A 72,089-nucleotide genomic window follows, 5' to 3' on the forward strand; every position below is an offset into this window, starting at 1 on the left:
TTCGACATTTTTATACATTAACTAGGTTTTCTAGGCATTTTATGTGCGTAATTCAAATTTGAAATACATGCGCATGCTCAAGTGAATATAAATTGGTTGAAAAGTCAAATCTGTGTCCTTGGGTGCATACTTAGGTCCCATGGCAGAAATGGGAATGAATTTCAAACACCAGGGCACTATTGATTGCCGGCAAAACATTGAGATCCCTATTTTTGAAATTCTCATAAATCCACAACTCGTCTGAATTTCATGAACTTGGCATGGTATCATGGAGCGGCATGATCATGTCGTGGTAAAAAAATTCCAATTTGGGGTAGGTTTGGGTATTAGATTCTCACAAACCATAGCTTCTCACAACAAGCCTGATGGTTTCGGTAAGTAACGTGCCTCCTTTGGGGACGAAACGATATCCGTTGCCTCTTATTGCTTTAAAAAAATTCTAGTGCCAACATAGAACAACATGAGTGTTGTGTTATGTTTTGGAATTTTTCGGGGTTCGTTTGGACATTTTTATACATTAACTAGGTTTTTAGGCATTTTATGTGCATAATTAGAATTTGAAATAGATGCACATGCTCCAGTGCATATAAATTGGTTGAAAAGTCAAATATGTGTCCTTGGGTGCATGCATAGGTCCCATGCAAGAAATGGGAATGAATTTCAAACACCAGGGAACTGTTGATTGCCGGTAAAACATTGAGATACCTTTTTAAAATTCTAGTAAATCCAGAACTCGTCTGAAATTCATGAAACTTGGCATGTTATCATGGAGCGGCAATAATACACCATGGTAAAAAATTTGTCCCATTTAGGGCAGGTTTGGGTATAATCTTCTCACAACAAGCCTAATGATTTCAGAACGGAACGTGCCACCTTTGGGGAGGAAACGATATATGTTGCCTCTTATTGCTTTCAAAAAAATTCTAGTGCCAACATAGAACAACATGAGTGTTGTGTTAAGTTTTGGAATTTTTTCGGGGTTCGTTTGGACATTTTTATACATTAACTGGGTTTTTAGGCATTTTATATGCTTAATTCAAATTTTAAATACATGGACATGCTCCAGTGCATATAAATTGGTTGAAAAGTCAAATCCGTGTCCTTGGGTGCATGCTTAGGTCCCATGGAAGAAATGGGAATGAATTTCAAACACCAGGGCACTATCGATTGCCGGCAAAACATTGAGATACCTTTTTTTAAATTCTAGTAAATCTAGAACTCGTCTGAAATTCATGAAACTTGGCATGGTATCATGGAGCCGCACCAATATGCCATGGTAAAAAGTTTGTCCCATTTGGGGTAGGTTTGGGTATAAGCTTCTCACAACAAGCCTGATGATTTCGGTACGGAACGTGCCACCTTTGGGGATGAAATGATATCCGTTGCCTCTTATTGCTTTAAAAAAATTCTAGTGCCAACATAGAACTACATGAGTGTTGTGTTAATTTTTGGAATTTTTCGGGGTTAGTTTGGACATTTTTATACATTAACTAGGTTTTTAGGCATTTTATGTGCATAATTCAATTTTTAAATACATGCACATGCTCCAGTGCATATAAATTGGTCAAAAAGTCAAATTTGTGTCCTTGGGTGCATGCCTAGGTCCCATGTAAGAAATGGGAATGAATTTCAAACACCAGGGCACTGATGATTGCCCGCAAAACATTGAGATACCTATTTTTTAAATTCTAGTAAATCCACAACTCGTATGAAATTCATGAACTTGGCATGGTATCATGGAGCGGCATCTACATGTCATGGTAAAAATTTGTCCCATTGGGGTAAGTTTGGGTATAAGATTCTCACAAACCATAGCTTGTCACAACAAGCCTGATGGTTTCGGTACGGAACATGCCACCTTTGGGGACGAAACAATATCCATTGCCTCTTATTGCTTTCAAAAAATTTCTAGTGCCAACATAGAACAACATCAGTTTTGTGTTAAGTTTTTGGGGTTCGTTTGGACATTTTTATGCATTAACTAGATTTTTAGGCATTTTATGTGCATAATTCAAATTAGAAATACATGGACATGCTCCCGTGCATATAAATTGGTTGAAAAGTCAAATTTGTGTCCTTGGGTGCATGCTTAGGACCCATGCAAGAAATGGGAATGAATTTCAAACACCAGGGCACCGTTGATTGCCGGCAAAACATTGAGATACCTTTTTATTAATTCTAGTAAATCCAGAACTCGTCTGAAATTCATGAAACTAGGCATGGTATCATGGAGCAGCATCAATATGCCGTGGTAAAAAATTTGTCCCTTTTGGGACATGTTTGGGTATAAGCTTCTCACAAACCAGAGCTTCTCACAACAAGCCAGATGATTTCGGTACGGAACGTGCGACCTTTGGGGATGAACGGATATCCGTTTCCTCTTATTGCTTACAAAACATTTCTAGTGCCAACATAGAATAACATGAGTGTTGTGTTATATTTTGGAATTTTTCCAGGTTCGTTTCGACATTTTTATACATTAACTGGGTTTTTAGGCATTTTACGTGCATAATTCAAATTTTAAATACATGCACATGCTCCAGTGCATATAAATTGGTTGAAAAGTGAAATATGTGTCCTTGGGTGCATGCTTAGTTCCCATGCAAGAAATGGGAATGAATTTCAAACACCAGGGCACTGTTGATTGCCGGCAAAACATTGAGATACCTTTTTATTAATTCTAGTAAATCCAGAACTCGTCTGAAATTCATGACCTTGGCATGGTATCATGGAGCGGCATCAACATGTCGTGGTAAAAAATTTGTCCCTTTTGGGACATGTTTGGGTATAAGCTTCTCACAAACCAGAGCTTCTCACAACAAGCCAGATGATTTCGGTACGGAACGTGCGACCTTTGGGGATGAACCGATATCCGTTTCCTCTTATTGCTTTCAAAACATTTCTAGTGCCAACATAGAATAACATGAGTGTTGTGTTATACGTTGGAATTTTTCGAGGTTCGTTTCGACATTTTTATACATTAACTGGGTTTTTAGGCATTTTATGTGCATAATTCAAATTTTAAATACATGCACATGCTCCAGTGCATATAAATTGGTTGAAAAGTCAAATATGTGTCCGTGGGTGCATGCTTAGTTCCCATGCAAGAAATGGGAATGAATTTCCAACACCAGGGTACTGTTGATTGCCGGCAAAACATTGAGATACCTTTTTGTTAACTCTAGTAAATCCAGAACACGTGTGAAATTCATGAACTTGGCATGGTATCATGGAGCAGTATCAACATGTCATGGTAAAAAATTTGTCCCATTTGGGGCATGTTTGGGTATAAGCTTCTCACAAACCATAACTTCTTACAACAAGCCTGATGATTTCGGTAAGGAACGTGCCACCTTTGGGGATGAAATGATATCCATTGCCTCTTATTGCTTTCAAAAAATTTCTAGTGCTAACATAGAATAACATGTGTGTTGTGTTATGTTTTGGAATTTTTCGGGGTTCGTTTGGACATTTTTATACATTAACTAGGTTTTTAGGCATTTTATGTGCACAATTCAAATTTGAAATACATGCACATGCTCCAGTGCATATAAATTGGTTGAAAAGTCAAATCAGTGTCCTTGGGTGCATGCTTAGGTCCCATGCAAGAAATGGGAATGAATTTCAAACACCAGTGCACTGTTGATTGCCGAGAAAACATTGACATACCTTTTTTTAATTCTAGTAAATCTAGAACTCGTCTGAAATTCATGAAACTTGGCATGGTAGCATGGAGCGGCATCAGTATGCAGTGGTAAAAAATTTGTCCCATTTGGGGCATGTTTGGGTATAAGATTCTCATAAGCCAGAGCTTCTCACAACAAGCCTGATTATTTTGGTATGGAACGGGCCACCTTTGGGGATGAACCGATATCCGTTTCCTCTTATTGCTTTCGCAAAATTTCTAGTGCCAACATAGAACAACATGAGTGTTGTGGTATGTTTTGGAATTTTTCAAGGTTCGTTTGGACATTTTTATATATTAACATGTGTGTTGTGTTATGTTGTGTCGATTGCAGGCAAAACATTGAGATACTTTTTTTTAATTCTAGTAAATCTAGAACTCGTCTGAAATTCATGAAACTTGGCATGGTATCATGGTGCGGCATCAATATGTCGTGGAAAAAAATTTGTCCCATTTGGGGCAGGTTTGGGTATAAGCTTCTCACAACAAGCCTGATGATTTCGGTACGGAACGTGCCACCTTTGGGGATGAAACGATATCCGTTGCCTCTTATTTATTTCAAAAAAATTCTAGTGCCAACAAAGAACAACATGAGTGTTGTGTTAAGTTTTGGAATTTTTCGGGGTTAGTTTGGACATTTTTATACATTAACTAGGTTTTTAGGCATTTTATGCGCATAATTTAAATTTTAAATACATGCACATGCTCCAGTGCATATAAATTGGTCGAAAAGTCAAATTTGAGTCCTTGGGTGCATGCTTAGGTCCCATGCAAGAAATGGGAATGAATTTCAAACACCAGGGCACTGATGATTGCCCGCAAAACATTGAGATACCTATTTTTAAAATTCTAGTAAATCCACAACTCGTCTGAAATTCATGAACTTGGCATGGTATCATGGAGCGGCATCAACATGTCGTGGTAAAAAATTTGTCCCATTGGGGCAAGTTTGGGTATAAGATTCTCACAAACCATAGCTTGTCACAGCAAGCCTGATGGTTTCGGTATGGAACATGCCACCTTTGACGACGAAACGATATCCATTGCCTATTATTGCTTTCAAAAAATTTCTAGTGCCAACATAGAACAACATGAGTGTTGTGTTAAGTTTTGGAATCTTTCGGGGTTCGTTTCGATATTTTTATACATTAACTAGGTTTTTAGGCATTTTATGTGCATAATTCAAATTTGAAATACATGCACATGCTCCAGTGCATATAAATTGGTTGAAAAGTCAAATCTGTGTCCCTGGGTGCATGTTTAGGTCCCATGCAAGAAATGGGAATGAATTTCAAATACCAGGGCACTGATGATTGCCGGCAAAACATTGAGATACCTACTTTGTAGATCCTAGTAAATCCACAACTCGTCTGAAATTCATGAACTTGGCATGGTATCATGGTGCGGCATCAACATGTCATGGTAAAAAATTTGTCCCATTGAGGCAGGTTTGGGTATAAGATTCTCACAAACCATAGCTTGTCACAACAATCCTGATGGTTTCGGTACGGAACATGCCACCTTTGGGGACGAAACAATATCCATTGCCTCTTATTGCTTTCAAAAAATTTCTAGTGCCAACATAGAACAACATGGGTTTTGTGTTAAGATTTTGGGGTTCGTTTGGACATTTTTATGCATTAACTAGATTTTTAGGCATTTTATGTGCATAATTCAAATTAGAAATACATGGACATGCTCCCGTGCATATAAATTGGTTGAAAAGTCAAATTTGTGTCCTTGGGTGCATGCTTAGGACCCATGCAAGAAATGGGAATGAATTTCAAACACCAGGGCACTGTTGATTGCCGGCAAAACATTGAGATACCTTTTTATTAATTCTAGTAAATCTAGAACTCATCTGAAATTCATGAAACTAGGCATGGTATCATGGAGCAGCATCAATATGCCGTGGTAAAAAATTTGTCCCTTTTGGGACATGTTTGGGTATAAGCTTCTCACAAACCAGAGCTTCTCACAACAAGCCAGATGATTTCGGTAGGGAACGTGCCACCTTTGTAGATGAACCGATATCTGTTTCCTCTTATTGCTTTCAAAAAATTTCTAGTGCCAACATAGAACAGCATGACTGTTGTGTTATGTTTTGGAATTTTTTGAGGTTCGTTTGGACATTTTTATACATTAACTGGGTTTTTAGGAATTTTATGTGCATAATTCAAATTTGAAATACATGCACATGCTCCAGTGCATATAAATAGGTTGAAAAGTCAAATGTGTGTCCCTGGGTGCATGCTTAGGTCCCATGGAAGAAATGGGAATGAATTTCAAAATCCAGGGCACTGTCGATTGCTGGTAAAACATTGAGATACCTATTTTTTTAACTCTAGTAAATCCACAACACGTGTGAAATTCATGAACTTGGCATGGTATCATGGAGCGGCATCAACATGTAGTGGTAAAGAATTTGTCCCATTTGGGGCAGGTTTGGGTATAAGCTTCTCACAAACCATAACTTCTTAGAACAAGCCTGATGATTTCGGTACGGAACGTGCCACCTTTGGGGATGAAATGATATTCGTTGCCTCTTATTGCTTTCAAAAAATTTCTAGTGCCAACATAGAACAACATCAGCGTTGTGTTATGTTTTGGAAATATTCGAGGTTCGTTTGGACATTCTTATACATTAACTGGGTTTTTAGGCATTTTATGTGCATAATTCAAATTTGAAATACATGCACATGCTCCAGTGCATATAAATTGGTTGAAAATTCAAATCAGTGTCCTTGGGTGCATGCTTAGGTCCCATGCAAGAAATGGGAATGAATTTCAAACACCAGGGAATCGTTGATTACCGACAAAACATTGACATACCTTTTTTTAATTATAGTAAATCTAGAACTCGTCTGAAATTCATGAACTTGGCATGGTATCATGGAGCGGCATCAACATGTCATGGTAAAAAATTTGTCCCATTTGCGGCATGTTTGGGTATAAGCTTCTCACAAACCATAGCTTCACACAACAAGCCTCATGATTTCGGTACGGAACGTGCCACCTTTGGGGATGAAATGATATCCGTTGCCTCTTATTGCTTTCAAAAAATTTCTAGTGCCAACATAGAATAACATGTGTGTTGTGTTAAGTTTTGGAATTTTTCGGGGTTCGTTTGGACATTTTTATACATTAACTAGGTTTTTAGGCATTTTATGTGCATAATTCAAATTTGAAATACATGCACATGCTCCAGTGCATATAAATTGGTTGAAAAGTCAAATCAGTGTCCTTGGGTGCATGCTTAGGTCCCATGCAAGAAATGGGAATGAATTTCAAACACCAGGGCACTGTTGATTGCCGAGAAAACATTGACATACCTTTTTTCTAATTCTAGTAAATCTAGAACTCGTCTGAAATTCATGAAACTTGGCATGGTAGCATGGAGCGGCATCAGTATGCAGTGGTAAAAAATTTGTCCCATTTGGGGCATGTTTGGGTATAAGATTCTCACAAACCAGAGCTTCTCACAACAAGCCTGATGATTTTGGTACGGAACGGGCCACCTTTGGGGATGAACCGATATTCGTTTCCTCTTACTGCTTTCACAAAAATTCTAGTGCCAACATAGAACAACATGAGTGTTGTGGTATGTTTTGGAATTTTTCGAGGTTCGTTTGGACATTTTTATATATTAACATGTGTGTTGTGTTATGTTGTGTCGATTGCCGGCAAAACATTGAGATACTTTTTTTTAATTCTAGTAAATCTAGAACTCGTCTGAAATTCATGAAACTTGGCATGGTATCATGGTGCGGCATCCATATGTCGTCGTAAAAAATTTGTCCCATTTGGGGCAGGTGTGGGTATAAGCTTCTCACAACAAGCCTGATGATTTCGGTACGGAACGTGCCACCTTTGGGGATGAAACGATATCCGTTGCCTCTTATTTCTTTCAAAAAATTCTAGTGCCAACATAGAACAACATGAGTGTTGTGTTAAGTTTTGGAATTTTTCGGGGTTAGTTTGGACATTTTTATACATTAACTAGGTTTTTAGGCATTTTATGCGCATAATTTAAATTTTAAATACATGCACATGCTCCAGTGCATATAAATTGGTCGAAAAGTCAAATTCAAGTCCTTGGGTGCATGCTTAGGTCCCATGCAAGAAATGGGAATGAATTTCAAACACCAGGACACTGATGATTGCCCGCAAAACATTGAGATACCTATTTTTAAAATTTTAGTAAATCCACAACTCGTCTGAAATTCATGAACTTGGCATGGTATCATGGAGCGGCATCAACATGTCGTGGTAAAAAATTTGTCCCATTGGGGCAAGTTTGGGTATAAGATTCTTACAAACCATACCTTGTCACAACAAGCCTGATGGTTTCGGTATGGAACATGCCACCTTTGAGGACGAAACGATATCCATTGCCTATTATTGCTTTCAAAAAATTTCTAGTGCCAACACAGAACAACATGAGTGTTTTGTTAAGTTTTGGAATCTTTCGGGGTTCGTTTCGATATTTTTATAAATTAACTAGGTTTTTAGGCATTTTATGTGCGTAATTCAAATGTGAAATACATGCACATGCTCCAGTGCATATAAATTGGTTGAAAAGTCAAATATGTGTCCTTGGGTGCATGTTTAGGTCCCATGCAAGAAATGGGAATGAATTTCAAATACCAGGGCACTGATGATTGCCCGCAAAACACTGAGATACCTATTTTGTAAATCCTAGTAAATCCACAACTCGTCTGAAATTCATGAACTTGGCATGGTATCATGGAGCGGCATCAACATGTCATGGTAAAAAATTTGTCCCATTGAGGCAGGTTTGGGTATAAGATTCTCACAAACCATAGCTTGTCACAACAAGCCTGATGGTTTCGGCATGGAACATGCCACCTTTGGGGACGAAACAATATCCATTGCCTCTTATTGCTTTCAAAAAATTTCTAGTGCCAACATAGAACAACATGGGTTTTGTGTTAAGTTTTTGGGGTTCGTTTGGACATTTTTGTGCATTAACTAGATTTTTAGGCATTTTATGTGCATAATTCAAATTAGAAATACATGGACATGCTCCCGTGCATATAAATTGGTTGAAAAGTCAAATTTGTGTCCTTGGGTGCATGCTTAGTTCCCATGCAAGAAATGGGAATGAATTTCAAACACCAGGGCACTGTTGATTGCCGGCAAAACATTGAAATACCTTTTTATTAATTCTAGTAAATCCAGAACTCGTCTGAAATTCATGAAACTAGGCATGGTATCATGGAGCAGCATCAATATGCCGTGGTAAAAAATTTGTCCCTTTTGGGACATGTTTGGGTATAAGCTTCTCACAAACCAGAGCTTCTCACAACAAGCCAGATGATTTCGGTAGGGAACGTGCCACCTTTGGAGATGAATCGATATCTGTTTCCTCTTATTGCTTTCAAAAAATTTCTAGTGCCAACATAGAACAGCATGACTGTTGTGTTATGTTTTGGAATTTTTTGAGGTTCGTTTGGACATTTTTATACATTAACTGGGTTTTTAGGAATTTTATGTGCATAATTCAAATTTGAAATACATGCACATGCTCCAGTGCATATAAATAGGTTGAAAAGTCAAATGTGTGTCCCTGGGTGCATGCTTAGGTCCCATGGAAGAAATGGGAATGAATTTCAAAATCCAGGGCACTGTCGATTGCTGGTAAAACATTGAGATACCTATTTTTTTAACTCTAGTAAATCCACAACACGTGTGAAATTCATGAACTTGGCATGGTATCATGGAGCGGCATCAACATGTAGTGGTAAAGAATTTGTCCCATTTGGGGCAGGTTTGGGTATAAGCTTCTCACAAACCATAACTTCTTAGAACAAGCCTGATGATTTCGGTACGGAACGTGCCACCTTTGGGGATGAAATGATATTCGTTGCCTCTTATTGCTTTCAAAAAATTTCTAGTGCCAACATAGAACAACATCAGCGTTGTGTTATGTTTTGGAAATATTCGAGGTTCGTTTGGACATTCTTATACATTAACTGGGTTTTTAGGCATTTTATGTGCATAATTCAAATTTGAAATACATGCACATGCTCCAGTGCATATAAATTGGTTGAAAATTCAAATCAGTGTCCTTGGGTGCATGCTTAGGTCCCATGCAAGAAATGGGAATGAATTTCAAACACCAGGGAATCGTTGATTACCGACAAAACATTGACATACCTTTTTTTAATTATAGTAAATCTAGAACTCGTCTGAAATTCATGAACTTGGCATGGTATCATGGAGCGGCATCAACATGTCATGGTAAAAAATTTGTCCCATTTGCGGCATGTTTGGGTATAAGCTTCTCACAAACCATAGCTTCACACAACAAGCCTCATGATTTCGGTACGGAACGTGCCACCTTTGGGGATGAAATGATATCCGTTGCCTCTTATTGCTTTCAAAAAATTTCTAGTGCCAACATAGAATAACATGTGTGTTGTGTTAAGTTTTGGAATTTTTCGGGGTTCGTTTGGACATTTTTATACATTAACTTGGTTTTTAGGCATTTTATGTGCATAATTCAAATTTGAAATACATGCACATGCTCCAGTGCATATAAATTGGTTGAAAAGTCAAATCAGTGTCCTTGGGTGCATGCTTAGGTCCCATGCAAGAAATGGGAATGAATTTCAAACACCAGGGCACTGTTGATTGCCGAGAAAACATTGACATACCTTTTTTCTAATTCTAGTAAATCTAGAACTCGTCTGAAATTCATGAAACTTGGCATGGTAGCATGGAGCGGCATCAGTATGCAGTGGTAAAAAATTTGTCCCATTTGGGGCATGTTTGGGTATAAGATTCTCACAAACCAGAGCTTCTCACAACAAGCCTGATGATTTTGGTACGGAACGGGCCACCTTTGGGGATGAACCGATATTCGTTTCCTCTTATTGCTTTCACAAAAATTCTAGTGCCAACATAGAACAACATGAGTGTTGTGGTATGTTTTGGAATTTTTCGAGGTTCGTTTGGACATTTTTATATATTAACATGTGTGTTGTGTTATGTTGTGTCGATTGCCGGCAAAACATTGAGATACTTTTTTTTAATTCTAGTAAATCTAGAACTCGTCTGAAATTCATGAAACTTGGCATGGTATCATGGTGCGGCATCAATATGTCGTCGTAAAAAATTTGTCCCATTTGGGGCAGGTGTGGGTATAAGCTTCTCACAACAAGCCTGATGATTTCGGTACGGAATGTGCCACCTTTGGGGATGAAACGATATCCGTTGCCTCTTATTTCTTTCAAAAAATTCTAGTGCCAACATAGAACAACATGAGTGTTGTGTTAAGTTTTGGAATTTTTCGGGGTTAGTTTGGACATTTTTATACATTAACTAGGTTTTTAGGCATTTTATGCGCATAATTAAAATTTTAAATACATGCACATGCTCCAGTGCATATAAATTGGTCGAAAAGTCAAATTCAAGTCCTTGGGTGCATGCTTAGGTCCCATGCAAGAAATGGGAATGAATTTCAAACACCAGGACACTGATGATTGCCCGCAAAACATTGAGATACCTATTTTTAAAATTCTAGTAAATCCACAACTCGTCTGAAATTCATGAACTTGGCATGGTATCATGGAGCGGCATCAACATGTCGTGGTAAAAAATTTGTCCCATTGGGGCAAGTTTGGGTATAAGATTCTTACAAACCATAGCTTGTCACAACAAGCCTGATGGTTTCGGTATGGAACATGCCACCTTTGAGGACGAAACGATATCCATTGCCTATTATTGCTTTCAAAAAATTTCTAGTGCCAACACAGAACAACATGAGTGTTTTGTTAAGTTTTGGAATCTTTCGGGGTTCGTTTCGATATTTTTATACATTAACTAGGTTTTAGGCATTTTATGTGCGTAATTCAAATGTGAAATACATGCACATGCTCCAGTGCATATAAATTGGTTGAAAAGTCAAATATGTGTCCTTGGGTGCATGTTTAGGTCCCATGCAAGAAATGGGAATGAATTTCAAATACCAGGGCACTGATGATTGCCCGCAAAACACTGAGATACCTATTTTGTAAATCCTAGTAAATCCACAACTCGTCTGAAATTCATGAACTTGGCATGGTATCATGGTGCGGCATCAACATGTCATGGTAAAAAATTTGTCCCATTGAGGCAGGTTTGGGTATAATATTCTCACAAACCATAGCTTGTCACAACAAGCCTGATGGTTTCGGCATGGAACATGCCACCTTTGGGGACGAAACAATATCCATTGCCTCTTATTGCTTTCAAAAAATTTCTAGTGCCAACATAGAACAACATGGGTTTTGTGTTAAGTTTTTGGGGTTCGTTTGGACATTTTTGTGCATTAACTAGATTTTTAGGCATTTTATGTGCATAATTCAAATTAGAAATACATGGACATGCTCCCGTGCATATAAATTGGTTGAAAAGTCAAATTTGTGTCCTTGGGTGCATGCTTAGGACCCATGCAAGAAATGGGAATGAATTTCAAACACCAGGGCACTGTTGATTGCCGGCAAAACATTGAGATACCTTTTTATTAATTCTAGTAAATCCAGAACTCGTCTGAAATTCATGAAACTAGGCATGGTATCATGGAGCAGCATCAATATGGCGTGGTAAAAAATTTGTCCCTTTTGGGACATGTTTGGGTATAAGCTTCTCACAAACCAGAGCTTCTCACAACAAGCCAGATGATTTCGGTAGGGAACGTGCGACCTTTGGGGATGAACCGATATCCGTTTCCTCTTATTGCTTTCAAACATTTCTAGTGCCAACATAGAATAACATGAGTGTTGTGTTATATTTTGGAATTTTTCGAGGTTCATTTCGACATTTTTATACATTAACTGGGTTCTAGGCATTTTATGTGCATAATTCAAATTTTAAATACATGCACATGCTCCAGTGCATATAAATTGGTTGAAAAGTCAAATATGTGTCCTTGGGTGCATGCTTAGTTCCCATGCAAGAAATGGGAATGAATTTCAAACACCAGGGCACTGTTGATTGCCGGCAAAACATTGAGATACCTATTTTTTTAACTCTAGTAAATCCACAACACGTGTGAAATTCATGAACTTGGCATGGTATCATGGAGCGGCATCAACATGTAGTGGTAAAGAATTTGTCCCATTTGGGGCAGGTTTGGGTATAAGCTTCTCACAAACCATAACTTCTTAGAACAAGCCTGATGATTTCGGTACGGAACGTGCCACCTTTGGGGATGAAATGATATTCGTTGCCTCTTATTGCTTTCAAAAAATTTCTAGTGCCAACATAGAACAACATCAGCGTTGTGTTATGTTTTGGAAATATTCGAGGTTCGTTTGGACATTCTTATACATTAACTGGGTTTTTAGGCATTTTATGTGCATAATTCAAATTTGAAATACATGCACATGCTCCAGTGCATATAAATTGGTTGAAAATTCAAATCAGTGTCCTTGGGTGCATGCTTAGGTCCCATGCAAGAAATGGGAATGAATTTCAAACACCAGGGAATCGTTGATTACCGACAAAACATTGACATACCTTTTTTTAATTATAGTAAATCTAGAACTCGTCTGAAATTCATGAACTTGGCATGGTATCATGGAGCGGCATCAACATGTCATGGTAAAAAATTTGTCCCATTTGCGGCATGTTTGGGTATAAGCTTCTCACAAACCATAGCTTCACACAACAAGCCTCATGATTTCGGTACGGAACGTGCCACCTTTGGGGATGAAATGATATCCGTTGCCTCTTATTGCTTTCAAAAAATTTCTAGTGCCAACATAGAATAACATGTGTGTTGTCTTAAGTTTTGGAATTTTTCGGAGTTCGTTTGGACATTTTTATACATTAACTAGGTTTTTAGGCATTTTATGTGCATAATTCAAATTTGAAATACATGCACATGCTCCAGTGCATATAAATTGGTTGAAAAGTCAAATCAGTGTCCTTGGGTGCATGCTTAGGTCCCATGCAAGAAATGGGAATGAATTTCAAACACCAGGGCACTGTTGATTGCCGAGAAAACATTGACATACCTTTTTTCTAATTCTAGTAAATCTAGAACTCGTCTGAAATTCATGAAACTTGGCATGGTAGCATGGAGCGGCATCAGTATGCAGTGGTAAAAAATTTGTCCCATTTGGGGCATGTTTGGGTATAAGATTCTCACAAACCAGAGCTTCTCACAACAAGCCTGATGATTTTGGTACGGAACGGGCCACCTTTGGGGATGAACCGATATTCGTTTCCTCTTATTGCTTTCACAAAAATTCTAGTGCCAACATAGAACAACATGAGTGTTGTGGTATGTTTTGGAATTTTTCGAGGTTCGTTTGGACATTTTTATATATTAACATGTGTGTTGTGTTATGTTGTGTCGATTGCCGGCAAAACATTGAGATACTTTTTTTTAATTCTAGTAAATCTAGAACTCGTCTGAAATTCATGAAACTTGGCATGGTATCATGGTGCGGCATCAATATGTCGTCGTAAAAAATTTGTCCCATTTGGGGCAGGTGTGGGTATAAGCTTCTCACAACAAGCCTGATGATTTCGGTACGGAACGTGCCACCTTTGGGGATGAAACGATATCCGTTGCCTCTTATTTCTTTCAAAAAATTCTAGTGCCAACATAGAACAACATGAGTGTTGTGTTAAGTTTTGGAATTTTTCGGGGTTAGTTTGGACATTTTTATACATTAACTAGGTTTTTAGGCATTTTATGCGCATAATTAAAATTTTAAATACATGCACATGCTCCAGTGCATATAAATTGGTCGAAAAGTCAAATTCAAGTCCTTGGGTGCATGCTTAGGTCCCATGCAAGAAATGGGAATGAATTTCAAACACCAGGACACTGATGATTGCCCGCAAAACATTGAGATACCTATTTTTAAAATTCTAGTAAATCCACAACTCGTCTGAAATTCATGAACTTGGCATGGTATCATGGAGAGGCATCAACATGTCGTGGTAAAAAATTTGTCCCATTGGGGCAAGTTTGGGTATAAGATTCTTACAAACCATAGCTTGTCACAACAAGCCTGATGGTTTCGGTATGGAACATGCCACCTTTGAGGACGAAACGATATCCATTGCCTATTATTGCTTTCAAAAAATTTCTAGTGCCAACATAGAACAACATGAGTGTTTTGTTAAGTTTTGGAATCTTTCGGGGTTCGTTTCGATATTTTTATACATTAACTAGGTTTTTAGGCATTTTATGTGCGTAATTCAAATGTGAAATACATGCACATGCTCCAGTGCATATAAATTGGTTGAAAAGTCAAATATGTGTCCTTGGGTGCATGTTTAGGTCCCATGCAAGAAATGGGAATGAATTTCAAATACCAGGGCACTGATGATTGCCCGCAAAACACTGAGATACCTATTTTGTAAATCCTAGTAAATCCACAACTCGTCTGAAATTCATGAACTTGGCATGGTATCATGGTGCGGCATCAACATGTCATGGTAAAAAATTTGTCCCATTGAGGCAGGTTTGGGTATAAGATTCTCACAAACCATAGCTTGTCACAACAAGCCTGATGGTTTCGGCATGGAACATGCCACCTTTGGGGACGAAACAATATCCATTGCCTCTTATTGCTTTCAAAAAATTTCTAGTGCCAACATAGAACAACATGGGTTTTGTGTTAAGTTTTTGGGGTTCGTTTGGACATTTTTGTGCATTAACTAGATTTTTAGGCATTTTATGTGCATAATTCAAATTAGAAATACATGGACATGCTCCCGTGCATATAAATTGGTTGAAAAGTCAAATTTGTGTCCTTGGGTGCATGCTTAGGACCCATGCAAGAAATGGGAATGAATTTCAAACACCAGGGCACTGTTGATTGCCGGCAAAACATTGAGATACCTTTTTATTAATTCTAGTAAATCCAGAACTCGTCTGAAATTCATGAAACTAGGCATGGTATCATGGAGCAGCATCAATATGGCGTGGTAAAAAATTTGTCCCTTTTGGGACATGTTTGGGTATAAGCTTCTCACAAACCAGAGCTTCTCACAACAAGCCAGATGATTTTGGTAGGGAACGTGCGACCTTTGGGGATGAACCGATATCCGTTTCCTCTTGTTGCTTTCAAACATTTCTAGTGCCAACATAGAATAACATGAGTGTTGTGTTATATTTTGGAATTTTTCGAGGTTCATTTCGACATTTTTATACATTAACTGGGTTCTAGGCATTTTATGTGCATAATTCAAATTTTAAATACATGCACATGCTCCAGTGCATATAAATTGGTTGAAAAGTCAAATATGTGTCCTTGGGTGCATGCTTAGTTCCCATGCAAGAAATGGGAATGAATTTCAAACACCAGGGCACTGTTGATTGCCGGCAAAACATTGAGATACCTTTTTATTAACTCTAGTAAATCCAGAACTCGTGTGAAATTCATGAACTTGGCATGGTATCATGGAGCGGCATCAACATGTCATGGTAAAAAATTTGTCCCATTTGCGGCATGTTTGGGTATAAGCTTCTCACAAACCATAGCTTCTCACAAGAAGCCTGATGATTTCGGTACGGAACGTGCCACCTTTGGAGATGAACCGATATCCGTTCCCTCTTATTGCTTTCAAAAATTTTCTAATGCCAACATAGAACAGCATGACTGTTGTGTTATGTTTTGGAATTTTTTGAGGTTCATTTGGACATTTTTATACATTAACTGGGTTTTTAGGCATTTTATGTGCATAATTCAAATTTGAAATACATGCACATGCTCCACTGCATATAAATAGGTTGAAAAGTCAAATCTGTGTCCTTGGGTGCATGCTTAGGTCCCATGGAAGAAATGGGAATGAATTTCAAAATCCAGGGCACTGTCGATTGCCGGTAAAACATTGAGATACCTATTTTTTTAACTCTAGTAAATCCACAACACGTGTGAAATTCATGAACTTGGCATGGTATCATGGAGCGGCATCAACATGTAGTGGTAAAGAATTTGTCCCATTTGGGGCAGGTTTGGGTATAAGCTTCTCACAAACCATAACTTCTTAGAACAAGCCTGATGGTTTCGGTACGGAACATGCTACCTTTGGGGACGAAACGATATTCGTTGCCTCTTATTGCTTTCAAAAAATTTCTAGTGCGAACATAGAACAACATGTGTGTTGTGTTAAGTTTTGGAATTTTTCGGGGTTCGTTTGGACATTTTTATACATTAACTAGGTTTTTAGGCATTTTATGTGCATAATTCAAATTTGAAATACATGCACATGCTCCAGTGCATATAAATTGGTTGAAAAGTCAAATCAGTGTCCTTGGGTGGATGCTTAGGTCCCATGCAAGAAATGGGAATGAATTTCAAACACCAGGGCACTGTTGATTGCCGACAAAACAATGACATACCTTTTTTTAATTCTAGTAAATCTAGAACTCGTCTGAAATTCATGAAACTTGGCATGGTACCATGGAGCGGCATCAGTATGCAGTGGTAAAAAATTTGTCCCATTTGGGGCATGTTTGGGTATAAGCTTCTCACAAACCTGAGCTTCTCACAACAAGCCTGATGATTTTGGTACGGAACGGGCCACCTTGGGGATGAACCGATATCCGTTTCATCTTATTGCTATCACAAAATTTCTTGTGCCAACATAGAACAACATGAGTGTTGTGTTATGTTTTGGAATTTTTCGAGGTTCGTTTCGACATTTTTATATATTAACATGAGTGTTGTGTTATGTTGTGTCGATTGCAGGCAAAACATTGAGATACCTTTTTTTAAATTCTAGTAAGTCCAGAACTCGTCTGAAATTCATGAAACTTGGCATGGTATCATGGTGTGGCATCAATATGTCATGGTAAAAAATTTGTCCCATTTGGGGCAGGTTTGGGTATAAGCTTCTCACAACAAGCCTGATATTTCGGTACGGAACGTGCCACCTTTTGGGATGAAACGATATTCGTTGCCTCTTATTGCTTTCAAGAAATTTCTAGTGCCAACATAGAACAACATGAGTGTTGTGTTATGTTTTGGAATTTTTCGGGGTTAGTTTGGACATTTTTATACATTAACTTGGTTTTTAGGCATTTTATGTGCATAATTCAAATTTTAAATACATGCACATGCTCCAGTGCATATAAATTGGTCAAAAAGTCAAATTTGTGTCCTTGGGTGCATGCTTAGGTCCCATATAAGAAATGGGAATGAATTTCAAACACCAGAGCACTGATGATTGCCCACAAAACATTGATATACCTATTTTTTAAATTCTAGTAAATCCACAACTCGTCTGAAATTCATGAACTTGGCATGGTATCATGGAGCGGCATCAACATGTCGTGGTAAAAAATTTGTCCCATTGGGGCAGGTTTGGGTATAAGATTCTCACAAACCATAGCTTGTCACAACAAGCCTGATGGTTTCGGTACGGAACATGCCACCTTTGGGGGCGAAACGATATCCATTGGCTCTTATTACTTTCAAAAAATTTCTATTGCCAACATAGAACAACATGAGTTTTGTGTTATGTTTTCGGGGTTCGTTTGGACGTTTTTATGCATTAACTAGATTTTTAGGCATTTTACGTGCATAATTCAAATTAGAAATACATGGACATGCTCCAGTGCATATAAATTGGTTGAAAAGTCAAATCTGTGTCCTTGGGTGCATGCTTAGGTGCCATGAAAGAAATGGGAATGAATTTCAAACACCAGGGCATTGTTGATTGCTGGCATAACATTGAGATACCTTTTTATTAATTCTAGTAAATCCAGAACTTGTCTGAAATTCATGAAACTAGGCATGTTATCATGGAGCGGCATCAATATGCCATGGTAAAAAAATTGTCCCATTGGGGCAGGTTTCGGTATAAGCTTCTCACAAATCGTAGCTTCTCACAACAAGCCTGATGATTTCCGTACGGAACGTGCCACCTTTGGGGATGAAACGATATCCATTGCCTCTTATTGCTTTCAAAAAAATTCTAGTGCCAACATAGAACAACATGAGTGTTGTGTTAAGTTTTGGAATTTTTTGCGGTTCGTTTGGACATTTTTATACATTACCTAGGTTTTGCGGCATTTTATGTGCATAATTCAAATTTGAAATACATGCACATGCTCCAGTGCATATAAATTGGTTGAAAAGTCATATCAGTGTCCTTGGGTGCATGCTTAGGTCCCATGGAAGAAATGGGAATGATTTTCAAACACCTTGGGCACTGTTGATTGCCGGCAAAACATTGAGATACCTTTTTTTAATTCTAGTAAATCTAGAACTCGTCTGAAATTCATGAAACTTGGCATGGTATCATCGAGCGGCATCAATATGCCGTGCTAAAAAATTTGTCCCATTTGGGGCAGGTTTGGGTATAAGCTTCTCACAACAAGCCGGATGATTTCGGTATGGAACGTGCCACCTTTGGGGATGAAACAATATCCGTTGCCTCTTATTGCTTTCAAAAAAATTTCGTGCCAACATAGAACAACATGAGTGTTGTGTTATGTTTTGGAATTTTTCAAGGTACGTTTGGACATTTTTATACATTAACTAGGTTTTTAGGCATTTTATGTGCATAATTCAAATTTGAAATACATGCACATGCTCCAGTGCATATAAATTGGTTGAAAAGTCAAATCTGTGTCCTGGGGTGCATGCTTAGGTCCCATGCAAGAAATGGGAATGAATCTCAAACACCAGCGGACTGATGATTGCCGGCAAAACATTGTGATACCTATTTTTTAAATTCTAGTAAATCCACAACTCGTGTGAAATTCATGAACTTGTCATGGCATCAACGAGCGGCATCAACATGTTGTGGTAAAGAATTTCTCCAATTTGTGGTAGGTTTGGGTATAAGCTTCTCACAAACCATAGCTTCTCAGAACATGCCTGATGATTTCAGTACGGAAAGTGCCAACTTTGGGGCTGAAACGATATCCGTTGACTCTTATTGCTTTCAACAAATTTCTAGTGCCAACATAGAACAACATGAGTGTTGTGTTAAGTTTTGGAATCTTTCGGGATTCGTTTGGACACTTTTATACATTAACTAGGTTTTTAGGCATTTTATGTGCATAATTCAAATTTGAAATACATGCAGATGCTCCAGTGCATATAAGTTGGTTGAAAAGTCAAATCTATGTCCCTGGGTGCATGCTTAGGTCCCATGCGAGAAATGGGAATGAATTTAAAACACCAGGGCACTGTTGATTGCCAGCAAAACATTGAGATACCTGTTTTTTAAATTCTAGTAAATCCAGAACTCGTCTCAAATTTATGAACTTTGCATGGTGTCATGGAACGGGATCAACATGTCGTGGCAAAAAAATTGTCCCATTTTGGGCAGGTTTGGGTATAAGCTTCTCACTAACTAGAGCTTCTCACAACAAGCCTGATGGTTTCGGTACGGAATGTGCCACCTCTTGGAACGAAACGATATCCATTGCCACTTATTTCTTTCAAAATTTTCTAGTGCCAACATAGAACAACATGAGTGTTGTGTTAAGTTTTGGAATTTTTTGGGGTTCGTTTGGACATTTTTATACCTTAACTGGGTTTTCTAGGCATTTTATGTGCATAATTCAAATTTGAAATACATGCACACGCTCCAGTTCATATAAATTGGTTGAAAAGTCAAATCGGTGTCCTTGGGTGCATCCTTAGGTCCCATGCAAGAAATGGGAATGAAATTAAAACACGAGGGCATTGTTGATTGCCAGCAAAACATTAAGATACCTGTTTTTTAAATTCTAGTAAATCCAGATCTCGTCTAAAATTCATGAAACTTTGCATGTTACCATGGAATAGCCTCAACATGCCGTGGTAAAAAAATTGTCCCATTTGGGGAAGGTTTGGGTATAAGCTTCTAACAAACTAGTGCTTCTCACAACAGGCCTTATGGTTTCGGTACAAAATGTGCCACCTTTGGGGATGAAGCGATATCCGTTGCCTCTTATTGCTTTCAAAAAAATTCTAGTGCCAACATAGAACAACATGAGTATTGTGTTAACTTTTGGAGTTTTTCGGGGTTCGTCTGGACATTCTTATACATTAACTGGGTTTTCTATGCATTTTATGTGCATAATTCAAATTTGAAATACTTGCACATGCTCCAGTTCATATAAATTGGTTGAAAAGTCAAATCTGTGTCCTGGGGTGCATGCTTAGGTCCCATGCAAGAAATGGGAATGAATCTCAAACACCAGGGCACTGTTGATTGCCGGCAAAACGTTGAGATACCTGTTTTCTAAATTATAGTAAATCCACAAATCGTCTGAAATTCTTGAACTTGGGATGATATCATGGAGCGGCATCAACATGCCGTGGTAAAAATTTGTCCCATTTGGGGGAGGTTTGGGTAAAGGCTTCTCATAAACTAGAGCTTCTCACAACAAGCCTGATTGTTTCGGTACGGAACCTGCTACCTTTGCGGACGAAATGATATCCGTTGCCTCTTATTGCTTTCAAAAAATTTCTAGTGCCAACATAGAACAACATGAGTGTTGTGTTAAGTTTTGGAATTTTATGGGGTTCGTCTGGACATTGTTATACATTAACTGGGTTTTCTAGTTATTTTATTTGCATAATGAAAGTTTGAAATACATGCACATGCTCCAGTGCATATAAATTAGTTGAAAAGTCAAATATGTGTCCTTGGGTGCATGCTTTGGTCCCATGCAAGAAATGGGAATGAATTTTAAAACTAGGGCATTGTTGATTACCGACAAAATGTTGAGATACCTATTTTTCAAATTCTAGTAAATCCAGAACTCGTCTGAAATTCATGAAACTTGGCATGGTATCATGGAGCGGCATCAACATGCCGTGGTGAAAAAATTGTCCCATTTGGGGCAGGTTTGGGTCTAAGCTTCTCACAAACCAGAGCTTCTCACAACAACCCTGATGGTTTCAATACGGAACGTGCCACCTTTGGCGACCAAACGATATTCGTTGCCTCTTATTGCTTTCAAAAAATTTCTAGTGCCAACATAGAACAACATGAGTGTTGTGTTATGTTTTGGAATATTTCGGGGATCGTTTCGACATTTTTATACATTAACTGGGTTTTTAGGCATTTTATGTGCATAATTCAAATTTGAAATACATGCACATGCTCCAGTGCATATAAAATTGGTTGAAAAGTTAAATCTGTGTCCTTGGGTGCATGCTTAGGTCCCATGCGAGAAATGGGAATGAATTTCAAACACCAGGGCACTGTTGATTGCCAGCAAAACATTGAGATACCGTTTTTTTAAATTCTAGTAAATCCAGAACTCGTCTGAAATTCATGAAACTTTGCATGGTATCATGGAACGGCATCACCATGTCGTGGCAAAAAAAATTGTCCCATTTTGGGCAGGTTTGGGTATAAGCTTCTCACAAACCAGAGCTTCTCACAAGAAGCCTAATGGTTTCGGTACGAAATGTGCCAACTTTGGGGACGAAACGATATCCATTGCCTCTTATTGCTTTCAAAAACTTTCTACTACGAACATAGAACAGCATGAGTGTTGTGTTATGTTTTGGAATTTTTTGGGGTTTGTTTGGACATTTTTATACATTAATTGGGTTTTCTAGGCATTTGATGTACATAATTCAAATTTGAAGTACATGAATATGCTCCAGTGCATATAAATTGGTTGAATAGTCAAATTTGTGTCCTTGGGTGCATGCTTAGGTCCCATGCAAGAAATGGGAATGAATCTCAAACACCAGGGCACTGTTGATTGCCGGCAAAACGTTGAGATACCTGTTTTCTAAATTATAGTAAATCCACAAATCGTCTGAAATTCTTGAACTTGGGATGATATCATGGAGCGGCATCAACATGCCGTGGTAAAAATTTGTCCCATTTGGGGGAGGTTTGGGTAAAGGCTTCTCATAAACTAGAGCTTCTCACAACAAGCCTGATTGTTTCGGTACGGAACCTGCTACCTTTACGGAAGAAATGATATCCGTTTCCTCTTATTGCTTTCAAAAAATTTCTAGTGCCAACATAGAACAACATGAGGGTTGTGTTAAGTTTTGGACTTTTTTGAGGTCCGTTTGGACATTTTTCTACATTAATTGGGGTTTTAATGTGCATAATTCAAATTTGAAATACATGCACATGCTTCAGTGCATATAAATTGGATGAAAAGTCAAATCTGTGTCCTTGGGTGCATGCTAAGGTCCCATGCAAGAAATGGGAATGAATTTCAAACACCGGGGCACTGTTGGTTGCTGGCAAAACATTGAGATACCTATTTTTTAAATTGTTGTAAATCCAGAACTCGTCTGAAATTAATGAAAATTGGCATGGTATCATGGAGCGGCATCAACATGTCATGGTAAAAATTTGTCCCATTTGGGGCAGGTTTGGGTAAAAGCTTCTCACAAACCAGAGCTTCTCACAACAAGCCTGGTAGTTTCGGTACGGAACGTGCCACCTCCGTGGACGAACGATATTTCTTGCCTCTTATTGCTTTCAAAAAAATTATAATTCCAACATAGAACAACATGAGTGTTGTGTTTAGTTTTGGAATTTTTTGGGGTTGGTCTGGACGTTTTTATACATCAACTGGGTTTTGTAGGCATTCTATGTGCATAATTCAAATTTAAAATACATGCACATGCTCTAGTGCATATAACTTGCTTGAAGAGTCAAATTTGTGTCCTTGGGTGCATGCTTAGGTCCCATGCAAGAAATGGCAATGAATTTCAAACACCAGGGCACTGTTGATTGCCGGCAAAACATTGAGATACCTATTTTTTAAATTCTAATAAATCCAAAACTCGTCTGAAATTCATGGAACTTGGCATGGTATCATGTTACGGCGTCAATATGCCATGGTAAAAATTTGTCCCATTTGGGGCAGGTTTAGGTATAATCTTCTCACAAACCAGAGCTTCTCACAACAAGCCTGATGGTTTCAGTACGGAACGTTCCACATTTGGGGACGAAACGAAATCCGTTGCCTCGTATTGCTTTCAAAAAAATTCTAGTGCCAACATAGAACAACATGAGTGTTGTGTTAAGTTTTGGAATTTTATGTGTTCGTTTTGACATTTTTTACATTAACTGGGTTTTCTAGGCATTTTATGTGCCTAATTGTAACACCCCGGTGTAATGATGATACAGTAATCCCTGAGATCAAGCTAATCATTTTGCTATAACAGTGCTTAGTCACTTTGATCAATATTCCTTTTCAAATTCTAGTTGAATTTAATTTCAAATTATGTGTGAAATTCAAAATGCTCAAACATCAAAACTAAAATGTTCATCATGTGGAAAGTATTCTTCTAGTAATATTGGTGGTGAACCAATATTTTTGCAAAATGTCTAAGTGGCCTAATATATCTAAAACAGAAAAGCTTTAAAAAAGAAAAAAGAAAAGGGAGAGAGAGAAGGCCCCTGACTCCCCGTGGGCCTCGGCCCACCCCTCCACCCGAGCCAGCCCACCTAACGCCCGACGGCCCAACTCCCTGCACCGGTTGCCTCCCCCTCCTTCCTGTTCCTCGGACTTGGCCGCTACAGGGCGCTCCCGCTCACAGTCGGTGCCGCACCACCTTGTCGACGACGCGGGAGGGGACAAGGCCGCCCCGACGCCTCGGCCTCCACCCATCTCTCCCACTTGCTCCCTCTCTCTTTGCCTCTCCCTCTCCCCACCAGTTCCCCGCTCGCTTCCTCTCCCCCGGTTCCCCATCCACGCCCGAGCGCGGTCGCCGCTGTCCTCCGTCGTTGCCGCGGCCACCGGCCACCCCGTGCCTCGCCAGCACATCCATGAGACGCGCCGTCCTCGGCTACACCCTCTGCACCAACCGGAGCAAGAAGGGAGCCACCACCGCGAGCCTGACGACCCCCTTCTTCCTCCTGCGGCCGCCTTCATCTCTGGCGCCGATTCGTAGCCGTTGGTCCTCCCCGAGCCCGCTAACGCACACCTACAGGCTCATGGTGAGCAGCCGCATCGCCTCCCCCTCTCTCCGGCCTCTCCCTATAGCCGTAGCTCGCCGCTTCTGCTGTGGCCGAACACAGCGCCGCCGTCGAGCTCCTCGTCGTGGCCACGCTCGCGGATGAGCTCGTCCGATCTTGCAGTCGTGCTCAGCACGTGCGTAGGGCCCCGTAGCGCTAGCTAGCTCGCTCCGCCGTGTCGTGTAATGCCGGTTCCGCCCATGCCCGAACTCCGGCGCCGCCTCCGCCGCTCGTCGGCGTCGTTCCGGTCATCCCCGAGGCCAACCCGTAGCTTCATGCGACGCGCGACGTCGCTAGCTCTCGAATGGGAGTAGCCACACCCGTTTTGGCCCCCTATAGGCGAAATCCGGCCACCTCCCGAACGCCGCTGCCGCCTCTGCTCGCCGTTGGCGATGCTCCGGTCGTCCCCGACGCCGGTCATCATCACCATCGTGTGCGCGGCGCCGGGCCGCGCCCTTAGGTCCAAGCCGCAGGTCCTAAGGCCCCCTATAGCGCGGCCCCAGCCAACTCCGGCAAAGCGCCACTGTGGATTTGGCCACAGGAGCTCCTCGGGTGCCGCCGCTGACCTGGCAACAGTGGGGCCCACCCCCTGTGAGGCTGACCATGGGCCCCAGCGCCTCAGTTGACCGCATTCACTACGGTTAACACGGGAGCTGTTCACCCCCCTGCCACTGACTTGTGGGCCCTCGTGCTTAATTAAGATAATTAAGTTTTTAAACTAGTCTGCTAAATAGAATGCTCACTGACACATGGGGCCCACACCCCTAATTAACCCTGTGTGAATAATTAATCCACTTTTAACCCACAGAGGCTGACATGTGGGTCCCTATGGCCCCACTAGTCAGTTTGACCTGGTCAGCCGTCCTGTTGACGTTTGACATCACTATGACATCATGCTGATGTCATATTCCATTTCTTTTATTTTAAATAATTCCAGAATATGTTTTAAACTTGCAAAAATCATAGTAATTAAACCGTATCTCCGATGAAAATGTTTTCTATATGAAAGTTGCTCAGAAAAATCCAACGAATCCGAATACGCAGCCCGTTCGTACTCCACGCATCCCTAGCATAGCGAACATGCAACTTTCCCCCTTTGGTTCATCTGTCCGAAAATGCGAAACACCGGGGATACTTTCCCGGATGTTTCCCCTTCGCCGGTATCGCCTCCTACCACGTTAGGTCACACCCGGCACATCTTATTGCCATGTTATGCTTTGTGGTGCTATGTTTGCTTTATATTTACTGTTTCTTCCCCCTCTTCTCTCCGCTAGACCCCGAGACCGATGCTACCCTTGTGATCGACTACGTCGACGACGACCCCCCTCCTTGCCAGAGCAACCAGGCAAGAAAACCCCCCTTGAGCATTCCGATATCGCCCATTTCTTTCCCTCTCATGCTTGGATTAGAACTGCTACTGCTTTCTGTATGATCCTACTCTTATGCATAGCCTGTTGTTGTTACCTGCTTTCATACCTTACCTGCTTATCCTAAACTACTTAGTATAGGTTGGTTAGTGATCCATAAGTGACCCCCACTTTGTCCCAGTTGCCTCACTTCATGTTCGATGACTCGATCAACGTGATTGATGTCCAAGCCCCGACACCACACATCACCCCCCCTAGTTGAACGACTCTGCAGAGTTACCACCGAGTGTCAAGGGTGGAACCTCATACATCACTCCTGATGAGACCTGTGTAGTGTAGCTAATCGGTCGTGGTCATCGAGGGTGATATCCTCCTTAACCACTTCCGATACGGCTCTGTCGTGCAACCCCTCAAGTGTGAACCTCAAGGGTGGATCCTCTTACGTTCATCGTGATGATTACATCGAGTGGAATTTTCTGGGGTGATTCCTCGGGTTTTCCCCTTGATGTTTGCACACACGGATACTTGGACTTTACAATTGTTACATGGATAGGCGGGTCGACCCTGAGGTGTACCCACGAGTGATGTGGAGATGGGTTGACTTGGAAGGTGCCCACGAGATACTTACGAGGCGTGGCCGAGCATTCTTAGCCCTTGCCGCAAGTACTCGAGACGGGGCGACGGGGTCACATCTTTCGTGAGTCTCTGCTTGTGTCCACACTGCCAACGCACCAATGGTTTGGATATTTGATCCGAGGGGCCTCTGGCCTGATAGCACTAACCATCACATGGGCATTGTATGGGCGTTCTGCGTCGTATGCATCAGCCGAAGCTTAATAGACGTCAGCGACTGAGCTGCGCGCGCCGGGTTGGACTGGTAAGCTCCTGCCTTGTTGAAGAAGGTAGCTAGGTCTTCTCATCGGCCGCCCACGCAACGTGCAGGAGTTCCCGTGGAGATGGACCAAGACCCCTGGGGACATAGGATTAGTCTGGCGTGCTTGAGCTCTCTATTAAGCCTAGGTCGGGTTGCGGCATATTGTTTGGCCGAGGCCGGGCATGACCCGGGAAAGTGTGTCCGGCCGGAGTTAATCGAGCATGATGGGTAAGTTGGTTCACCTCTGTAGGGAAGAAAAAATCTATCGATAGCCTGTCCTACGGTAACGGACACTTGGAGTTGTATCCTGATCGATACAACTAGAACTGGATACTTGAGAGGAGAAATGGATAGTATGGCTCTGGGATTGCTTTCTCGCAGGGAGTCGAGAAAGGATCTCTGGCCGAGGTTGATAACACTACTACTTTACATTATGGTGATCTGTACTCTTCTATATGCTGCAAGATGCTTTAAGATGTTTGAAGACGCTAGTCTTCGATAGGCTAGGTTTTCCACTTCTGTTCTGGCATTCTGCAGTTTAGTCCACAGATACAGCCCTTTTCCTTTGATACAGATGCATACTTAGTTTAGATCTGATGTAAGTCTTGCGAGTACTTTGGATGAGTACTCACGGTTGCTTTGCTACTTCTTTTTCCCCCATACCCGATTGTTGCGACCAGATGACGGATCCCAGGAGCCAGACGACCCCACTGATGACTACTGCTATCCCGAGGGTGACTACTACTACGTGACAGCCGCTGATGACTTGGAGTAGTTAGGAGGCTCCCAGGCTGGAGGCCTTGCCTTTTTGATCATTGTTGCTTTTGTGCTAGCCTTCTTAAGGCAACCTTATTTAACTCATGTCTGTACTCAGATATTGTTGCTTCAGCTTACTCTTATGTATTCGAGCTTATGTATTCGAGCCCTCGAGGACCCTGGCTTGTAATATAAAGCTTGTATTATTTTAAATAATGTCTAGAGTTGTGTTGTGATATCTTCCCGTGAGTCCTTGACCTTGATCGTACACATTTGTGTGTATGATTAGTGTACGGTCAAATACAGGGCGTCACAATAATTCAAATTTGAAATACATGCACATGCTCGAGTGCATAAAAATGGGTTGAAAAGTCAAATCTGTGTCCTTGGGTGCATGCTTAGCTCCCATGCAAGAAATGGGAATGAATATCAAACACCTGGGCACTGTTGATTGCCGACAAAACGTTGAGATGCATATTTTTTAAATTCTAGTAAATCCAAAACTGGTCCGAAATTCATGAAACTTGGCATGGTATCATGGACCGGCTTCAACATGTCGTGGTAAAAAAATTGTCCCATTTGGGGCAGGTGCTTTCCAAAAATTTCTAGTGCCAACATAGAACAACATGAGTGTTGTGTTAAGTTTGGTAATTTTTTGGGGTTCGTTTGGACATCTTTATACATAAACTGGGTTTTCTAGGCATTCTATGTGCATAATTCAAATTCGAAATACATGCACATGCTCCAGTGCATATAAATTGGTTGAAAAGTCAAATTTGTGTCCTTGGGTGCATGCTTAGGTCCCATGAAAGAAATGGGAATGAATTTCAAACACTAGGGCACTGTTGATTGCTGGCAAAACGTTGAGATACCTGTTTTTTCAATTCTTGTAAATCCAAAACTCGTCTAAAATTCATGAAACTTTGCATGGTATCATGGAACGACATCAACACGCCATGGTAAAAAAATTGTCCCATTTGGGGTAGGTTTAGGTATAACCTTCTCACAAATCAGAGCTTCTCACAACAAGCCCGATGGTTTCGGTACGGAACATGCCACCTTTGGGGACGAAACGATATTTGTTGCCTCTTATTGCTTTCAAAAAATTCCTAGTGCCAACATAGAACAACATGAGTGTTGTGTTAAGTTTTGGAAATTTTCGGGGTTCGTTTGTACATTTTTATACATTAACTGGGTTTTCTAGGCATTTTATGTGCATAATTCAAATCTGAAATACATGCACATGCTCCAGTGCATAGAAATTGGTTGAAAAGTCAAATCTATGACCTTGGTGCATGCTTAGGTCCCATGCGAGAAATGGGAATTAATTTCAAACACCAGGGCACTGTTGATTGCCGGCAAAACGTTGAGTTACCTGTTTCTTAAAGTCTAGTAAATCCACAACACGTCTAAAATTCATGAAATTTGGCATGGTATCATGGAGCGGCATCAACATGCCCTAGTAAAACAATTGTCCCATTTGGGGCAGGTTTGGGTATAAGCTTCTCACAAACCGGAGCTTCTCACAACAAGCCTGATGGTTTCAGTACGCAATGTGCCACCTTTGTGGATGAAACGATTTCCTTTGCCTCTTATTCCTTTAAAAGAAATTCTAGTGCCAACATAGAACAACATGATTGTTGTGTTAAGTTTTGGAATTTTTGGGGTTCGTTTGGACATTTTTATACATTAAATGGGTTTTCTAGGCATTTTATGTGCATAATTCAAATTTTAAATACATGCACATGCTCCAGTGCATATAAAAATTGTTGAAAAGTAAAATCTGTGCCCTTGGGTGCATGCTTAGGTCCCATGGAAGAAATGAGAATGAATTTCAAACACCAGGGCACTGTTGATTACTGGCAAAATGTTGAGATACCTGTTTTTAAAATTCTAGTAAATCCAAAAATCGTGTGAAATACATGAAACTTGGCATGGTATCATGCAACAACATCAACATGCAGTGGTAAAAAAAACATGCCATTTGGGGCAGGCTTAGGTATAAGCTTTTCACAAACCAGAGCTTCTCACAACAAGCCTGATGGTTTCGGTACGGAATGTGCCACCTTTGGGGACGAAACGATATCCGTTGCCTCTTATTGCTTTCAAAAAATTCTAATACCAACATAGAACAACATGAGTGTTGTGTTAAGTTTTGGAATTTTATGGGGTTCGTTTGGACATTGTTATACATTAAGTGGGTTTTCTAGGCATTTTATGTGCATAATTCAAATTTGAAATACATGCACATGCTCGAGTGCATATAAATTGGTTGAGAAGTCAAATATGTGTCCTTGGCTGCATGCTTAGGTCCCATGTAAGAAATGGGAATGAATTTCAAAACCAGGGCCGTGTTGATTACCGACAAAATGTTGAGATACCTGTATTTTAAATTCTATTAAATCCACAACTCGTCTGAAATTCATGAAACTTGGCATGCTATCATGGAGCAGCATTAAAATGCCGTGGTAAAAAAAATTCCAATTTGGGGCAGGTTTGTGGATAAGCTTGTACCAAACCAGAGCTTCTCACAACAAGCCTGAAGGTTTCGGTACGGAATGTGCCACCTTTTGGGACGAAACGATATCCGTTGCCTCTTATTGCTTTCAAAAACTTTCTAGTGCGAACATAGAACAGCATGAGTGTTGTGTTATGTTTTGAAATTTTTCGGGGTTCGTTTGGACATTTTTATATATTAACTGGGTTTTTAGGCATTTTATGTACATAATTCAAATTTGAAATACATGCACATGCTCCATTGCATATAAATTGGTTGAAAAGTCAAATATGTGTCCTTGGGTGCATGCTTAGGTCCCATGCAAGAAATGGGAATGAATTTCAAACACCAAGGTACTGTTGATTGCCGGAGAAACGTTCATGTACTTGTTTCTTAAATTATAATAAATCCACAACTCATCTGAAATTCATGAACTTGGCATGGTATCATGGAGTGGCATCAACATGTCATGGTAAAAAATTTGTCCCATTTGGGGCAGGTTTAGGTAAAAGCTTCTCACAAACCATAGCTTCTCACAACAAGCCTGATTGTTTCGGTATGGAACCTGCCACCTTTGTGGATGAAATGATATTGTTGCCTCTCATTGCTTTCAAAAAATTTCTAGTGCCAACATAGAACAACATTAGGGTTGTGTTAAATTTTGGATTTTTCGGGGTTCGTTTGGACATTTTTATACATTAACTGGGTTTTTAATGTGCATAATTCAAATTTGAAATACATGCACATGCTCCAGTGCATATAAATTGGATGAAAAGTCAAATTTGTTTCCTTGGGTGCATGATCAGGTCCCATGCAAGAAATGGGAATGAATTTCAAACACTGGGGCACTGTAGGTTGCCGGCAAAACATTGAGATAGCTATTTTTTAAATTCTAGTAAATCCAGAAATCGTCTGAAATTCATGAAACTTGGCAAGGTATCATGGAGCGGCATCAACATGTCGTGGTATAAAATTAGTCCCATTTGGGGCAGGTTTGGGTAAAAGCTTCTCACAAACCAGAGCTTCTCACAACAAGCCTGATGGTTTTAATATGGAACGTGCCACCTCTGTGGACGAAACGATATCCGTTGCCGCTTATTGCTTTCAAAAAAAATCTAGTGCCAACATAAAACAACATGAGTGTTGTGTTTAGTTTTGGAATTTTTCGTTGTTTGTCTAGACATTTTTATACATCAACTGGGTTTTGTAGGCATTCTATGTGCATAATTCAAATTTAAAATACATGCACATGCTCTAGTGCATATAAATTGCTGGAAAAGTCAAATCTGTGTCCTTAGGTGCATGCTTAGGTCCCATGCAACAAATGGGAATGAATTTCAAAGACCAGGGCACTGTTGATTGTTGGCAAAACATTGAGATACCTGTTTTTTAAATTCTAATAAATCCAAAACTCATCTGAAATTCATGAAACTTGGCATGGTATCGTGTTACAACATCAATATGGCGTGGTAAAAATTTGTCCCATTTGGGGCAGGTTTAGGTATAATCTTCTCATAAACCAGAGCTTCTCACAACAAGCTTGATGGTTTCGGTACGGAACATGCCACCTTTGGGGACAAAATGAAATACGTTGCCTCGTATTGCTTTCAAAAAATTTCTAGTGCCAACATAGAACAACATGAGTGTTGTGTTATGTTTTGGAATTTTATGTGTTCGTTTGGACATTTTTGTACATTAACTAGGTTTTCTAGGCATTTTATCTGCATAATTAAAATTTGAAATACATGCACATGCTCGAGTGCATATAAAAGTGTTGAAAAGTCAAATATGTGTTCTTGGGTGCATGCTTAGGTCCCATGCAAGAAATGGGAATGAATTTCAAACACCTGGGCACTGTTGATTGCCAACAAAACATTGAGATACATATTTTTTAAATTCTAGTAAATCCAAAACTTGCTGAAATTCATGAAACTTGGCATGGTATCATGGACCGGCTTCAACATGTCGTGGTAAAAAAATTGTCCCATTTGGGGCAGGTGCTTTCAAAAAATTTCTAGTGCCAACATAGAACAACAAGAGTGTTGTGTTAAGTTTGGTAATTTTTGGGGGTTCATTTGGACATTTTTATACATTAACTGGGTTTTCTAGGCATTCTATGTGCATAATTCAAATTTGAAATACATGCACATGCTCCAGTGCATATAAATTGGTTGAAAAGTCAAATTTGTGTCCTTGGGTGCATGCTTAGGTCCCATGCAAGAAATGGGAATGAATTTCAACCACCAGGGCACTGTTGATTGCCGGCAAAACATTGAGATATCTGTTTTTTAAATTGTTGTAAATCCAAAACTTGTCTGAAATTCATGAAAGTTAGCATGGTATCATGGAACGACATCAACATGCCGTGGTAAAAAAATTGTCTCATTTGGGGCAGGTTTAGGTTTAACCATCTCACAAACCAGAGCTTTCACAACAAGCCTGATGGTTTCGGTACGGAACATGCCACCTTTGGGGATGAAATGATATTTGTTGCCTTTTATTGCTTTCAAAAAATTTCTAGTGCCAACATAGAACAACATGAGTGTTGTCTTAAGTTTTGGAAATTTTCAGGGTTCGTTTGTACATTTTTATACATTAACTGGGTTTTCTAGGCATTTTATGTTCATAATTCAAATTTCAAATACATGCACATGCTCCAGTGCATATAAATTGGTTGAAAAGTCAAATCTATGTCCTTGGTGCATGCTTAGGTCCCTTGCAAGAAATGGGAATTAATTTCAAACACCAGGGCACTGTTGATTGCCGGCAAAACGTTGAGATACTTGTTTCTTAAAGTCTAGTAAATCCACAACTCGTCTAAAATTCATGAAATTTGGCATGGTATCATGGAGCGGCATCAACATGCCGTGGTAAAAAAATTGTACCATTTGGGGCAGGTTTGGGTATAAGCTTCTCACAAACCAGAGCTTCTCATAACAAGCCTAATAGTTTCAGTACGGAATGTGCCACCTTTGTGGATGAAACGATTTCCTTTACCTCTTATTGCTTTAAAAAATTCTAGTGCCAACAAAGAACAACATGATTGTTGTGTTATGTTTTGGAATTTTTGGGGTTTGTTTGGACATTTTTATACATTAACTGGGTTTTCTAGGCATTTTATGTGCACATTTAAAATTTGAAATACACGCACATGCTGTAGTGCATAAAAAACTGTTGAAAAGTAAAATCTATGCCCTTGGGTGCATGCTTAGGTCCCATGGAAGAAATGAGAATGAATTTTAAACACCAGGGCGCTCTTGATTGCTAGCAAAACGTTGAGATACCTGTTTTTAAAATTCTAGTAAATCCAAAAATTGTCTGAAATTCATGAAACTTGGCATGGTATCATGCAACGAGATCAACATGCAGCGGTAAAAAAATTGTCCCATTTGGGGCAGGCTTAGGTATAAGCTTCTCACAAAACAGAGCTTCTCAAAACAAGCCTGATGGTTTCGGTATGGAACGTGCCACCTTTGGGGATGAAACGATATCCGTTGCCTCTTATTTCTTTCAAAAAAATTCATGAAACTTGGCATGGTATCATGGAGCGGCATAAATATGCCGTGGTAAAAAAGTTGTCCCATTTGGGGCAGGTTTGTGTATAAGCTTCTCACAAACCAGAGCTTCTCACAACAAGCGTGATGATTTCGGTACGGAATGTGCCACCTTTGGGGACGAAACTATATCCTTTGCCTCTTATTGATTTCAAAAAATTCTAGTGCCAACATAGAACAACATGATTGTTGTGTTAAGTTTTGGAATTTTTCGGGGTTCGTTTGGACATTTTTATACATTAATTGGGTTTTCTAGGCATTTTATGTGCATAATTCAAATTTTAAATACATGCACATGCTCCAGTGCATACAAATTGGTTGAAAACTCAAATCTTTGTCCTTGGGTGTATGCTTTGGTTCCATGCAAGAAGTGGGAATGAATTTCAAACACGAGGGCACTGTTGCTTGCCAGCATAACATTGAGATACCTGTTTTTTAAATTCTAGTAAATCCAAAACTCGTCTGAAATTTATTTTGCAAAAGACTATCAATAGGTCCAGGAAGAATTGGTCTAAGAAATTAGATGATGCACTTTGGGCTTATAGAGAAACATATAAAAATCCTATGGGCATGTCTCCTTATAAAATTGTTTATGGAAAAGCTTGTCATTTGCCTCTTGAGTTAGAACATAAAGCATATTGGGCAACCAAAGAGCTTAATTATGATTTCAAACTTGCTAGCGAAAAGAGGTTATTTGATATCAGCTCATTAGATGAATGGAGAACCCAAGCTTATGAAAATGCAAAATTATTCAAAGAAAAAGTTAAAAGATGGCATGACAAAAGAATCCAAAAGCGTGAGTTTAAAGTAGGAGAATAGGTTCTTTTGTACAACTCTCTTTTCAGATTATTTGCAGGAAAACTCCTCTCAAAATGGGAAGGCCCCTACGTTATCGAGGAGGTTTATCGGTCTGTAGCCATCAAAATAAATAATGTCGGAGGTACTAACCTGAAGGTTGTCAATTGGCAATGAATAAAACATTATATCTCAGGTACGCCCATTAATGTTGAAAGTAATATTATCCAAACTATGACACTAGAAGAACACATAAAAGAGTCCTTCTGGGACACTCCAAAATCGTGAAAATAAGGAGGTACGTGATACAGTAAGTAAACGGACTCTGAAAAATCCGCAAAAATATTTTTGTTAGTTTTGGAATATTGAGAAAAATAGGATAATAAGAAACTTCCAGGAAGCGTACCCTAGTGGGAACAAGACACCAGGGCCTGGCGCGCCCAGGTGGGTTGTGCCCACCTGGGACATCTTCCAGACTCTGTTTTTATTCCGTTTGCTTGTCCACCAAGAAAAAATCTATATATACTTCCCGAACCTGTTAGCCACCATATTGAGGAGAAATCCAATGTTCTCTTTTCTTGCTCTTTTGTGCTAGATCTCATATACCATGGCCACCTCAAGCTCCTCCAAGGACAAGTTCTCCAAGAATGTCATCAACCCATATCTGCAGGAGGTGGTGTAGCACCCTCAGGTCATCTAGATACATGAGGGGGTGCTTCACCTCCGTGATGTGTCATGTCCCAAGGGGACGGGAACCGTGGAGGCCAGACTTGAAGCTATAGAACAAGATGTCTTCTGGTGCAAGGTGATGTGGAGCGTGGACTCAATGCCAATCACCTCATGATCATGGACCTCTCCCGTGATCTCAAGGTGGATGGCAAGCCCTTGACGGACATCGTCTTCACCCTCAACGAGAAAATCAACTTCCTCCAAAGCCAGATCTATGATCTCCAAAACCAAGTCTTGGAATATGAGGTGAGGTTTAACGGTATGAGTTTGGCTGCTAGTTGCAGGATGATATGTCCATTTTGCATGATGCTTTTATATCTATATTTATTGCATTATGGGCTGTTATCACACATTATGTCACAATACTTATGCCTATTCTCTCTTATTTTACAAGGTTTACATGAAGAGGGGAATGCCGACAGCTGGAGTTCTGGGATGGAAAAGGAGAAAATATTTTCGGCACATCTCCAAAAGTGCTGAAACTCCATGGGAATTATTTTCAGAATATATAAAAAATATTGGGCGAAATAAATACCAGAGGGGGGCCACCCACCGTCCATGAGGGTGGGGGCGCGCCCTACCCCCCTAGGCACGCCCCCTGCCTCATGGGCCCCCTGGTGGCCCTCCGATGCCCATCTTTGGCTATATGGAGTCTTTCATCAAGGAAAAAAATCGTAAGCAAGCTCATGGGACGAAACTCCGCCGCCACGAGGCGGAACCTTGGCGGAACCAATCTAGGGTTCCGGCGGAGCTGTTCTGCTGGGGAAACTTCCCTCCGAGAGGGGGAAATCATCACCATCGTCATCACCAACGATCCTCTCATCAGGAGGGGTCCAATCTCCATCAACATTTTCACCAGAACCATCTCATCTGAAACCCTAGTTCATCTCTTATATCGAATCTTTGTATCCAAACCTCAGATTGGTACCTGTGGGTTGCTAGTAGTGTTGATTATTCCTTGTAGTTGATGCTAGTTGGTTTACTTGGTGGAAGATCATTTGTTCAGATCCATTATGCATATTAATACCCCTCTGATTATCAACATGAATATGATTTGTGAGTAGTTATGTTTGTTCCTGAGGACATGGGAGAAGTCTTGCTATAATTAGTAATGTGAATTTGGTATTCGTTCGATATTTTGATGAGACGTATGTCGTCTTTCCTCTAGTGGTGTCACGTGAACGTCGACTACATGACACTTTACCATTGTTTAGGACTAGAGGAAGGCATTGAGAAGTAATAATTAGATGACGGGTTGCAAGAGTGACAGAAGCTTAAACCCTAGTTTATGCGTTGCTTCATAAGGGGCTGATTTGGATCCATATGTTTCATGCTATGGTTAGGTTTACCTTAATAATTCTGTTGTAGTTGCGGATGCTTGCAATAGCGGTTAATCATAAGTGGGATGCTTGTCCAAGGAAGGACAATACCCAAGGACCGGTCTACCCACATATCAAATTATCAAAGTACCGAACGCGAATCATATGAGCATGATGAAAACTAGCTTGACGATAATTCCGATGTGTCCTCGGGAGCGGTTTCCTTTATATAAGAGTTTGTCCAGGCTTGTCCTTTGCTACAAAAAGGATTGGGCCATATTTCTGCACCTTATTTACTTTTATTACTTGTTACCCGTTACAAATTACCTTTTCACAAAACTATCTGTTCCCGATAATTTCAGTGCTTGCAGAGAATACCTTGCTAAAAACCGCTTATCATTTCCTTCTGCTCCTCATTGGGTTCCACACTCTTACTTATCGAAAAGGCTACGATAGATCCCCTACACTTGTGGGTCATGAAGACTCTTTCTGGCGCCGTTGCTGGGGAGTGAAGCACCTTTGATAGGTGGAATTTGGTAAGGAAAAATTTATATAGTGTGCTGAAATTTACTGTCACTTGTTACTATGGAACATAATCCTTTGAGGGGCTTGTTTGGGGTATCTTCACCCCGACCAATAGAGCAAAGATGTGACGCCCCCGATTTGACCGTACACTAATCATGCACGCAAATGTGTACGATCAAGATCAAAGACTCACGGGAAGATATCACAACACAACTCTACAAATAAAATAAGTCATACAAGCATCATATTACAAGCCAGGGGCCTCGAGGGCTCGAATACAAGAGCTCGATCATAGACGAGTCAGCGGAAGCAACAATATCTGAGTACAGACATAAGTTAAACAAGTTTGCCTTAAGAAGGCTAGCACAAACTGGGATACAGATCGAAAGAGGCGCAGGCCTCCTGCCTGGGATCCTCCTAACTACTCCTGGTCGTCGTCAGCGGGCATCACATAGTAGTAGGCACCTCCGGTGTAGGGGTCGTCGTCGACGGTGGCGTCTGGCTCCTGGGCTCCAACATCTGGTTGCGACAACCAGGTAGAAGGGATAGAGGGAAAGAAGGAGAAAGCAACCGTGAGTACTCATCCAAAGTACTCGCAAGCAAGGAGCTACACTACATATGTATGCATTGGTATCAACTGGAATAAGGCTATTATATGTGGACTGGACTGCAGAAAGCCGGAATAAGAGGGGGATAGCTAGTCCTTTCGAAGACTACGCTTCTGGCAGCCTCCGTCTTGCAGCATGTAGAAGAGAGTAGACTGAAGTCCTCCAAGTAGCAACGCATAGCATAATCCTACCCGATGATCCTCCCCTCGTCGCCCTGTGAGAGAGCGATCACCGGTTGTATCTGGCACTTGGAAGGGTGTGTTTTATTAAGTATCTGGTTCTAGTTGTCATAAGGTCAAGGTACAACTCCAAGTCGTCCTGTTACCGAAGATCACGGCTATTCGAATAGATTAACTTCCCTGCAGGGGTGCACCACATACCCCAACACGCTCGATCCCATTTGGCCGGACACACTTTCCTGGGTCATGCCCGGCCTCGGAAGATCAACACGTCGCAGCCCCACCTAGGCACAACAGAGAGGTCAGCACGCCGGTCTAAACCTAAGCGCACAGAGGTCTGGGCCCATCGCCCTTAGCACACCTGCACGTTGCGTACGCGGCCGGAAGCAGAACTAGCCCCCTTAATACAAGAGCAGGCTTACGTTCCAATCCGGCGCGCGCCACTCAGTCGCTGACGTCATGAAGGCTTCGGCTGATACCACGACGCCGGGATACCCATAACTACTCCCGCGTAGATGGTTAGTGCGTATAGACCAAATGGCCAAACTCAGATCAAATACCCAGATCTCGTTAAGCGTGTTAAGTATCCGCGAACGTCGACCAGGGCCAGGCCCACCTCTCTCCTAGGTGGTAGGAACCTGCCCTGTCGCTCCGCCTCAAAGATCCACTCGTGGGTGCTCCTCAAGCCGACCCGTCTTTAGTCACCACATGTATCATGTATAAAGTATATAGTATATACCCGTGATCAACTCCCGAGTGATCACGGCCCGATAGTATAGCAAGGCAGACGGACAAGAATGTAGGGCCACAGATGGAAATACTAGCATCCTATACTAAGCATTAGGATTGCAGGTAAAGGTAACAACAGTAGTAGCAAGGACAGGCTATGCATCAGTATAGGATTAACGGGAAGCAGTAACATGCTACACTACTCTAATGCAAGCAGTATAGAGAAGAGTAGGCGATATCTGGTGATCAAAGCGGGGGCTTGCCTGGTTGCTCTGGCAAGAGAGAGGGGTCGTCAACACCGTAGTCGAACTGGGCAGCAGCAGTGTCGGTCTCGTAGTCTACCGGAGAGAAGAGGGGGAAGAAACAATGAATACCATGTAAACAGATGCATATAGATGCATGACATGACAAGTAACGATGCTAGGCCCTAACGTGGTATGAGGTGGTACCGGTTAAGGGGGGAAACATCCGGGAAAATATCCCCGGGGTTTCGTGTTTTCGGGCAGAGGAGCCGGAGGGGGAAAATTGCGGGTTCGATAGGTTAGGGGTGTGTGGCGGACAAACGGACTGTGTATCCGGATTCGTCTCGTCGTTCTGAGCAACTTTCATGTTGAAAATATTTTAATCCGAGTTACGGATTAAAAGATATGATTTTCTAAAGATTTTATTAATTTCTGGAATTTAATTAATTATTTAATCCAACATTATCCAGAATAGTAAATGATGACGTCAGCATGACATCAGAATGATGTCAGCAGTCAACGTTGACCATTGACCTGGTCAACCTGTCAGGTGGGTCCCACCTGTCAGGGGCTGTTACCTAATTAACTACTGTTTCGTTAATTTAATTATCTAATTAGATTAATTTAAATAGGATTAATTAACTTAATTAATTTAGTTAATTAATTAATTAAATTCATTTTTATTATTTGTTTTACTTATATATTTATTAATTTATTTATTATTATTATTATTATTTTTAAAACCATTTTATTATTATTACTTATTTCATTTTCGTTCACAGGGGGGTGGGCCCCGTTTGTCTGAGGCACAGAGGCCTGCGGGTCGGGCGTGCGGGCGTCGGGGCGGGCGCCGGCCCGAGCCAAAGGAGGCGCTGGGGCAACGGGGGCTGCGGCGAGGTGCGCTGGGCGCAGCGGGCGGGCACGGAGCGGAACGGCGGACGGCGGCGGCCACCGCAGGCATCGTGCGGCCACGGGGAGGAGGGGGGGAGAGGGCGCGGCCACGGGCGCGAGGGCCACGGTGAGCGCGGGGCGCGTGCGCGCGCACGACCAGGGCGCAGCCGGCGCGGGCGGCCCACGGCGGGGCGGCAACGGCGTAACGGGGGGGGGGGGGGTACGGCGCCGGTGATGGAGAAGGGAGAGGAGGGAGCTCACGGGGGGGAGTAGGGTAACGGCAGTGGGCTCGGGGACGGTCGGGGGGGTCCGATGAGGGAGAGGACGAGGACGACGTCGGCGGTGGTTGCGCGGGCTTCGGGCGGCGGCGCCCAATCGGCGAGGGGCGGCGCGGATCGATCCGGCGACCTCGGGGTTGGTGACGGGGCGAGGCGACGGCGGCGATGCGGGTGGGGGCTGGCGGAGCGCCGGCGTTGGGTGGTTCGGGGGGGGGGGACGGCGGTGGTCTCCTCCTGATCCAGATCGGGGGAGAGGGGGATATTTCGGGGGGGGGGGGGAGTGGGGGCTGTCGGTGGGGAGTGGGGGGGAGGAGTGGATAAGGGAGAGGACGTGGGGGCCGACCTGGGCCGTCCTGGTTGGCCCGATGGCCAGCGGGGCCGCGGTCCAGCAGGGGGGGCTTCTCTTTCCTTTTTTTGTTAGTTTAGTTTTTCTCTTTTGTATTTTCTTTTCTTTTATTTATTTTCTTTTCTGTTTTATTTTAAGTCCCCTTTTATTACAGTTTTATAAAAACACTAGCACCTAAATTTGTATTTATAAATATACTACTGCCACCTTAATTCTCAACCGAAAATAAAATAGTTTAATATTCTATAAAATTCAATAGGCATGTATTTAATTGTTTTAACTACTGTTTTAATTATCTTAGAGCCTTTAAACACTTTATCAAAGTTTGGTTTCTCCACCATAATTACCTATGCATTATTTAGTTCACTCCGAACATTTTAGTTTTAAAGTTTGGAAACTTTTGTTGTTTGCCTATGTTTTAAATTTGAATTTGAATCGGGTTCGAATCAACGTGAGTTTAATCACAGTAATGGAGGTGACGTGGCATCATTAGCTTGGGATTACTGTAGTCTAATTATCCGGGCGTCACAATTCTCCTCCACTACAAGAAATCTCGTCCCGAGATTTAAGAGGGGAGTAAGGGGGGGGGTTCTGGTTATTCTAATGGATCTTCTTGAAGAAGTTAATCCCTTTCGTTGATGCCTTCAATTCTTTATCCCAAAGCATCATGATGAAGTTGTCGTCCTTTCTTCGGGGAGCTCCATCGTACTTACGAATAGGTAGGGGGCAGCTCTACAATGATAGGATGTTATAAGGGAAATTCATCTGGGGGTATCCCAGGAATAAACATATGAGTATCTCTCGAGTTGAACAAATGACACACATCGAGAGCAAAGTAAGACGGTGTAATAAGAGGTTTCAAGCGGATATGCAATCGTTCATTGCCTGAAGCAGAGTGCGGAAGGGGTTCAGAGCAACGAGAATAAGTATTGTGTCCGATACCAGAATAGATCAACAAGCAAGTGGCCCGTGAATTACATACAAAGTCAAGCACGAGGGATAACTCTGACAACGGGGTGTACAAGAGAGTCAGGTTTTGATCCTGTGGAACTGTGGGTTATGGGCCCACCATGTGGGTTAAAAGCAGGAAGGCGCTAATATTTGCACGGTCAAGATAACAAGGTATGTCATAGGATAGCCTGTTGGTTTTGTTGTCAACAATGTCGGTACCAAGGGCGAGGGACGAAGAGAACCATTTTCCTGCTCGTTGAACGAGGCGGACCAATAGGCAAAGTTCTCATCCATCAGCGGTTCCGGAAGTCATCAACAGTAGAAATAGGGTTACACCAGACAGGAAGGTACACCGAGGTGTTTACCTAAGCAGGGGATTACCACTGCTCGGTTAAGTAGTTTACAAGTAAGTTTGAACAAAACAACGGGAAGGAAAATGTGCTTAAACACGTATATCAGGGGTATATCCTTCCCAAGGACAAGCAGAGCATGATATCCGTGACAGGATATTATGTAGAAAACTCCTTAGGTAGGGGAGAGAAATTTCATGATATTACCCATACAGCGGTGTTTGGATAATTGAGCAGGAAACATTTAACATTGGGCTTCAAATGTTCTTGTTGAAAATTGGAGTACCATAGACATGCTTCGAGATAGCATTGACATGGTCTTCAAGTAAAAGGTCAGACTTTGGATATAGGAAGGATCCATTAGGAACAACTTGTAGGATAAGTCTTACAATTTCCTCGGGGAAGAATGGCTAAACTTGCTAAAAAGGATACTACAATAATAGGTCCTCCACCCAGGGGGGGGGTGCTAGGCATGACATCATGTTACCGGGTCATCAAAGGACCAATGTTATAACTCTTGAAAATATGTTCCAACCATCATATCTGACCGAGATTCAGATCTGATTGGTGTCAGGATAACTCAGACTCGGGATGCATGAGAAGAAAGGTGTAACACACATTGTCGAGATGACATTGTAAGATTCTCGGGAATTGAACTATGGAAGCGAGTTCTGAAACAAGAGTTCTCCACTAATCCAAGGAGAGATGAGGAGGTGGCTGATGGATTCAGCAACATTTTGTCAAGGTTTCCAAAAAATGAATTTCCACCATCAGGTGAACAAAGAGATATCATTTGTCGGATCAAATGATATAATGATGTATGCTTGAGGAAAACATACACAGTTAAAGGTGCACCCGAAATATGGCTTACGTAGAATGATCAATGTTAGAATGGTGGTTCAACAACCAGTAGTCTAAGAATGAACGGCCGACCATTATCTTCAAAGCAATAGGGTTGCTAGAAGGAAAGAATCCAAACAACACCGTTCACTTGTTGGAATCAACACGGGGACCAAGAAAGAATGGTGATGGTGAGAAGTATCACTATACCAAGAATTCTTAAGAGGTGGAGTAATCCTCGTGACATTCTTGTCATAAAAGATGGTAATACTCCAAGGTAAAGAAGAACAAATGCTGGATAGCAATGAACTCAAGGTACAACACAGAACACGGACAAGTTTGTGTTGGAGGGAAGGCAATAAAGTGGTCGATGACAAAACAACTCATCGAGGGCAAGGATGGTATTTCTCATCATGAATTCAATTGATATCCTGGAAGGGGTCAAAATGTTGATGATGATCATGGCACACTTGTCGAGGGGTTTCATGAGGATATAATCGATCATCGATGACATCAAGCAAAAGGAACGGTGAAGAGAAAATTATCAGAACCATGGGTATGAAACAAACTCGAAATCAAGTTTGCTATTCAAGGAGAAATGATATGACAAAGAAGATCGACATAAGATTAGCTCACTGTCGAAATTTGTGCTCCGTGAAGCAGGACCAGGTAGCACAGTTAAAAATTAGCCCAATAATGGTATAGCCGATCAGGCTAGGAATGACTTGAAGGATTATTAAACTCATAAGCAACGAATATTACTTAGAGTTATCGAACCAGAGTGCGGAATCGGTTCACTTACCGGTGTTCTTGAGCGACTAACAACTCATCACCCATGAAAAATTGGAATCGGTGAGAAATAATAGCTGATGGAGACTCATAAGATGCAACACAGTTCTTAGATATACTCGAGATACCAGAGGGTAATACTCGACTGTAGATCAAGGTAGAGGTTGGACTGGTGTATTGACTTGCAAAAGACAAGTGCTTAAACTTGCACGAGAATTGGTATTTAAAGGAGAACATGGTCGGAACCATGATTGAAAGAGGCGAGATCCCAGATATAAGATGAACTTAACCAAGGGAATAATTAATTTTAAAAGAAGCTTCGATGAGAAGATCTACATCGTGTCTATGGGCATGAACACAAAGTTCAAGGTCGACTCCCACTTCTTCAATGTATAACCTTCCATTCACTTCTCGCTTTGATAAAGGCATTACTGTTGAAAGTTTTACCTGGTGAAATACCAGATGAGTATGACTCGTGAAAACTTCCGAGTTCACACATATTAAGGAAGGCATAGGTTCAACCCATCCGGGCATCTTACGAACATATACCACAAACTTTGGGGTAATTAATACAAGCTCGAAATGAGAGCATTGTTGGTCAAGCAGAGGATACAATGTACCAAAGGCATTATGTATCAGGGGAAAGAGCTCACAAGGTGATTAATTATGAAGGACATAAAATCCAACAAAGGAATCGATGGCCCACAACGGAGCTGGTGTGGGTATCGGTACTCTATCAAAGGAAGAAGGAATGCAAGTGCACCGGATTATAGAAACAACTGACTAACTCAAAGCTTAAATGCTAAGGAATTATGATTTCCAAAACAAGGGATCAGAAGCAGACGTTCTGATCAAGGATGGATCAATTGAATATACCAGAGGCACAATCGACGACAGATAGTTTGGTCGAGAACCAGCTCATGTTCAAAATGACGTCTGAGCCGGAAAGATAATCCTAGGACTCGACTGATGATTGTGAACATTCACAACATATTGAATCAACGGTCTCAAAAATGATGGTGACGAAGGTTGCCAGTATGATTACTATACTTATGGGATTAATCATAATGAAAGCAAACAAGAAATTTCAGAGCAATAGGTTGCTGAGGATTTTCGGAATATCCAATGGTATTTCGAAGACTTTTGTGTAACACAGGAACAACTGGGGGATGAGCGGATACTCGATAAGTGCGAGAATTAACCGTAGGGGTATTCAGGTGACAAGGAACAACACGGCAGTAAGCTCAAAGGGTTATCGAAACAACGACAAGTTTTTCAGGGTATCTTGTAATAACAAGACCAACTGGGGATGAGGGTAAGAATAACAATTGCAAGTAGTTGTCCATAAGGGTTTACGGTGGAAGGGGAATTGCGAACGCGATGATCACAAGTTCTCGAGTTAACAACGGAGAGTATCTTCAGGGTCTTCTGGTGCAGCAGACGATCATCAGTAATAAGGGGCTCTCCGGGTGAAAGTGATAACAAGATCCTAATGTTAGATTTAGTAAAATTCATTTAACCCGAATAGAGGAGAGATCAGAGGCCCAGAGTAAAGGTCGAGGAGTAAAAGATCCTACTACCACCCAATGGTGACGTGTGCCCATAAGACACACAGCCATGTTAGTAAAAGTTTTGCAATGTCTAGACTCGACTTCGGCCAAGGAGTTGGGAAGGGGGATTCCTACAAGCAGTCGGCTCTGATACCAACTTGTGACGCCCCCGATTTGACCGTACACTAATCATGCACGCAAATGTGTACGATCAAGACCAAAGACGCACGGGAAGATATCACAACACAACTCTACAAATAAAATAAGTCATACAAGCATCGTATTACAAGCCAGGGGCCTCGAGGGCTCGAATACAAGAGCTCGATCATAGACGAGTCAGCGGAAGCAACAATATCTGAGTACAGACATAAGTTAAACAAGTTTGCCTTAAGAAGGCTAGCACAAACTGGGATACAGATCGAAAGAGGCGCAGGCCTCCTACCTGGGATCCTCCTAACTACTCCTGGTCGTCGTCAGCGGGCATCACGTAGTAGTAGGCACCTCCGGTGTAGGGGTCGTCGTCGACGGTGGCGTCTGGCTCCTGGGCTCCAACATCTGGTTGCGACAACCAGGTAGAAGGGATAGAGGGAAAGAAGGAGAAAGCAACCGTGAGTACTCATCCAAAGTACTCGCAAGCAAGGAGCTACACTACATATGTATGCATTGGTATCAACTGGAATAAGGCTATTATATGTGGACTGGACTGCAGAAAGCCGGAATAAGAGGGGGATAGCTAGTCCTTTCGAAGACTACGCTTCTGGCAGCCTCCGTCTTGCAGCATGTAGAAGAGAGTAGACTGAAGTCCTCCAAGTAGCAATGCATAGCATAATCCTACCCGATGATCCTCCCCACGTCGCCCTGTGAGAGAGCGGTCACCGGTTGTATCTGGCACTTGGAAGGGTGTGTTTTATTAAGTATCTGGTTCTAGTTGTCATAAGGTCAAGGTACAACTCCAAGTCGTCCTGTTACCGAAGATCACGGCTATTCGAATAGATTAACTTCCCTGCAGGGGTGCACCACATACCCCAACACGCTCGATCCCATTTGGCCGGACACACTTTCCTGGGTCATGCCCGGCCTCGGAAGATCAACACGTCGCAGCCCCACCTAGGCACAACAGAGAGGTCAGCACGCCGGTCTAAACCTAAGCGCACAGAAGTCTGGGCCCATCGCCCTTAGCACACCTGCACGTTGCGTACGCGGCCGGAAGCAGAACTAGCCCCCTTAATACAAGAGCAGGCTTACGTTCCAATCCGGCGCGCGGCACTCAGTCGCTGACGTCACGAAGGCTTCGGCTGATACTACGACGCCGGGATACCCATAACTACTCCCGCGTAGATGGTTAGTGCGTATAGACCAAATGGCCAAACTCAGATCAAATACCCAGATCTCGTTAAGCGTGTTAAGTATCCGCGAACGTCGACCAGGGCCAGGCCCACCTCTCTCCTAGGTGGTCGGAACCTGCCCTGTCGCTCCGCCTCAAAGATCCACTCGCGGGTGCTCCTCAAGCCGACCCGTCTTTAGTCACCACATGTATCATGTATAAAGTATATAGTATATACCCGTGATCAACTCCCGAGTGATCACGGCCCGATAGTATAGCAAGGCAAACGGACAAGAATGTAGGGCCACAGATGGAAATACTAGCATCCTATACTAAGCATTAGGATTGCAGGTAAAGGTAACAACAGTAGTAGCAAGGACAGGCTATGCATCAGTATAGGATTAACGGGAAGCAGTAACATGCTACACTACTCTAATGCAAGCAGTATAGAGAAGAGTAGGCGATATCTGGTGATCAAAGGGGGGGCTTGCCTGGTTGCTCTGGCAAGAGAGAGGGGTCGTCAACACCGTAGTCGAACTGGGCAGCAGCAGTGTCGGTCTCGTAGTCTACCGGAGAGAAGAGGGGGAAGAAACAATGAATACCATGTAAACAGATGCATATGGATGCATGACATGACAAGTAACGATGCTAGGCGTGCCCTAACGTGGTATGAGGTGGTACCGGTTAAGGGGGGAAACATCCGGGAAAATATCCCCGGGGTTTCGTGTTTTCGGGCAGAGGAGCCGGAGGGGGAAAGTTGCGGGTTCGATAGGTTAGGGGTGTGTGGCGGACGAACGGACTGCGTATCCGGATTCGTCTCATCGTTCTGAGCAACTTTCATGTTGAAAATATTTTAATCCGAGTTACGGATTAAAAGATATGATTTTCTAAAGATTTTATTAATTTCTGGAATTTAATTAATTATTTAATCCAACATTATCCAGAATAGTAAATGATGACGTCAGCATGACATCAGAATGATGTCAGCAGTCAACGTTGACCATTGACCTGGTCAACCTATCAGGTGGGTCCCACCTGTCAGGGGCTGTTACCTAATTAACTACTGTTTCGTTAATTTAATTATCTAATTAGATTAATTTAAACAGGATTAATTAACTTAATTAATTTAGTTAATTAATTAATTAATTAATTAAATTCATTTTTATTATTTGTTTTACTTATATATTTATTAATTTATTTATTATTATTATTATTATTATTATTATTTTTAAAACCATTTTATTATTATTACTTATTTCATTTTCCTTCACAGGGGGGTGGGCCCCGTTTGTCTGAGGCACAGAGGCCTTGCGGGTCGGGCGTGCGGGCGTAGGGGCGGGCGCCGGCCCGAGCCAAAGGAGGCGCTGGGGCAACGGGGGCTGCGGCGAGGTGCGCTGGGCGCAGCGGGCGGGCACGGAGCGGAACGGCGGACGGCGGCGGCCACCGCAGGCATCGTGCGTCCACGGGGAGGAGGGGGGAGAGGGCGCGGCCACGGGCGCGAGGGCCACGGTGAGCGCGGGGCGCGTGCGCGCGCACGGCCAGGGCGCAGCCGGCGCGTGCGGCCCACGGCGGGGCGGCAACGGCGTAACGGGGGGGGGGGGTACGGCGCCGGTGACGGAGAAGGGAGAGGAGGGAGCTCACGGGGGGGAGTAGGGTAACGGCAGTGGGCTCGGGGATGGTCGGGGGGGTCCGATGAGGGAGAGGACGAGGACGACGTCGGCGGTGGTTGCGCGGGCTTCGGGCGGCGGCGCCCAATCGGCGAGGGGCGGCGCGGATCGATCCGGCGACCTCGGGGTTGGTGACGGGGCGAGGCGACGGCGGCGATGCGGGTGGGGGCTGGCGGAGCGCCGGCGTTGGGTGGTTCGGGGGGGGCGGCGGTGGTCTCCTCCCGATCCAGATCGGGGGAGAGGGGGATATTTCGGGGGGGAGTGGGGGCTGTCGGTGGGGAGTGGGGGGGGGAGGAGTGGATAAGGGAGAGGACGTGGGGGCCGACCTGGGCCGGCCTGGTTGGCCCGATGGCCAGCTGGGTCGCGGTCCAGCAGGGGGGGGGGGGCTTCTCTTTCCTTTTTTTGTTAGTTTTGTTTTTCTCTTTTGTATTTTCTTTTCTTTTATTTATTTTCTTTTCTGTTTTATTTTAAGTCCCCTTTTATTACAGTTTTATAAAAACACTAGCACCTAAATTTGTATTTATAAATATACTACTGCCACCTTAATTCTCAACCGAAAATAAAATAGTTTAATATTCTATAAAATTCAATAGGCATGTATTTAATTGTTTTAACTACTGTTTTAATTATCTTAGAGCCTTTAAACACTTTATCAAAGTTTGGTTTCTCCACCATAATTACCTATGCATTATTTAGTTCACTCCGAACATTTTAGTTTTAAAGTTTGGAAACTTTTGTTGTTTGCCTATGTTTCAAATTTGAATTTGAATCGGGTTCGAATCAACGTGAGTTTAATCACAGTAATGGAGGTGACGTGGCATCATTAGCTTGGGATTACTGTAGTCTAATTATCCGGGCGTCACAAAAGAGTTGCTCCTGAACCTACTGAAACTACTGAAAATGTTTACTTTGAAATTCCATCGGGTATGATAGAGAAACTGCTAGCTAATCCTTTCACAGGTGATGGAACATTACATCCCGATTTGCACCTAATCTATGTGGGTGAAGTTTGTGGATTATTTAAGCTTACAGGTATGCCCGAGGATGTTATCAAGACGAAGGTCTTCCCTTTATCTTTGAAGGGAGAGGCATTGACATGGTTTAGGCTATGTGATGATACTGGATCACGGAACTACCAAAGATTGAAATTGGAATTTCATCAGAAGTTTTATCCTATGCATCTGGTTCATCGTGATCGTAATTATATATATAATTTTTGGCCTCATGAAGGAGAAAGCATCGCTCAAGCTTGGGGGAGGCTTCAGTCAATGTTATATTCATGCCCCAATCATGAGCTCTCAAAAGAAATGATTATTCAAAAAAAATATGCTCGGCTTTCTCTTAGTAATCGCTCCATGCTCGATACTTCTTGTACTAGCTCTTTTATGATGAATACTATTGAATTCAAATGTGATTTATTGGAAAGAATTAAAGGCAACTCTGAAGATTGGGACCTCGATGAAGGTAAGGAGTCAGGTATAACACCTAAGTTTGATTGTGTTAAATCTTTTATGGATACCGATGCTTTCCGTGAATTTAGCACTAAATATGGACTTGACTCTGAGATAGTAGCTTCTTTCTGTGAATCCTTTGATACTCATGTTGATCTCCCTAAGGAGAAGTGGTTTAAATATAATCCCCCCGTTGTAGTAAAAGTAGTTGCACCTATTAAAGTTGAAGAAAAAACTATCACTTAAAATGATCCTGTTGTTTCTACTGCTTATATTGAGAAACCACCTCTCCCTGTTAGAATAAAGGATCATGCTAAAGCTTCAACTGTGGTTCGTAAGAGTAATACTAGAACACCTACTCCCTCTGAGAAAATTAAAGTTGAACCTAGTGTTGCTATGGTCAAAGATCTCTTGGCCGATAATATTGATGGGCATGTTATTTACATCTGTGATGAATCTGCTAGATTTGGTAGACCATATACTAAATATAAACATAGACCTATTTGTAGGCATGCCTGTTATTTCTGTTAAAAGAGGAGATCATTGCTATCATGGCTTGTGTGATATGGGTGCTTGTGCAAGTGCAATACCCCATTCCTTATATAAAGAAATTATGCATGCTATTTCACCTGCTGAGATAGAAGGGATAGACTAATAGAGATACTATTTCACCCGTTGGGATTGTTAGAGATGTTGAAGTCTTGTGTGGGAAAGTTAAATATACTGCTGATTTTCTTGTTCTTTGTTCCCCACAAGATAACTTTTGTCCCATTATATTTGGTAGACCCTTCTTGAATACTATTAATGCTAAGATAGACTACAATAAGGATATTGTTTTTGTTGGTTTAGGGGATATGTCTCATGAATTTAATTTTGCTAAATTTCGTGGACAACCCGACGATAAAGAATTGCCTAGTGAAGATGAAATTATTGGTCTTGCCTCTATTGCCGTGACTCCTAATGATCCTTTAGAACAATATTTGCCGGACCATGAAAAAGATATGTTTATGAATGAAAGAAGGGAAATAGATGAAGTATTCTTTAAATAGGGACCTATTTTGAAGCACAACTTGCCTGCTGAAATCTTAGGGGATCCTCCTCCACCTAAGGGTGATCCCATGTTTGATCTTAAACCTTTACCTGATACTCTTAAATATGCTTATCTTGATGAGAAAGAGATATATCCTGTCATTATTAGTGCTAATCTTTCAGAGCATGAAGAAAAGAAATTATTGAAAACTCTGAAGAAGCACTGTGCTGCTATTGGATATACTCTTGATGATCTTAAGGGCATTAGTCCAACTCTATGTCAGCACAAAATAAAATTGGAGAAAGACGCTAAACCATTTGTTGATCACCAACGAAGGTTAAATCCTAAGATGAAAGAAGTGGTAAGAAAATAAATACTAAAGCTTCTGGAGGCAGGTATAATTTATCCCGTTGCTGACTCAGTGGGTAAGTCCTGTCCATTGTGTCCCTAAGAAGGGAGGTATTACTGTTGTCCCTAATGATAAAGATGAATTGATCCCATAAACAATTGTTACAGTTTACAAAATGGTAATTGATTTCCGCAGACTAAATGAAGATACTAAAAAGGATCATTACCCTTTACCTTTTATTGATCAAATGCTAGAAACATTATCCAAGCATACACATTTTTGCTTTCTCTATGGTTATTCTGGTTTCTCTCAAATACCTGTGTCAAAAGAGGATCAAGAAAAGACAACTTTTACTTGTCCTTTCGGTACCTTTGCTTATAGACGTATGCCTTTTGGTTTATGCAACGCACCTGCTACTTTTCAAAGATGTATGACTGCTATATTCTCTGACTTTTGTGAAAAGATTGTTGAGGTTTTGATGGATGATTTTTCTGTATATGGAACTTCTTTTGATGATTGCTTAAGAAACCTTGATCGAGTTTTACAGAGATGTGAAGAAACTAATCTTGTCTTGAATTAGGAGAAGTGCCACTTTATGGTTAATGAAGGTATTGTTTGGGGGCATAAAATTTCTGAAAGAGGTATTGAAGTTGATAAAGCTAAAGTTGATGATATTGAAAAGATGTCGTGTCCTAAGGACATTAAAGGTATAATAAGCTTCGTTTGTCATGCCGGTTTTTATAGGAAGCTCATTAAGGACTTCTCTATAATTTCTCGGCCTCTGACTAATCTCTTACAAAAAGATGTTCCTTTTGTTTTTGATGATGATTGTGCAGAAGCATTTTAAATACTTAAGAAAGCTTTGATTTCTACACCCATTGTTCAGCCACCTGATTGGAATTTACCCTTTGAAATTATGTGTGATGATAGTGATTATGCTGTAGGGGCTGTTCTAGGACAAAGAGTTGATAAGAAATTAAATGTTATTCAAAATGCTAGTAAAAATCTAGACAGTGCTCAAAGAAATTATGCTACTACTGAAAATGAATTTTTAGCAGTTGTGTTTGCTTGTGATAAGTTCAGACCTTATATTGTTGATTCTAAAGTAACTATTCACACTGATCATGCTGCTATTAAATATCTTATGGAAAAGAACGATGCTAAACCTAGATTTATTAGATGGGTTCTCTTGCTTCAAGAATTTGATTTGCATATTATTGATAGAAAGGGAGCTGAGAACCCTGTTGCAGACAACTTGTCTAGGTTAAAGAATGTTCTTGATGACCCACTACCTATTGATGATAGCTTTCCTGATGAACAATTAGTTGTGATAAATGCTTCTCATACTGCTCCATGGTATGTGATGACCCACAAGTATAGGGGATCTATCGTAGTCCTTTCGATAAGTAAGAGTGTCGAACCCAACGAGGAGCACAAGGAAATGATAAGCGGTCTCCAGCAAGGTATTCTCTGCAAGTACTGAAATAAGTGGTAACAGATAGTTTTGTGATAGGATAATTTGTAACGAGCAACAAGTAACAAAAGTAAATAAGGTGCATCAAGGTGGCCCAATCCTTTTTGTAGCAAAGGACAAGCCTGGATAAACTCTTATATGATGTAAAGCGCTCCCGAGGACACATGGGAATATCGTCAAGCTAGTTTTCATCACGTTCATATGATTCGTGTTCGGTACTTTGATAATTTGGTATGTAGGTGGACTGGTGCTTGGGTACTGTCCTTACTTGTACAAGCATCCCACTTATGATTAACCTCTATTGCAAGCATCCGCAACTACAACAAAAGTATTAAGGTAAACGTAACCATAGCACAAAACATATGGATCCAAATCAGCCCCTTACGAAGCAACGCATAAACTAGGGTTTAAGCTTCTGTCACTCTATCAACCCATCATCTACTTATTACTTCCCAATGCCTTCCTCTAGGCCCAAATAATGGATAAGTGTCATGTAGTCGACGTTCACATAACACCACTAGAGGAGAGACAACATACATCTCATTAAAATATCGAACGAATACCAAATTCACATGACTACTAATAGCAAGACTTCTCCCATGTCCTCAGGAACAAAAGTAACTACTCACAAAGCATAAACATGTTCATAATCAGAGGGTTATTAATATGCATATAGGATCTGAACATATGATCTTCCACCAATTAAACCAACTAGCATCAACTTCAAGGAGTAATTAACACTACTAGCAACCTACTAGCACCAATCCCGGACTTGGAGACAAGAATTGGATACAAGAGATGAACTAGGGTTTTGAGATGAGATGGTGCTGATGAAGATGTTGATGGAGATTGCCCTCTCCCGATGAGAGGAGCGTTGGTGATGACGATCGCGATGATTTCCCCCTCCGGGAGGGAAGTTTCCCCGGCAGAACATCTCCGCCAGAGCCCTAGATTGGTTACGCCAAGGTTCCGCCTCGTGACGGCGGAGTTTCATCCGAGAAGATGGCTTATGATTTTTTTTCCCATCGAAAGACTCCATATAGCATAAGATGGCCACCGGAGGGCGACCAGGGGGTCCATGAGGTAGGAGGCGCGCCTAGGGGCGTAGGGCGCGCCCCCACCCTCATGGGCAGGGTGTGGCCCCCCTGGTGAAGTTCTTGCTCTCAATATTTTTTATATATTTGGAAAACATCTTCCGTAAAGTTTCAGGACTTTTGGAGCTGTGCAGAATAGGTCTCTAATATTTGCTCCTTTTCCAGCCCAGAATCCCAGCTGTCGGCATTCTCCCTCTTTATGTAAACCTTGTAAAATAAGAGAGAATAGGCATAAGTATTGTGACATAATGTGTAATAACATACCATAATGCAATAAATATTGATATAAAAGCATGATGCAAAATGGACGTATCAACTCCCGCAAGCTTAGACCTCGTTTGTCCTCATGCGAAAAGCCGAAATCGAAAAATATGTCCACATGTCTAGAGATAGAGGTGTCGATAAAAATAAAATACGGACGTGAGGGCATCTTGATCATTCTTAGAACAGCAACTCATATAATTCTTTGTCATATAATATCTAATGCTAGAGTAATAATTCAATCACAATATCAAGTATGAATCGTAAACTTCATTGAAAACTAACAAACTACAATCTCAGTCATTGAAGCAATTGCAAGTTATCATAACATAGGAAAGAGTCAATGTATATTTATCATAACATAGGAAAGAGTCAATGTATAAGAGCTTTTCAGCAAGTCCACATACTCAACTATCAAATAATCTTTCACAATTGCTGACACTCACGCAATACTTATGGGTATGGAGTTTTAATCGGACACAGAGAAAGATAGGGGATTATAGTTTTGCCTCCCAACGTTTTACCTCAAGGGTAATGTCAACAGTAATAGTTCATGAAAACTCACATCCAATTAGCCATATATACCAGGATCTTTCCAACATATTGTGCTTGCCAAAGTGTAAAATGTAAAAAGGAAGGGTGAAGATCACAATGATTCTTATGCAATGTAGGAGATAAAAGTAAAAGATAGGCCCTTCGTAGAGGGAATCAGAGGTTGTCATGCGCTTTTATGGTTGTCATGCGAAAGAACGTCACTTTATATTGCCACTTGTGATATGGACCTTTATTATGCAGTCTGTCGCTTTTATTACTTCCATACCACACGATCTTATGAAGCTAATTTCCTCCACACCAATCAATCATACATATTTAGAGAGAAATTTTTATTGCTTGCACCGATGACAACTTACTTGATGGATCTTACTCAATCCATAGGTAGATATGGTGGACTCTTATGGCAAGACTGGTTTAAGGGTATTTGGAAGCACAAGTAGTATCTCTACTTGGTGCAATGAATTTGGCTAGCATGAGGGGGAAAGGCAAGCTCATCATGTTGGAAGATCCAAGACAATATAATTTATCTCAGATGTAAGAAAACATAACCTATTATGTTGTCTTCCTTGTCCAATGTCAAATCTTTAGCATGTCATATTTTAATGAGTCCTCACAATCATAAAATATGTCCAAGATAGTATATTTATATGTGAAGACCTTTCTTTCTTTATTACTTCCTATTAATTGCAACGATGACCAAAACTGTGTTTGTCAACCCTCAACAACTTTTATTCATCATACTCTTTCTATGTGAGCTCATTACTCTCCATAAGACTCACATGATCTCTTTGTTTCTTTTTATTTCTTTCTCTTTTCTTTTATTTCTTTAGGATCATGGCAAAATAATCAAGCGCTTGACTCAACACTAATCTTTATTTTATAGCTCACGGGCTCGATTACATAGAAGGATAATAAAGAAAAACTCATAACTAGATCATACTAAGAACTTTTATTCTACTAGATCAAGATATTACCAAAAGGATCGAACTAAGAAAAGCGGTAAAGATAAAAGTGATGATGATATGATATCGGGGCACTCCCCCAAGCTTGGCAGTTGCCAAGTGGAGTGCCCATACCAGATACTCAATTCTTCTTTCTTGGTGTCGATGGTGGTGATTTTGTTTACTGACGTAGGCTTCTTCCTTAATTTGCGCTTGAGGACAGAATTTTGGTCCCTTACGTCCTCGATCTCCTGCTCCAAGCTCAGTACCTTTTTGCATACTTCCCGCTTGTTCTCATGCAAGAGGCTAAAAGGGATAAACTCGATCTTAGGTTTCTTTACCCTATACGGGAGGCTTGACTTTTTGAACTCCACATGCATGTCCATAGGTTGAGGTAGTGGGACTTCATCTTCATATGAGCTCGTCTCGTCCTTTCCCTTGGGTTCATATTCCTCTTCTTCTTCCGTAGTCCAACCGCAATGCTGCACATCCCCATAGACCATAGGATCTGCAAGGTAATCAGCCACGTAGCTTTCTCCTTCCGAATCCTGGGATGACATGTTGCTCTGTCTGTAGCAAGACAGCTCAAAACAAAGACAAGAGATATTTACGTGATACGGGAGTCAAAACCCCCGGGAAATTATATAATGAATTTTTACCGACCAAAATATGTGTCGTGTACGAAAACGGAGTCCGGAGAGCACACGAGGTGCCCACGAGGTAGGGGGGCGCACCCAGTAGGGTAGGGCGCGCCCTCCACCCTCCTGGAGCCCTCGTGTCCTTCCCGGACTGCTGCTTATTTTTCTATTTTTCTAAATATTCCAAAACGGAGAAATATTGCCTTAAAAACTGTTTTGGAGTCGGTTTACTTACCGCACCACATACCTATTCCTTTTCGGAGTCTGAAACGTTCCGGAAAGTGTCCCTTATGTATTCCTCCGGGGTTACGGTTTCAATAACATTGGTTTCAACATTTATGGGATTACCTGAGATAAAATGTTTGATTCTTTGACCGTTCACCACCTTCGTGTTTGTGCCTTCGAAGTTGTTGATTTTTATGGCAGCGGAACGGTAGACCTCCTTGATAACGTAAGGACCTTCCCATTTAGAGAGAAGTTTTCCTACAAAAAATCTTAAACAAGAGTTGTATAGCAATACATGGTCACCTACATTAAACTCACGCTTTTGTATCCTTTTGTCATGCCATCTTTTAACTTTTTCTTTAAACAACTTGGCATTTTCATAGGCTTGGGTTCTCCATTTATCAAGTGAGCTAATATCAAATAACCTCTTCTCACCAGCAAGTTTAAAATCAAAATTAAGTTCTTTAATAACCAAATAAGCCTTGTGTTCGAGTTCGAGAGGTAAGTGACATGCTTTTCCATAGACCATTTTATACGGAGACATACCCATAGGATTTTTATATGCAGTTCTATAGGCCCATAAAGCATCATCAAGTCTCTTGGACCAATTCTTTCTAGACCTATTAGAAATCTTTTGCAAAATAATTTGAGTTCTCTATTACTCAATTCTACTTGACCACCAGACTGAGGGTGATAATGAGATGCAATTCTATGATTAACATCATATTTAGCAAGCATTTTACGGAAAGCACCATGAATAAAATGTGAACCACCATCAGTCATTAAATATCTAGGGACTCCAAATCCTGGAAAAATAACTTCTTTAAGCATTTTAATAGAAGTGTTATGATCAACACTACTAGTTGGAATAGCTTCTACCCACTTAGTAACGTAATCAACAGCAACTAAGATATGTGTATAACCATTAGAGGAAGGAAAAGGTCCCATATAGTCAAAACCCCAAACATCAAAGGGTTCAATAACAAGTGAATAATTCATAGGAATTTCTTGACGTCTACTAATATTACCAATTCTTTGACATTCATCACAAGATAAGACAAACTTACTGGCATCCTTGAAGAGAGTAGGCCAATAAAAACCAGATTGCAGTACCTTATGTGCAGTTCTATCTCCAGCATGGTGTCCTCCATAAGCTTCGGAGTGACACTTGCGTAGGATCTATTCATGTTCATGCTCAGGTACACAACGTCTAATAACACCATCTACTCCTTTATAAAGATGTGGGTCATCCCAAAAGTAATGCCTCAAATCATAGAAGAACTTTTTCTTTTGCTGGTATGTGAAACTAGGTGGTATAAACTTAGCAACAATGTAATTAGCATAATCAGCGTACCATGGAGCAGTATGAGAAGCATTTATGACATTTAATTGCTCATCAGGAAAGCTATCATCAATAGGTAGTGAGTCATCAAGCACATTTTCTAACCTAGACAAGTTGTCTGCAACGGGGTTCTCAGCTCCTTTTCTATCAACAATATGCAAATCAAATTCTTGTAGCAAGAGAACCCATCTAATAAGTCTAGGTTTAGCATCTTTCTTTTCCATAAGATATTTAGTAGTAGCATGATCAGTGTGAATAGTTACTTTAGAATCAACAATATAAGGTCTAAACTTATCACAAGCAAATACAACTGCTAAGAATTATTTTTCAGTAGTAGCATAATTTCTTTGAGCATTGTCTAGAGTTTTACTAGCATATTGAATAACATTTAGTTTCTTATCAACTCTTTGTCCTAGAACAGCACCTACAACATAATCACTAGCATCACACATAATTTCAAAGGGTAAATTCCAATCAGGTGGCTGAACAATAGGTGTAGAGATCAATGCTTTCTTAAGTATTTCAAATGCTTCTACACAATCATCATCAAAGAGAAATGGTATATCTTTTTATAATAAATGAGGGGCCGAGAAATTTTTGAGAAGTCCTTAATGAACCTCCTATAAAAGCCGGCATGACCAAGGAAACTTCTTATACCTTTGATGTCCTTGGGACATGGCATCTTTTCAATAGCATCAACCTTGGCTTTATCAACTTCAATACCTCTTTCAGAAACATTATGCCCTAAGACAATACCTTCATTAACCATAAAGTGGCACTTTTCCAAATTCAAGACAAGATTAGTTTCTTCACATCTCTGCAAAACTCGATCAAGGTTGCTCAAGCAATCATCAAAAGAAGATCCATAGACGGAAAAGTTGTCCATGAAAACCTCACAAATCTTTTCACAAAAGTCAGAGAATATAGCCATCATGCATCTTTGAAAGGTAGCAGGTGCATTACATAAACCAAAAGGCATACGTCTATAAGCAAAACTACCAAAAGGGCATGTAAAAGTAGTCTTTGATTGATCTTTAGCTCACACATGTTTTTGAGAGAAACCAGAATAACCATCTAGAAAGCAAAAATGTGTATGTTTGGACAATCTTTCTAGCATTTGATCGATAAAAGGTAAGGGGTAATGATCTTTTTTAGTAGCCTTATTTAATTTGCGGAAATCAGTTACCATCCTATAACCAGTAATAATTCTTCGAGGGATCAGTTCATCTTTATCATTAGGAACAACAGTAATACCTCCCTTCTTAGGGACACAATGGACATGGCTTACCCACTGACTATCAGCAACGGGATAAATTATACCTGCCTCAAGGAGCTTTAGTATCTCCTTTCTTACCACTTCTTTCATTTTAGGATTCAGCAGGCGTTTATGATCACGAACTGGTTTAGCATCTTCTTCCAAATTAATTTTATGTTGACATAGAGTGGGACTAATGCCCTTAAGATCATCAAGAGTATACCCAATAGTAGCGCGGTGCTTCTTCAGAGTTTTCAATAATCTCTCTTCTTCATGCTCTGAAAGGTTAGCACTAATAATGACAGGATATATCTTTTTCTCATCAACATAAGCATACTTAAGAGTATCAGGTAACTGTTTAAGCTCAAACACGGGATCACCCTTGGGTGGAGGAGGATTCCCTAGGATTTCAACAGGTAAATTGTTTTTCAGAATAGGTTCCTGTTTAAATAATACTTCATCTAATTCCCTTCTTTCATTCATAAACATGCCATTTTCATGGTCTAGCAAATATTTTCGTAAAGGATCACTAGGAGGTACGGCAATAGAAGCAAGACCAATAATTTCATCCTTACTAGGTAATTCTTCTTCATGGTGTTGTCTACTAAATTTAGAAAAATTAAATTCTTTAGTCATATCATCTAAACCGATAGTAACAACATCTCTTTTGCAATCTATGGTAGCATTAACAGTATTTAAGAAGGGTCTACCAAATATAATGGGACAAAAGCTATCTTGTGGGGAACCAAGAACAAAAAAATCAGCAGGATATTTAGTTTTCCCACACAAGACTTCAACATCTCTAACAATTCCCATTGGTGAAATAGTATCTCTATTGGCAAGTTTAATTGTGACATCAATATCTTCCATCTCAGCAGGTGCAATATCATGCATAACTTCTTTGTACAAGGAATAAGGTATTGCACTAGCACTAGCACCCATATCACATAAGCCATGATAACAATGATCTCCTATTTTAACAGAAATAACAGGCATGCCTACCACAGGTCTAGGTTTATCTTTATCACAGGGTTTAGCAATTCTAGCAGTTTCATTACAGAAATAAATAACATGCCCATCTATATTATCAGACAAGAGATCTTTAGCAATATTAGGTTCAACTTTAACTTGGTCAGGAGGTGTATATGTTTTAATATTGCTTTTACGAACCACAGTTGAAGCTTTAGCATGATCCTTTATCTTAACAGGGAAAGGTGGTTTCTCAACATAAGAAGTAGGAACAATAGGATCATTATAAGTGATAGTCTTTTCTTAAACTTCAATAGGTGCAGCTACTTTTACTTCTAAGGGAGGATGATATTTAAACCACTTCTCCTTGGGGAGATCAACATAAGCAGCAAAAGATTCACAGAAAGAAGCTACTATCTCAGAGTCAAGTCCATATTTAGTGCTAAATTTACGAAAAATATCAGTATCCATAAAAGATTTAACACAATCAAAACTAGGTGTCATACCTGCCTCCTTACCATTATCAAGGTCCCAATATTCAGAGTTGTGTTTAATTCTTTCCAATAAATCCCATTTGAATTCAATAGTCTTCATCATAAAAGAGCCAGCACAAGAAGTATCAAGCATGGTGCGATTGTTACCAGAAAGCCGAGCATAAAAATTTTGAATAATCATTTCTCTTGAGAGCTCATGATTGGGGCATGAATATAACATTGATTTAAGCCTCCCCCAAGCTTGAGCGATGCTTTCTCCTTCGCGAGGCCAAAAATTATATATATAATTGCGATCACGATGAACAAGATGCATAGGATAGAACTTCTGATGAAATTCCAATTTCAATCGTTTGTAATTCCAAGACCTCATATCATCACATAGCCTATACCATGTCGATGCATCTCTCCTCAAAGATAAGGGGAATACCTTCTTCTTAACAGCATCTCCGGGTACACCTGCAAGCTTAAATAATCCACAAACTTCATCCACCTATATCAGATGTTCATCACGATGTTTTGTTCCATCTCCTAAAAAAGGATTAGCTAGCAGTTTTTCTATCGAACCCAACGAGGAGCACAAGGAAATGATAAGCGGTCTCCAGCAAGGTATTCTCTGCAAGTACTGAAATAAGTGGTAACAGATAGTTTTGTGATAGGATAATTTGTAACGAGCAACAAGTAACAAAAGTAACTAAGGTGCAAAAAAGTGGCCCAATCCATTTTGTAGCACAAACTCTTATATGATGTAAAGCGCTCCTGAGGACACGTGGGAATATCGTCAAGCTAGTTTTCATCATGTTCATATGGTTCGCGTTTGGTACTTTGATAATTTGGTATGTGGGTGGACCGGTGCTTGGGTACTGTCCTTACTTGGACAAGCATCCCACTTATGATTAACCTCTATTACAAGCATCCGCAACTACAAAAAAAGTATTAAGGTAAACCTAACCATAGCATGAAACATATGGATCCAAATCAGCCCCTTACGAAGCAACACATAAACTAGGGTTTAAGCTTCTGTCACTCTAGCAACCCATCATCTACTTATTACTTCCCAATGCCATCCTCTAGGCCCAAATAATGGTGAAGTGCCATGTAGTCGACGTTCACATAACACCACTAGAGGAGATACAACATACATCTCATCAAAATATCGAACGAATACCAAATTCACATGACTACTAATAGCAAGACTTCTCCCATGTCCTCAGGAACAAAACTAACTACTCACAAAGCATAAACATGTTCATAATCAGAGGGTTATTAATATGCATATAGGATATGAACATATGATCTTCCACCAATTAAACCAACTACCATCAACTACAAGGAGTAATTAACACTACTAGCAACCTACTAGCACCAATCCCAGACTTGGAGACAAAATTGGTTACAAGAGATGAACTAGGGTTTTGAGATGAGATGGTGTTGATGAAGATGTTGATGGAGATTGCCCTCTCCCGATGAGAGGAGCGTTGGTGATGACGATCGCGATGATTTCCCCCTCCGGGAGGGATGTTTCCCTTGCAGAACAGCTCCGCCAGAGCCCTAGATTGGTTCCGCCAAGGTTTCGCCTCATGGCTGCGGAGTTTCGTCCGAGAAGATGGCTTATGATTTTTTTTCCCATGGAAAAACTCCATATAGCCGAAGATGGCCACTGGAGGGCCACCAGGGGGCCCACGAGGTAGGGGGCGCGCCCAGGGGGTAGGGCATGCCCCCCAGCCTCGTGGGCAGGGTGTGGCCCCCCTGGTGAAGTTCTTGCTCTCAATATTTTTTATATATTTGGAAAACATCTTCCATGAAGTTTTAGGACTTTTGGAGCTTTGGAGAATAGGTGTCTGATATTTGCTCCTTTTCCATCCCTGAATCCCAGCTACCAGCATTCTCCCTCTTTATGTAAACCTTGTAAAATAAGAGAGAATAGGCATAAGTATTGTGACATAATGTGTAATAACAGCCCATAATGCAATAAATCTTGATATAAAAGCATGATGCAAAATGGTGTTGGAAATATGCCCTAGAAGCAATAATAAAAGCATTATTATTATATTTCCTTGTTCATGATAATTGTCTTTTATTCATGCTATAATTGTGTTATCCGGAAATCGTAATACATGTGTGAATAATAGACACCAACATGTCCCTAGTAAGCCTCTAGTTGACTAGCTCGTTGATCAACAGATAGTCATGGTTTCCTGACTATGGACATTGGATGTCATTGATAACGGGATCACATCATTAGGAGAATGATGTGATGGACAAGACCCAATCCTAAACATAGCATAAGATCGTATAGTTCGTTTGCTAGAGTTTTCCAATGTCAAGTATCTTTTCCTTAGACCATGAGATCGTGTAACTCCCGGATACCGTAGGAGTGCTTTGGGTGTACAAAACGTCATAACGTAACTGGGTGACTATAAAGGTATACTACGGGTATCTCCGAAAGTGTCTGTTGGGTTGACACGGATCAAGACTGGGATTTGTCACTCCGTATGACGGAGAGGTATCACTGGGCCCACTCGGTAATGCATCATCATAATGAGCTCAAAGTGACCAAGTGTCTGGTCACGGGATCATGCATTACGGTACGAGTAAAGTGACTTGCCGGTAACGAGATTGAACGAGGTATTGGGATACCACGATCGGATCTCGGGCAAGTAACATACCGATTAACAAAGGGAATTGTATACGGGGTTGCTTGAATCCTCGACATCGTGGTTCATCCAATGAGATCATCAAGGAGCATGTGGGAGCCAACATGGGTATCCAGATCCCACTGTTGGTTATTGACCGGAGAGCGATCTCGGTCATGTCTACATGTCTCCCGAACCCGTAGGGTCTACACACTTAAGGTTCGGTGACGCTAGGGTTGTAGGGATATGTATATGCAGTAACCCGAATGTTGTTCGCAGTCCCAGATGAGATCCCGGACGTCACGAGGAGTTCCGGAATGGTCCGGAGGTAAAGAATTATATATAGGAAGTGCTATTTCGGCCATCGGGACAAGTTTCAGGGTCACCGGTATTGTACTGGGACCACCGGAAGGGTCCCGGGGGTCCACCGGGTGGGGCCACCTGCCCCGGGGGGCCACATGGGCTGTAGGGGGTGCTCCTTGGCCTATATGGGTGAAGGGCACCAGCACCAAGAGGCCCATGCGCCAAGAGATAAGGAAGGGAAGAGTCCCAAAGGGGGAAGGCACCTCCTAGGTGCCTTGGGGAGGAGGGATTCCTCCCTTGGCCACCGCCCCCCTAGGAGATTGGATCTCCTAGGGCCGGTGCCCCCCCCCTAGGCTCCCTATATATAGTGGGGGAAGGAGGGCCTCTCAATCCACGCCTTTGGTGCCTCCCTCTCCCTCTCCAACACATCCTCCTCCTCCATAGTGCTTGGCGAAGCCCTGCCGGAGTACTGCAGCTCCACCACCACCACGCCGTCGTGCTGCTGTTGGATCCATCTTCCTCAACCTCTCCTTCCCCCTTGCTGGATCAAGAAGAAGGAGATGTTACGCTGACCGTACGTGTGTTGAACGCGGAGGTGCCGTCCGTTCGGCGCTAGGATCTCTGGTGATTTGGATCACGTCGAGTACGCCTTCCTTGTCCCCGTTCTTTGAACGCTTCCACGCGTGATCTACAAAGGTATGTAGATGCAATCCGATCACTCGTTGCTAGATGAACTCGTAGATGGATCTTGGTGAAACCGTAGGAAAATTTTTGTTTTCTGCAGCGTTCCCCAACAGTGGCATCATGAGCTAGGTCTATGCGTAGTTCTCTTGCACGAGTAGAACACAAATTTGTTGTGGGCGTTGATGTTGTCAACTTTCTTGCCGCTACTAGTCTTATCTTGCTTCAACGGTATTGTGGGATGAAGCGGCCTGGACCAACCTTACACGTACGCTTACGTGAGACCGGTTCCACCGACTAACATGCACAAGTTGCATAAGGTGGCTGGCGGGTGTCTGTCTCTCCCACTTTAGTTGGAGCGGATTCGATGAAAAGGGTCCTTATGAAGGGTAAATAGAAGTTGACAGATCATGTTGTGGCTTTCACGTAGGTAAGAAAACATTCTTGCTAGAACCCTTCTTCAGCCACGTAAAACTTGCAACAACAATTAGAGGACGTCTAACTTGTTTTTGCAGCAAGTGCTTTGTGATATGATATGGCCAAAGTTGTGATGAATGATGAATGATATATATGTGATGTATGAGATGTTCATGCTATTGTAATAGGAATCACGACTTTCATGTCGATGAGTATGACAACTGGCAGGAGCCATAGGAGTTGTCTTTATTTTTTGTATGACCTGCGTGTCATTGAGAAACGCCATGTAAATTACTTTACTTTATTGCTAAACATGGTAGCCATAGTAGTAGAAGTAATAGTTGGCGAGCAACTTCATGGAGACACGATGATGGAGATCATGGTGTCATGCCGGTGACAAGATGATCATGGAGCCCCAAGATGGAGATCAAAGGAGCTATGTGATATTGGCCATATCATGTCACTATTATTATTTGATTGCATGTGATGTTTATCATGTTTTTGCATCTTTTTTACTTAGAACGACGGTAGTAAATAAGATGATCCCTCATAATACTTTCAAGAAAGTGTTCCCCCTAACTGTGCACCGTTGCGACAGTTCGTTGTTTCGAAGCACCACATGATGATCGGGTGTGATAGATTCTAACGTTCACATAAAACGGGTGTAAGACAGATTTACACATGCAAACACTTAGGTACAGACATGGCCTCGGAACACAGAAGACCGAAAGGTCGAGCATGAGTCATATAGAAGATACGATCAACATGAAGATGTTCATCGATGTTGACTACTCCGTCTCACGTGATAATCGGACATGGCCTAGTTAACCTGGATCATATTATACTTAGATTACAGGAGGGATGTCTATCTAAGTGGGAGTTCATTGAATAATTTGATTAGATGAACTTAATTATCATGAACTTAGTCTAAAAATATTTACAATATGTCTTGTAGATCAAATGGCCAACGTAGTCCTCAACTTCAACGCGTTCCTAGAGAAAACCAAGCTGAAAGACGATGGCAGCAACTACACGGACTGGGTCCGGAACCTGAGGATCATCCTCATAGCTGCCAAGAAAGATTATGTCCTACAAGCACCGCTGGGTGACGCACCTGTTCTCCCTGTGGAACAAGACGTTATGAACGCTTGGCAGGCATGTACCGATGACTACTCCCTCGTTCAGTGCGGCATGCTTTACAGCTTAGAGCTGGGGCTCCAAAAGCGTTTTGAGAGACACTGAGCATATGAGATGTTCGAAGAGCTAAAAATGGTTTTCCAAGCTCATGCCCGGGTCGAGAGATATCAAGTCTCCGACAAATTCTTCAGCTGTAAGATGGAGGAAAACAGTTCTGTCAGTGAGCACATACTCACTATGTCTGGGTTACATAACCGCTTGACTCAGCTGGGAGTTAATCTCCCGGATGACGCGGTCATTGACAGAATCCTTCAGTCGCTTCCACCGAGCTACAAGAGCTTTGTGATGAACTTCAATATGCAGGGGATGGAAAAGACCATTCCTGAAGTATTTGCAATTTTGAAATCAGCAGAGGTAGAAGTCAAAAAGGAACATCAAGTGTTGATGGTGAATAAAACCACTAAGTTCAAGAAAGGCAAGGGTAAGAAAACCTTCAAGAAAGAACGGCAAGGGAGTTGCCGCGCCGGGCAAGCAAGCTGCCAGGAAGAAGCCAAAGAATGGATCCAAGCCCGAGACTGAGTGCTTTTATTGCAAGGAAAGTGGTCACTGGAAGCGGAACTGCACCAAATACTTAGCGGACAAGAAGGCCGGCAAAACGAAAGGTATATGTGATATACATGTAATTGATGTGTACCTTACCAGTACTCATAGTAGCTCCTGGGTATTTGATACCGGTGCAGTTGCTCACATTTGTAACTCAAAGTAGGAGCTGCGGAATAAGCGGAGACTGGCGAAGGACGAGGTGACAATGCGCGTCGGGAATGGTTCCAAGGTCGATGTGATCGCCGTCGGCACGCTACCTCTACATTTACCTACGGGATTAGTTTTGAACCTCAATAATTGTTATTTAGTGCCAAGTTTGAGCATGAACATTGTATCAGGATCTCGTTTAATACGAGATGGCTACTCATTTAAATCCGAGAATAATGGTTGTTCTATTTATATGAGAGATATGTTTTATGGTCATGCTCCGATGGTGAATGGTTTATTCTTAATGAATCTCGAGCGTAATGCTACACATGTTCATAGTGTGAGTACCAAAAGATGTAAGATTGATAATGATAGTCCCACATAATTGTGGCACTACCGCCTTGGTCACATAGGTGTCAAACGCATGAAGAACCTCCATGCTGATGGACTTTTAGAGTCTCTTGATTACGAATCATTTGACACGTGCGAACCATGCCTCATGGGTAAAATGACCAAGACTCCATTCTCAGGAACAATGGAGCGAGCAACCAACTTATTGGAAATCATACATACTGATGTGTGCGGTCCAATGAGTGTTGAGGCTCGCGGTGGCTATCGTTATGTTCTCACCCTCACTGATGACTTGAGTAGATATGGGTATATCTATTTAATGAAACACAAGTCTGAGACCTTTGAAAAGTTCAAGGAATTTCAGAGTGAGGTTGAGAATCAACGTGACAGGAAAATCAAGTTCCTGCGATCAGATCGTGGAGGAGAATACTTGAGTCATGAGTTTGGCACACACTTAAGAAAATGTGGAATAGTTTCACAGCATACGCCGCCTGGAACACCTCAGCGTAATGGTGTGTCCGAACGTCGTAATCGCACTCTATTAGATATGGTGTGATCTATGATGTCTCTTACCGATTTACCGCTATCTTTTTGGGGGTATGCTTTAGAGACTGCTGCATTCACTTTAAATAGGACTCCGTCGAAATCCGTTGAGACGACACCGTATGAATTATGGTTTGGGAAGAAACCTAAGCTGTCGTTTCTAAAAGTTTGGGGATGCGATGCTTATGTCAAGAAACTTCAACCTGAAAAGCTCCAACCCAAGTCGGAAAAATGCGTCTTCATAGGATACCCTAAAGAAACTATTGGGTATACCTTCTACCTCAGATCGGAAGGCAAGATCTTTGCTGCCAAGAATGGATCCTTTCTAGAGAAAGAGTTTCTCTCGAAAGAAGTAGGTGGGAGGAAAGTAGAAGTTGATGAAGTATTACCTCTTGAACTAGAAAATGGCGCAACTCAAGAAAATGTTCCTGAGGTGCCTACACCGACTAGAGAGGAAGTTAATGATGATGATCATGAAACTTCAGATCAAGTTGCTGCTGAACTTCGTAGGTCCACAAGGACACGTTCCGCACCAGAGTGGTACGGCAACCCTGTCTTGGAAATCATGTTGTTAGACAACGGTGAACCTTCGAACTATGAAGAAGCGATGGCGGGCCCGGATTCTGACAAATGGCTAGAAGCCATGAAATCCGAGATAGGATCCATGTATGAAAACGAAGTATGGACTTTAACTGACTTGCCCGTTGAGCGGAGAGCCATAGAAAATAAATGGATCTTTAAGAAGAAGATAGACGCGGATGGTAATGTGACCATCTATAAAGCTCGGCTTGTCGCTAAGGGTTATCGACAAGTTCAAGGGGTTGACTACGATGAGACTTTCTCACCGGTAGCGAAGCTAAAGCCCGTCCGAATCATGTTAGCAATTGTCGCATTCTATGATTATGAGATATGGCAAATGGACTTCAAAACGGCATTCCTTAATGGTTTCCTTAAGGAAGAATTGTATATGATGCAGCCGGAAGGTTTTGTCGATCCTAAGAATGCTGACAAGGTGTGCAAGCTCCAACGCTCGATTTATGGGCTGGTGCAAGCATCTCGTTGTTGGAACATTCGCTTGGATGAGATGATCAAAGCGTTTGGGTTTACACAAACTTATGGAGGAGCCTGCCTTTACAAGAAAGTGAGTGGGAGCTCTGTAGCATTTCTCATATTATATGTAGATGACATACTTTTGATGGGAAATGATATAGAACTCTTGGACAGCATTAAGGCCTACTTGAATAAGAGTTTTTCAATGAAGGACCTTGGAGAAGCTGCTTATATATTAGGCATCAAGATCTATAGAGATAGATCAAGACGCCTCATAGGTGTTTCACAAAGCACATACCTTGATAAGATATTGAAGAAGTTCAATATGGATCAGTCTAAGAAGGGGTTTTTGCCTGTGTTGCAAGGTGTGAAATTGAGCTCAGCTCAATGTCCGACCACCGCAGAAGATATAGAAGAGATGAGTGTCATCCCCTATGCCTCAGCCATAGGTTCTATTATGTATGCCATGCTGTGTACCAGACCTGATGTAAACCTTGCCGTAAGTTTGGTAGGAAGGTACCAAAGTAATCCCGGCAAGGAACACTGGACAGCGGTCAAGAATATCCTGAAGTACCTGAAAAGGGCTAAGGAAATGTTTCTCGTTTATGGAGGTGACGAAGAGCTCGTCGTAAAAGGTTACGTCGACGCTAGCTTCGACACAGATCTGGATGACTCTAAGTCACAAACCGGATACGTGTATATTTTGAATGGTGGGGCAGGAAGCTAGTGCAGTTGCAAGCAGAGCGTCGTGGCGGGATCTACATGTGAAGCGGAGTACATGGCAGCCTTGGAGGCAGCGCATGAAGCAATTTGGGTGAAGGAGTTCATCACCGACCTAGGAGTCATACCCAATGCGTCGGGGCCGATCAAGCTCTTCTGTGACAACACTGGAGCTATTGCACTTGCCAAGGAGCCCAGGTTTCACAAGAAGACAAGGCACATCAAGCGTCGCTTCAACTCCATTCATGAAAATGTTCAAGATGGAGACATAGATATTTGTAAAGTACATACGGACCTGAATGTAGCAGATCCGTTGACTAAACCTCTCCCTAGAGCAAAACATGATCAACACCAAAATTCCATGGGTGTTCGATTCATCACAATGTAACTAGATTATTGACTCTAGTGCAAGTGGGAGACTGTTGGAAATATGCCCTAGAAGCAATAATAAAAGCATTATTATTATATTTCCTTGTTCATGATAATTATCTTTTATTCATGCTATAATTGTGTTATCCGGAAATCGTAATACATGTGTGAATAATAGACACCAACATGTCCCTAGTAAGCCTCTAGTTGACTAGCTCGTTGATCAACAGATAGTCATGGTTTCCTGACTATGGACATTGGATGTCATTGATAACGGGATCACATCATTAGGAGAATGATGTGATGGACAAGACCCAATCCTAAACATAGCATAAGATCGTATAGTTCATTTTCTAGAGTTTTCCAATGTCAAGTATCTTTTCCTTAGACCATGAGATTGTGTAACTCCCGGATACTGTAGGAGTGCTTTGGGTGTACCAAACGTCATAACGTAACTGGGTGACTATAAAGGTATACTACGGGTATCTCCGAAAGTGTCTGTTGGGTTGACACGGATCAAGACTGGGATTTGTCACTCCATATGACGGAGAGGTATCACTGGGCCCACTCGGTAATGCATCATCATAATGAGCTCAAAGTGACCAAGTTTCTGGTCACGGGATCATGCATTACGGTATGAGTAAAGTGACTTGCCGGTAATGAGATTGAACGAGGTATTGGGATACCGACGATCGGATCTCGGGCAAGTAACATACCGATTGACAAAGGGAATTGTATACGGGGTTGCTTGAATCCTCGACATCGTGGTTCATCCGATGAGATCATCGAGGAGCATGTGGGAGCCAACATGGGTATCCAGATCCCGCTGTTCGTTATTGACCGTAGAGCGATCTCGGTCATGTCTACATGTCTCCCGAACCCGTAGGGTCTACACACTTAAGGTTCGGTGACGCTAGGGTTGTAGGGATATGTATATGCAGTAACCCGAATGTTGTTCGGAGTCCCGGATGAGATCCCGGACGTCACGAGGAGTTCCGGAATGGTCCGGAGGTAAAGAATTATATATAGGAAGTGCTATTTCGGCCATCGGGACAAGTTTCGGGGTCACCGGTATTGTACCGGGACCACCGGAAGGGTCCAGGGGGTCCACCGGGTGGGACCACCTGCCCCGGGGGGCCACATGGGCTGTAGGGGGTGCGCCTTGGCCTATATGGGCCAAGGGCACCAGCCCCAAGAGGCCCATGCGCCAAGAGATAAGGAAGGGAAGAGTCCCAAAGGGGGAAGGCACCTCCTAGGTGCCTTGGGGAGGAGGGATTCCTCCCTTGGCCGCCGCCCCCCTAGGAGATTGGATCTCCTAGGGCCGGCGCCCCCCCTAGGCTCCCTATATATAGTGGGGGAAGGAGGGCCTCTCAATCCACGCCTTTGGTGCCTCCCTCTCCCTCTCCAACACATCCTCCTCCTCCATAGTGCTTGGCGAAGCCCTGCCGGAGTACTGCAGCTCCACCACCACCACGCCGTCGTGCTGCTATTGGAGCCATCTTCCTCAACCTCTCCTTCCCCCTTGCTGGATCAAGAGGAAGGAGACGTTATGCTGACCGTACGTGTGTTGAACGCGGAGGTGTCGTCCGTTCGGCGCTAGGATCTCCAGTGATTTGGATCACGTCGAGTACGCCTTCCTTGTCCCCGTTCTTTGAACGCTTCCGCGCGTGATCTACAAAGGTATGTAGATCATCATGCATGTCATATTTTCTTGCATTTTGCCCGATCCTAGAAATTTCACGCAACTCAAGGACCCTCGGAGAGAGTTGGAGATTTCGTTATTTTCATATTTGAGTTTTCTCATATTTTGAAAAGAGGATCATTTGATATATTTTATTTCATCTTCAATTATTTTTCCAATATCAAAAATATGAGAGAGGGGAATAATATGACTTTCCCAAATTTAGGAAAAATGAAGATTTAATGAATAAATCAAATTTTGGTTTTCGGTGTTTGTTTGCTTTTTATTTGGATAGGGAAAAATGCGCGTTTTCAAAAATTGCATTCTAGGTCCGGAGTAAAGTTCATTTTGTTCGACTCATTTTTAGGAGTCGGGGAAAATTTACTTTAGTAATTTTGGAGTTCGTTTAGTTTAGTTTTCTTTTGTTTTTCTGCGCGCGAATCCAGTTAAAAAAAATGGACCAAGGCCAGCCGGGCCAAAGGCCCAGCCAGCGCGCGCGCCAGGCGCAGCGCCAGGCCGCCGCCTCCCTCGCTCTAGGCCGAGTCCCAGAGGGACTCTAGGCCGGTTAGCCCCCCCTTTCCTTGTTTTGTTTCCCTCTTTTGCTTGCCCCCTACCCCAAGTAATCCCCCCCACTTATATAAATACACCCCAAACCTCCCCTCTCCTCACATCAATCCCAAGCCCCTCTCCTCCTTAGCCGCGCCCCACCCCGCGACCCTCACCCGCCGCCGCCGCCCTATAGCCGCCGTCGCCGCCGTTCGCCGGAGCCTCGCCGAGGTTGTCCCGCGCCGCGTCTCTTTTTCTACCCTCGGTTCAGTTTTTCTTCTAAACCGTTCCGGTTCTTTCTTAACCGTTCCGGTTTTCTTTCGTTCTTTGTTTCGGTTTTCGTTCTTCTTTCGGACCGTTCGTCTCAACAAATGTGATCACCGATTATTCCCCGGTTAACGACGCCCGTTCGTTTAATCGTTCTTCTTTTTCTTTTCGTCGGATTTATTCCGCGATCGCGATCTCAGATCCGATCTTCGTTCTAGTCTTTCTTTCCGCTCGCTTATCGGAATCAGGTGATTCAAGCGCCTGGAGTTTCGTCTCGAAACCGCCGTTCCATCTAATCAACTTAAACAAGTTTTTGCCCTGGTAAAATTTGACCAAGATTTAACTTGCTAGAACCGAGTTGTTTTCTTCCGCCGTTTGTTTTCCGTTTCTTTGTTCGGTTCTTTCTTTCTTTGCAACCGGAGTTCTTAAGTTGAATCTTTCTGGTTCGTTCTCTTGTTCGAGTTTTACCTGTGCATTAGACGAGTATTATTGTGTGCTTGTTGTTTGTCTGCAATAGATCACCCGGATTGCGCCGCTTGTTACTTCGAAACCCTAGGTCTCGCGGATCATCAGCAAGGCAAGTAACACTTTGATCATACCTTTTCTACAACCCAGTTTTATTGCATTAGATCAATCCTCACACATTGCATGATTAGGATCTAATTAAACTGTGGGATGGGAAGTAGATGAGGTAGTACCTATTACCTGTATTATTATGAAACCTTTGGGAGTTACTTGTACGTTTGCTTATTATGCCATGCTATGCTAGTAGACGTGGATTGGGTGAGTGATATCCATG

This window comes from Triticum urartu, chromosome 4A (assembly GCF_056163025.1).
Source record: "Triticum urartu cultivar PI428250 chromosome 4A, HENAU_Tu73, whole genome shotgun sequence".
Taxonomy (NCBI): domain Eukaryota; kingdom Viridiplantae; phylum Streptophyta; class Magnoliopsida; order Poales; family Poaceae; genus Triticum; species Triticum urartu.